General features: G+C 34.5%; 2 protein-coding genes and 1 non-coding gene across 3 annotated transcripts; all 3 read right to left on the bottom strand.

Moving 5' to 3' along the window:
• Positions 1 to 19,945: 19,945 nt before the first annotated feature.
• On the bottom strand, positions 19,946 to 20,025 carry TRNAL-UAG. The gene has a single exon. It is a non-coding gene; the product is annotated as a tRNA-Leu (tRNA).
• Positions 20,026 to 21,062: 1,037 nt separating this feature from the next.
• LOC120176676 (U-box domain-containing protein 14-like) lies at positions 21,063 to 24,474 on the bottom strand. Its single transcript, XM_039183056.1, has 4 exons — positions 23,994 to 24,474; positions 23,051 to 23,167; positions 22,437 to 22,850; positions 21,063 to 22,323 (listed from the first exon to the last, which is right to left on the bottom strand). The coding sequence occupies exons 1-4, from the start codon at positions 24,282 to 24,284 to the stop codon at positions 21,232 to 21,234; spliced, it is 1,914 nt and encodes a 637-aa protein (XP_039038987.1). The 5' UTR covers positions 24,285 to 24,474; the 3' UTR covers positions 21,063 to 21,231.
• A 2,731-nt stretch (positions 24,475 to 27,205) lies between these two features.
• LOC120176458 (ras-related protein RABF1-like) lies at positions 27,206 to 30,923 on the bottom strand. The gene is made up of 8 exons (XM_039182886.1): positions 30,736 to 30,923; positions 30,385 to 30,464; positions 29,833 to 29,916; positions 29,568 to 29,662; positions 29,309 to 29,414; positions 28,705 to 28,794; positions 28,540 to 28,626; positions 27,206 to 27,456 (listed from the first exon to the last, which is right to left on the bottom strand). The coding sequence occupies exons 1-8, from the start codon at positions 30,758 to 30,760 to the stop codon at positions 27,415 to 27,417; spliced, it is 609 nt and encodes a 202-aa protein (XP_039038817.1). The 5' UTR covers positions 30,761 to 30,923; the 3' UTR covers positions 27,206 to 27,414.
• Positions 30,924 to 72,089: the final 41,166 nt, after the last annotated feature.

The following is a 72,089-nucleotide window of genomic DNA, read 5'->3' on the forward strand; positions in this document are numbered from 1 at the left end:
TTGCATTTGTTTCTTAAGAATTTTCTCTAAAAAGATAGTATTCGCGCGAACGTGTCGAAGACACGTATTACTACAACCACGACCACAACCACGAGACGAGACGGACGACGGCGGCGGCGGCGCGCGAGAGTCCCCCTTGTTCTCTATCACTCAACAAGGAAGTGGGAAAGCCAAGCCTTAAATACCATTCCCAATAGTATTTCCAATACTATATGGGATTGAGCATTACCAACACTTGTTTCCAATACAATGTGATTATTCAGGAAACAATTAACAATCATGCACCTTAAAACAACTGAATCAACAACCAATTGCATTAGTATTATACGATTAAATATGTCATAATTAAAAGTCAATCTACAATCAATCGCGATTATTGCAATTTTAAGCAAAATATTCAAAAATAATATCACTATTTAAGGCTCAATCTCACATAGTATTGGGAACAAGTGTTAGTAATGCTCAATCCCACATAGTATTGGAAACACTATTGGGAATGGTATTTAAGGCTTGGCTTTCCCACTTTCTTGTTGAGTGATAGAGAACAAGGGGGACTCTCGCGCTCCGCCGCCGCTGCCGTCCCGTCTCGTGGTCGTGGTCGTGGTAATACGTGTCTTCGACACGTCCGCGCGAATACTATCTTTTTAGAGAAAATTCTTAAGAAACAAATGCAATACCGCCGTTGCGATTTTGGACTATCGCAACGAATTTGGAATAAATCGCAACGCGAACTTGGACTATCGCAACGAATTTGGAATAAATCGCAACGAATTTGGAATAAATCGCAACGCGAACTTTGACTATCGCAACAAACTTGGAATAAATCGCAACGCGAACTTGGACTATCGCAATGCGAATATGTAAATCGCAATGCGATAGTCGAAGTTCGCGTTGCGAATCTGGAAACTGATTTGCGATACCGGAGATCGCGTTGCGAATTATCGATCGCATTGCGATTTAGTTGGTCATTTTGGCAAATCCAAAAAAAGTTGGTTAAAATCGTATATTATAATACATTTTTTGTCACTGATGTTATTTTATCAAAAAATTAACATTCTTAAGTGAATAAAAGATTGATCCCTTTTCTATGAAGTCTCAAATTTTATTTCCAAAAAAAAATGATTCTTTTAAAAGAAGTTGATCTTTTTAGGCAAATTCTTTAAACTATCTTAAAACGAATCAATCATTATACACTAAATAAGTCAGAGGTTTCGAAGAATGGAGAACCCTTGTATGAAGATGAAACAACAATGCTGAATGCTCTCCAAAAATCAAAGCTATCATCTTAAAACAAACAGAAATAAAAGGGTAATACCAATGAAATAACAAACTTTTATGGAAGTTTTGCACTAAAGATACCATTAGATCCCGGAACTTGTATCGGATGATTAACAGGGAAACGAGGCTGTAGAAACGGAATGTGGCTTGGCACCGCCAATGGTTTCTGTCCGCCGGCTATGAAAGGTTGAGGTACACAAAGCTGAAATGCTTGGCCTGCTGCACTTCCTGCACAATCACAAAGGGCTTGAGAACGAATCGGCATTGCACTATACAAGATTTGGGTTATGGTAACGTCTGCGATCTACAAGGATCGTGCTGTTTTATTTTCTATTCAACAAGGGTAATGGGATATTATACTTGCAAATACCTTGTGTTTCGGAAATTGGACATGGTGCGCGGTCAGAGGACGGGCCGGTACTGGAGAGAGAGTTGCCGCACCCAGAACCAAATCCTTCGTATGAAACAAAATGCGATTTAGTAATATGAAGTAATAAACTAATGAAAACAAGGACATATCATTAGTTTACAGGTATCAAACTTACATGAGAAACAGACACGCAAATGAGCTGTCCCAGTCGTCCATACATGACCTAGATAGAGAATGAAAGGCCCGGATGGAGAGAGATTAGTAGGCCTGCAAATGAACTGAACGTTCAGTGAACCGTTCATGAACGGTGCGGCGGGAAGTTCGTTTATTTACGTTTATTTATTAAATGAACGAACATGAACAAGATTTTGTGTTCGTTTAATTAAATGAACGAACATGAATATAGGTCTCGTTCGTTCATTTACGTTCGTGAACGTTCGTTTATGTTCGTTTGATTATGTTCGTTTATGTGCGCTCATTTATGTTTAACCCAATATTCTTAAATCAATTTTGGTAACCAATTTATATGTATATTAAAAATATTAATTAATCTGATATTCTGATGATCAACTCCATAATTAACCCAATTTTACGTCGTTACCCATAAGCAATTAAGCGGTAATACAAAAAAACTCTAAATCTAAAAAGCAATATTTTCTCAACTCTTCTCCAGCTCGTCACTTAGTCGTTCTTGATTCTCCACTCTCCACAATTTTCATTTCTGCAACGATTCGACAGAGCTTCATCTCTTTTCCTTCATCTTGGCATCTTGAACGTGATTTCATATGGTAAATAATTTGAAAAACTTTTCGGTCTGTTAATTTTTGGTGTGAATTTAGGGATTTTTTGTGGGTTTCAACGTTTTTTGACCTGTTAAATCAAGGTTACATCTTTACTTTCTCCCATGCTTGGATTTGTTTTCCTTTCTTTATTTTTAACTATCCTTGTTAGATCAGATGCATTCAATTTCAAAGAGCTTTGTCAATCTTGTTGAGTTCGCTTGAATAGATCGGTTGCTCTATGAATCGCAATTAAGGCAGAATGTAGTTCTTGCTTTAGTTCCATGTTTTTATATCTTTTATATTTGCACTGTACCGGTTTCTGGTTGAGGTTTGTTGTCTCCCTATTCAAAAGGGACTTGCTATTCCTGTTATCTGCTCTACTTCACTACTGAGGTACTTCTAAAAGTAGTGTTAGCTCCTTATTCAGTCGGTTTGGTAAAGGTATTAAAACTGGCACATCTAAAAATGACCAACATATTAGAAGTGTCGATACTTTTACATTTGTCAAGTCAGAATTGGACACTTATTTGGAAGAAGGAATTTTAATTGGTGAGCCTGGTGTATATTTTGATGCCTTGGGATGGTGGAAGGAGAACAATCTTAAATTTAGCATTTTGTCAAAAATGGCTGTTGATATATTGACAATTCCGGTCACTACTGTTGCTTCTGAATCTGCTTTCAGTGTTGGTGGGAGGCTTATTGATCCGCATATATCCTCTTTAGGAACTAAGATGGTAGATATGCTTATTTGTGGAGCTGATTGGTATCGTCAATACTATGGGTTGGAGAAAAATAAAAACAATGTATTTTTATGTTTTAAGTTTTATTGAATTTGGTTTTACAATGACTAATATATTTTTGGTTTTTTGATTTGTTGTAGCAAAACGAATATATCATACATGTTGAGCTTCCTTGAAAATGAGGATGAATGAATTGGTATAACCTCGCTAATTTAGTATATTTTTCATCTTTTGTTATAACTCCTTTAATTTAATATAATTTTATTTGTTTGATTCTGATCAGGATGGATGATGAATTAACGACTGATCATGAATGCAAGTTGAATATGTTACGAATATTATTGAAGTTGTTTGGATTTCAAGAAGATTATTTTGTTGAACAAATTAACTTTAAGACTTTATTATGTTCATATATCTTATTTATGATTTATGTATGTTTTTGCATTGTCGACTATTTTTCATGAAAGAACAATAGTTTGTAGGGTCTCCAACGTTTATGTTCGTGTTCATTTATGTTCTTGTTCGTTTATTTTCGTGTTCATTTATGTTCGTTTATTTATTAAATGAACGAACATGAACAAGTTATATTCCTTAATAAACGAACATGAACAAAAAAAATTTGTTCGTTTATGTTCGTGTTCGTTTATTTATTAAATGAACGAACATGAACATACCTTCGTTCGTGTGCGTTCGGTTCGTTTACAGGCCTAGAGATTAGTAAATCATTATAAACAACTTCACCGGTGACCATTGGAGTAGTTTACCCTAAAATTAATTTGACCAATAAATTAGCTTTTTATTTTTATAATTAATTTTAAATTTTTGATTTCCTTTTTTTAAAGCCGTTAGACTTAAACATTTAATTATTTTGTATAAAAATATATCATTATTTATAAGAATTAAAAATAAAAATATTTTAATTTATTAAAACTATGATCAAATTGAAAGAATATATAAATGAACTATTTGTGTAATTATACAATCCAGGTAAGCCTGTTAACTACTGTTAACAGGCCACGTGTGTTTTCCTTCACGCCCGTTAACGGTGAGTGATCAATTTGTTACAAACGATAACATTAGTGACCGATTTGTGACTTTTGAAACATCAGTGGTGAAAATAAAAATTTACCCAAATATTAGTGACCATTGGAGTAGTTTACCCTTTAAATAAATACTAATTTATTTAAAATAAATAAATAAATAAATAGAAATAAAGTGAGGAATAAGATCGAAATTGGAGGAAAATATTAAGAATTCTATTGAAATTTTTTCAATTAAATACCATATACGTGATTAGATTAGGACTAAAATAAAATTACAAAGAAACTGTAAGTCAAAACCGAAAGAAGAGAAAAGGAAAAAAAAGGACTAAAATGGAATGGTGACAAAATAAGAGAGATTACGGAAGCGATTTACGCCAGGTCACTTTAAGAAAACGCGTGGGCCTTTAACAGGCCACCATAATGACAGTGTAAAACTTAGAGTCTGTTTGTTTGGGAGAAAATCAATAACGGAATTAGTTTTTCCCGAAATCCTGTTGTCAACACACCTTTTTCGTCCTACTAGGATTCAAACTCTCAAAAATAAGATAAAATTCTGCTAGGATTCAACTCTTAAAATAGGATAGAATTTTGCTATGTTTTAAACTCCTAAAGATAGGATCCACAAGCACTATAAATAGCCATTGTAGCTCACTATTGTAACACACGATTTACACACAAAACATAGAGGAAAGCACGAGAAGATACAAAGGCAAAGCTATTGTAAACGATTCGAAAAATAAATAAAAGGTAGTATCTTTTTTACTTTTGATTTGATCTCTTACATTTACGTTTTAATTATTATTATTTATTTATTTAACTTTATTTATAAGCACATTTCCCTTGTTACTCATTTTATTTAATTGTTTTGTTATTTTTTTCCATGTAATATTTTTTTTACATTTTATGTATTTTCTTTTTTACTTTAGTATATATTTTTATTTTTTTAGATTATATATATAAATATATTATTTTTTATTATCAGTTTTATTAATTTATATATATATATATTTACTTTTTTATTTTTTTATTTTATATATATATTTTTACTTTTTATTATTATTTTATTTATTTGTTTTATTTCTATATTTTTTTTCTTCTTTTTCTTCTTTTTCTTTATTTTTTATATTTATTTTACTTACTATTTTATCTTTGTTTTCTTTATCTTATCTTTTATTTAATTTGTTTTCTCTTTATTTTAATTTAATTAATTTATTTATTTCTTACCTTTTTATCTATTACCTTTTTATCTAACATGGTTTTTTGACATTCTTAAGGCCACACCTTTAAAACTATTTAAGGTAAGCAATTGTGATCGTATTTTTACCTTTTAATTTTAAATTACAATTTTCTTAATTTAAGACAACCGGCAAATTACGTAGTACCGAAAGGGCGGTTCAAGGGTGCTAATCCTTCCTTGACCGTAATCGACTCCCGAATTCGACATATCTTTGGTAAGACGCAGATCAGGTAAGATATAAGGTATCCGATTAACCTATTTATTTTTTAAATAAATAATCGGTGGCGACTCCAATCACATTTTTCAAGTCGAAGCCCAATTCTGGGGCCCAACCGAAAGACGGTTACGACAGCTTGGCGACTCCGCTGGGGACACAGGTAAGTGAGTCAGGCTAAGGTAATTTCCAGTTGTCTTTTTAATGAAAAGGGTAAGTTTAAATTTTAAGGTAACATTTCGATCCTTATTACTTACTTTTGATTATATTTTCGAGTAATTAGTTGTACTAACCGTTTTCTCAATGATTTCAGCTCTTAAAGTCTTTTTTCATCTAAGGCTCTAAACCTGAGCTCCGAACCCGTTTTAAGTGGGGGTGAAAGCGACGCATTTGTGTGAATTTATTCACCGCATATGCCTAGCAAGTAGCCTTCGGGATTCATATACCTTATGTCTTCGTGTGAATTTATTCTCCGCATAGACATAAGGGAATGTGTCCTCTCGAGTTTAACTTAGTCCACACAAACCTGTGATGGGTTTAGGACTAAGGGTCTGGCAAGCCCAAAGGGGCACCAGCAAGGAGAACTCGGGTACCGTTTTTTAGAACCTAAATCGGGAGACTATGGAGAATTAGAGCCCACCCAAAACCTCACCTCAAACCTAGGCTGTTTATTTCATGCTTTACTTTCTGTTCAAAGCATGCGAACTAGACAAATATGCGGTTAGGATTTGTTTGAAATTAGCATGCGGGATAGAGATCATGTCCGGGTAGGAATAATAAGCATGTGGGGTAGATATCATGTGGGGTAGGACTTTCATTTTTATGATCGTTTTTGATTATTTTTCACCTCACTAACTCTTTTCATCTTTATTTTATTTTATTTTCATCACTTGCATCATTAAAAAGAGGTTATTGATCCACTAAAACATGTTTGTTAAAACTCGAATAATCTGAATCCATGGACAAAGGTGTTGTAATACAAGAGATGAAAATACAGAGGATAGTCTACCAGGCGACTATGTGTCACATTCAATCCAGAAGACGTGGTGCCCACAATTGAAGAGTATATCACTCTGCTGCATTATAAAAGACCCAAAATGAACCGGGTCTACATCAAGCACAATGAAAGCTTATCTTTGAAGAACTGACTGGCAGAGGTTGCAGGGGCAAGATGAAGGTTATGTATCTCGGAAGTCCCTTTGAACACAACAATGGTAAAATGATAGCTGAAATTGGAGACCATTGCCGGCGAATTCAAGAAACAGATTAATGAACTTCACATAGTTCCTATCAATTAAGGGCTCCAATGACGAATTCGTTGGGAACAGGCTCAACAAAAGTAAATGCTCGAGATGCGATCATTCGAGACTTCTTGGACCAGTACAAAAAACAACTCAACATTTTCACGGTTCATCCAGAGAGGCCGGAGTGGTTCTACAGGTTATTCAACCGGTGAAAGACGAAAGCAGAAGACTAGTCAACATGTCAGAAGCTGTCAGGATATTTTTTTCTCTTAAAAGATAAAACATTTTTGTCTCCAATAAGGATTATTCATAATAACAGTCACATTCTTGGATCAATGCCTCGAACATTTCATGCATTCTTGCATTTTTGCATCTTCATCTACATTTTTAAGCATTTTCATAAACATGAAATTAAATCACGGAGGATTCGATGAAGTGGTCTTAACCACATTACACCACATGGAAGCCAGATTTTAACAATTAAAGAAAAACTGAAATCAGTACAGGGGGAGCTGGATCAGCTGATTGTAGGACTAAGCCTGCCAGGATGATCTGAGAAAAGAGTACCCATCTCCTAAGGGCTACGATGTTGAAGTTGTTGCCACATAAGGATTCCCAAACATTCTTCTGAAAACTGTAAGGCGCTTGCCGAAGAAGGGGGCATGGCATATACCATTTGCACTTAGAGGATTATTTTGTTTGAACACATCTTTTAAACGATTGAATTCATGTTACTTTCTAAGGTGGAGCAATTGAACAAATTTTAATCTTTAGTTCTTTGAATATTAAATGAATTGAGGATTCTTTTAATTCTTCAAGAATTATAGATTTTTGACATATGACAAGATTAGACCTTTCTTACCCTGTCTCAAACCCTAGAATAAAACACCTTGATTCTTTACCCAAAATAACTCATTGTCATTATCAAAAAACCAAATTTTGACATTACCTCAATTTGAAATTCTTGAACATTACCTTTATCTTTTTGATACACCCACACCTTTCTTTGAGTCAATAAGATCACACAACTGTCTTTTTAGACTCAAAATTAACCTTTTTTACCATTAAAACCCAAGGCATTGAGTTGTTCATTTGAACATGAGCATTCTTCCAAGATACAATTTGGGGCATCTCGCCGGGAGCCTGAACTTTGAGACATGATGGGAGCAAGGAGCAGAAAAAACAATTCATTTGAAATAATTCTATCATGCATTAATTGCACTGTTTTCATGTGAATAGAATTAATCCTGAAAATCTATCCCCCTGGGGATACCTCTTCTGTGAAGACTTACATGTATGAAATGATGAACGGCTTTCTTTCTTTATCCCTTCACAACAGGAGAAAATATATATCCCTTGCGTCCCTTTTTGAGCCTATAGTATTTTTTTCTTCTGATTCAACCCTAACCAATGATCACCCTCCACACTGGGGGGCAAGGTGGAGAAAATCTGCTCACATGAGTGAAGACATTGATTCAGATGAGATACCGAAAGGTGAACCAAATGCCAAGTGCGATGATTCAATCAGAACAAAAAAGGGCAAAAAGAAAAAAGAAAAGAAGCAAAAAAGGAAAAAACAAGAACAAAAAAGAAAGAACAAAAATAAAAAAGGGAACAAAAAGTACATGCAAAAATTCCCTAAAGACAAATGGTGCATCAAGCTTCAATGAGATTGATCAAGCACAATCATTCCCGAATCACTGAATCCCTTCACTCAAAGATCATAGAGCATCAAGAGAAAGAGACATTTTGAGCAAGACAAGATTGATGGCATCAGAATGAATTGATCCTTGGTTCAATACCCTGAAACACTTGTTTGGGCCTATTTATCCTTTTCTTTCATAACCACGAACCCTGGCCTACATTACGTGCCTTAAAAGTCCCTTCTAATCATACATGGAATTCTAAACAGAAGAGACTATCTTCAGATTTCATCCCGCCCATCAGGATTAATCTTTGTTTGTAAAAAAACAATGTAATTAATGTATGGTAGAGAAAAATAAAAAAAGGGGGTTCAAGACGTAAATCCTGAATAACGTCTTGAAACCAAAGGAGGATTCGAGTTGAAAACCTGAAAAGGCGGCTCGAATATAAAAATTGTGAAACTGAGGTGATCACACAAATTCCTTGATAAGGCATCGCACAATCTGAGTGTGACAACGAAGGTTGGGAGTCAGAAAACACTTCCAGTAGAGAAGCATGCAAGCTACCCCATCAATCCTTTGAGCATCAAATACCAAACCTTTGAGCATCAAATGCCAAACCTTTGACCAAACACAATGACTTGAGACTTTTTATCCTTTCCTTACTTGACCATCTCTGAAAGATAGCTTTGATCTTGACACTTGTCAAATAGCTATAATTTATTGAAGGATTAACATTGTAATTAATTCTTTGATATCCAATGAACTCTAGTTTTATGATTTGTCTCAATTGTAAAACCGTGAAAGGGGCAATATTTTTAAAACTTGGGATTAAACATTTTTTGAAACTCTTTTAATTGATATTAAAAGAGAAAGAAAAACATTTTTTTCAAACAAGACAGTCTCTCTAGAGTGGATCTTGGTAAATGACATGTGACTCTTAGACACAAAACTCATGCTCAAAATCAATGCTGAAGCAAGAAATGAGGAATATTTGGGGCATCTTTGGAGATTCAACATCAAATATTGGGGCATTTTTGGATATTGGGGCATCTTTGGGGATTCAACATCCTAATGCAAATTATCAGACCTTTTTTAGGAGATAAAACATAACCAATTCATGTTACATGCATCTTATGCATACTTTTTAGAACATCATATTTGTCATTTTTTCCCACATACACAATTTTTGCAGCTTTTAGAGTCAAGTTTCGACTTCAAGACGAAGTATACTCGATTCAAAAGCACCTTTACAAATTGATGTCGGTTGCTTAGCTCAGCAGCAATAAGCTACACTTCAACCAACTCGACAGATAGAAAGATCGACATTCATTTTCAGATTCGACATTTCCAATATAAATTCTGTCTCGCTTGAGACAGTCTCATTTAATACAGATGATTATCTCACTTGAGATTGCTTTTTTAAAACAGACTTTGTCTCACTTGGGACTGTTTTACTCGAAAGAAGATTTATTTCACTCATGATTGTTTTTCTTAAAACAAGATTTGTCTCGCTTGAGACTATTTTCACTAGAAGAGTTTTGTCTTTCTTGAGACAGTTTCCCTTGAAACAAATTGTCTCCCTTGAGACAGTTTCTCTTGAAACATAAACATTGAAAACATTTCCCTTGAAATAAATTTTCGTCTCTCTTGAGATATTTTCCCTTGAAACAAAATTTTGTCTCTCTTGAGACAGTTTCCCTTGAAATAAATTTTGTCTCTCTTGAGACAGTTTCCCTTGAAATAAATTTTGTCTCTCTTGAGACAGTTTCCCTTGAAACAAAATATTTGAATATGTTTTCCCTTGAAACAAAATTCCGTCTCCATTGAGACAGTTTCTCTTGAAACATAAACATTGAAAACATTTCCCTTGAAATGAATTTTGTCTCTCTTGAGATATTTTCCCTTGAAACAAAATTTTGTCTCCCTTGAGACAGTTTCTCTTGAAACATAAACATTGAAAACATTTCCCTTGAAATGAATTTCGTCTCTCTTGAGATAGTTTCTCTTGAAACATAAACATTGAAAACATTTCCCTTGAAATGAATTTCGTCTCTCTTGAGACAGTTTCTCTTGAAACAAAATGTTGTCTCCCTTGAGACAGTTTTCTCTTGAAGCATCATCTTTGAATATGTTTTCCTTGGAACTAATTTCATCTCCCCGTGAGATAATTTCTTTTGGAACTAAGTTTTGTCTCTCTTGAGACAGTTTTTCTTAAAACAAAATTTTGTCTCCCTTAAGACCGTTTCCCTTGAAACAACAAATATCTTTGAGATCGTTTCCCTTGAAACAAGTTCTGTCTCTTTTGAGACAATTTCTCTTGAAGCATCATCTGAACCGTTACACTCAGCTCAGGCACATACTTGGGATAGCATTTCTTAAATCAAAAAATAGAATGTGCACATCAGATTTGAACATTTGAAGAATTTGAGTCCATGGATCAGAACTTGAAGATTCCAGAACCAAGATTCCAGAAAAACAACCAGAGATTGAGATTTCTCTCCTGAGCCCCAAAATAACGTTTTATCTAGAGTCAATTTCGACTTCACAGCGAAGGATATTGGACTCGAGACAACACAAGTTCAACTTCACAACGAAGGGACGGCTGGTTGTCAACAATAATTTCCCAGTTTCAGGGCCAATTTTAACTTCACAGTGAAGGATATTGGACCCAAGACAGCACAAGCTCAACTTCACAGCGAAGGGGCGGTTGACTGTTGACAAACAATTTCGGAGCCAATCTCAACTTCACAGCGAAGGATATTGAACTCGAGACAACACAAGTTCAACTTCACAACGAAGGGACGGCTGGTTGTCAACAATAATTTCCTAGTTTCAGGGCCAATTTCAACTTCACAGCGAAGGATATTGGACCCAAGACAGCACAAGCTCAACTTCACAGCGAAGGGGCGGCTGACTGTCGACAAGCAATTTCGGAGCCAATCTCAACTTCACAGCGAAGGATATTGGACTCGAGACAACACAAGTTCAACTTCACAGCGAAGGGACGGCTGGTTATCAACAAACAATTTCCCAATTCCAGAGCCGATTTCAACTCCACGACAGAGGATATCGTGCTACCCGAGACAACACAAGTTCAACTTCACAACGAAAGGACGGCTGGTTGTCAACGAACAACTTTTCAGTTTCATCCGCGATTTTAACTCCACGACGGAGGATATCGTGCCACTCGAGACAACACAAGTTCAACTTCACAACGAAGGGACGGCTGGTTGTCAACAAACATTTTTCAAATTTCAGAGCCAATTTCAACTTCGCAGCGAAGGATATTGGACTTGAGACAACACAAGTTCAACTTCACAACGAAGGGACGGTTGATTGTCAACAAGATTTCGTTCAGAGTCAATTTCATCTTCACAGCGAAGGATATTAGACTCGAGACAGCACAAGCTCAACTTCACAGCGAAGGGGCGGCTGACTGTCAACAAACAATTTCCCAGTTCCAGAACCAATTTCAACTTCACAGCGGAGGATATTGGACTCGGAACAATATTTGGATTTCAACTTCATGGCGAAGGATATCCAATTCTCAGGCTCAACTTCACGACGAAGGGGCCCTGTACGATTCCAATTTCACAAACAGATTGACCCAACTTCACGACGAATGAGTCATCTGTAACGCATCAACACCGAAGTCTTCAGGTCAAGTTTCACCTTCACGACGAAGTATCTTGATCCAGAAGATGATTCAAAGGCCACTCGCCAAAAGCTTTGAGTTCGATTCCAACTTCACGACGAAGGATATAGTGCTCAGAAGCTTCCAGATGAACTCGACTTCACGACGGAGAAGTCATCCGTAACTCAATTCGACAGGGAGTTATTGAAACATCATAGTCAATTTTCAACTCCACCGAACGAAAAGTGTGTCTTTCAATCTTTGCCCTATCCCCGTTACACGACTATGGGCAAAGAGGGGCAGCTGTCAACACACCTTTTTCGTCCTACTAGGATTCAAACTCTCAAAATAAGATAGAATTCTGCTAGGATTCAACTCTTAAAATAGGATAGAATTTTGCTATGTTTTAAACTCCTAAAGATAGGATCCACAAGCACTATAAATAGCCATTGTAGCTCACTATTGTAACACACGATTTACACACAAAACATAGAGGAAAGCACGAGAAGATACAAAGGCAAAGCTATTGTAAACGATTCGAAAAATAAATAAAAGGTAGTATCTTTTTTACTTTTGATTTGGTCTCTTACATTTACGTTTTAATTATTATTATTTATTTATTTAACTTTATTTATAAGCACATTTCCCTTGTTACTCATTTTATTTAATTGTTTTGTTATTTTTCTTTTCTTTTTTTCATGTAATATTTTTTTTACATTTATGTATTTTCTTTTTTACTTTAGTATATATTTTATTTTTTAGATTATATATAAATATATATTTTTTATTATCATTTTATTAATTTTTATATATATATATTTACTTTTTTATTTTTTTATTTTATATATATTATTTTACTTTTTATTATTATTTTATTTATTTGTTTTATTTCTATATTTTTTTCTTCTTTTCTTTATTTTTTATATTATTTTACTTACTATTTTATCTTTGTTTTATTTATCTTATCTTTTATTTAATTTGTTTTCTCTTTATTTTAATTTAATTAATTAATTTATTTCTTACCTTTTTATCTATTACCTTTTTTTCTAACATGGTTTTTTGACCTTCTTAAGGCCACACCTTTAAAACTATCTAAGGTAAGTAATTGTGATCGTATTTTTACCTTTTAATTTTAAATTACAATTTTCTTAATTTAAGACAACCGGCAAATTACGTAGTACCGAAAGGGCGGTTCAAGGGTGCTAATCCTTCCTTGACCGTAATCGACTCCCGAATCCGACATATCTTTGGTAAGACGCAGATCAGGTAAGATATAAGGTATCCGATTAACCTATTTATTTTTTAAATAAATAATCGGTGGCGACTCCAATCACATTTTTCAAGTCGAAGCCCAATTCCGGGGCCCAACCGAAAGACGGTTACGACACCTGTGCTTGTTTCACGTAATTCATTTTTCGAAAAATGTTTTCCTGTGTTTATTTCACGTAATTCATTTTTCGAAAAATATTTTCCAGTGTTTGGTTGGAGGAAAACTAGTTGGTCAATGTAAAACATTTTCCTGGTCAACAGAATTTCCTTTGTGTTTTCTAGAAAATGACTTACAGTCTGATTTTCTGTAAGTCATTTTCCGAACTTTTCACTTCAAAGAATAAATACTCAAAATAATTTTATTTTATGAATTTAATATTAATAAAATATTTTAATATCATTTCAATCAAAATAATAATTATTAAGATATTTAAAATATATTTATTAATATTTCTAATAATATAATATTATATTTTTAATATTACAATAAAATATCAATTATATTATAATAATATAAGATATTATATTTTTATTTTAATAATATATAATAAATTATTAATAGAATTTATATTATTTATTAATTTCATAAAAATAATATTATTAAATTATTAATAATGAATAATATTATTTATATATTTAATATTAATATAATATTCTAATAATATTTTAATAAAAATATTTAAAATATACAAATTAATATTTTTAAAATATAATATAACACTATTACTTTAATAAATAATTAAAATAATTTATAGTATTTTTATTTCAATAAAAATATATCAATATTAATATTTTTATTAATAAAATTATAAAAATAATATTTATTAATAAATAAATTATTTTACTATTTTAAAAGAATAATATTAAGTTTTACGATAAATAATATTATTTATTGTATTAAATATATGTAATAAATAATTTTTAAAAAACTCATCAACTAGTGTAAAAAAGGTTTAAACAATATTTTTCAAACTTCGTAAAACGTTTTTAAGATATTTTAAAAAAAATATAATTCATTTTACGAAAAACATTTTTCGAAAAATATTTTCCAGAATTATAATTTATTTTTCAGAATTCAAATTCCAGTAATTCATTTTCTAAAATTTAATTTACAAAAAATCAATTACAGCCAAACAAACATACCAGAAATAAACACCACCCATTTCCATCATTTATTCAAAAAAAATCAAACAACCCTTTTAAAATTCTTTGAAATTTTCTTTTAAGCATTCTTGATATGCTCGTCTTCTTCTGTTGGCCGCCATGGAAACGACACCGGCCACCGGTATTGGCCACGGAAAATGAAGAAAGCTATCACTGTTTGATTCATTTGAACACCCAAACATAAATCAAAGGTCAGTTTCATCTAAAATCCTCGAGAATGGAGTAGATCTAAAAAAAATTATTCGGAATACCCATTCTCCGATCATTGGATCTTTCCATCGATTTACCCCCTTTTTTTAAAAAAAAAGAAAATCTTCTTTTTGGTTTTCGGTTTGCATGTCAGAGGAAGGGAAAAAAGTTGCATTTTTGGGATATTGTGGCAATCAAGAACCTCTGCTCCTTGTCACTGTCAAGGCAGAGGGAGCAGCAGTGGTGGCAGTATGGGCGCGCGAATCCAGCCAGCCGGCTGCCTCGGGATGAAGATGGGCCGTTGGATCGTTGACTGGATCCAACTATTGTTAGGGGTGTTCAAAATTCAGTTTTAACCGAATTAACCGATCAAACTGAATTAATTCTGTTAATTCGATCGGCTACCGAATTAATTCGGTCGAAAAACGGTTAAGGATTTTTTTTTGAAATTCGGTTAACGGTTAATTCGGTTCAAAATCGATTAATTAACCGAATTAACCTTTAAATATAATTATATTAAGAGACCTAATCTATTTAAAATCCAAATCAATATTAATTAATTAAAATAATATCAAAACTAAATGCAAAATGTTTGAATCAAATTAATTAGATATTATTTAAATTAATTGCAAATTGTTTTTTTTAATTAAAAAAATTTTAAATTCTAAAATTCTAAAAAATTTCGGTTAATTCGAAAATTAACCGAATTAACTGAAATTTATTCGGTTCGGTTAATATTTTCGAAAAAAAGTTTGGTTCGGTTAATGGTTAAAGAAAAAAAAGTTCGGTTAATTTGAAAATGACTGTTCGATCGGTTCGGCCACCGAATTAACCGAATAAACACCCCTAACGACTGTCGACGACAGCAACAGCTGGTGAAACCCTAAAATCCTAAACAATGGGCTGTCTACATTTTCGGGCCTCCATTTGATGGGCCATAAACTGTTTGGGTCGTAATATGTAGTTACCTTTGGGCCTGTTAACAACATTGAATAAAATTAGTGCATTAATACATACATATATATATATATATATATATATATATATATATATATATATATATATATGTTTTGTGTTTTTTAAATACATATCTAAATAAATTTAATTTAATTTACACCGATACCTTAATATTATATATGCGTACCATATAAATATATAAAAGTAATAATAATGTAAGAATACGCATTACTAACCACCAATTAAACTATATATAACTAATGATATAACAGACGAAAATTACTAATAATAATATACACGATTGACTTCTAATATGTATAACTACAAAAAATAACATAATAATAATAATATATTCAATTAGAGCTAATAGTGATAGCAACCGATGATTAATTCATATATATATATAAACACATGCATACACATAACTAATAATACTATATTCCATGCACGTACTATATATACGATTAACCTAACAACCCCCTTTTTTTCTCCTTTTTTATTATTTTATTTATTTACTTATTTGAACTTAATACCAATACATATACATATAACACAAATGAAACTTGGATGAAGCCCCACACAAAATGAGCATCTTGCTCGTTGTTGTGTAACGAAAATAGAGCAGAGACTCCAAAGATGCTCATATTTATCCGGCTATGAAGAACTTGAAAGGTTATTCCGTTCCACTGCAACTTCAGGGTAGGTCCGATTTGATCTGTTCCGTTGTTTTATTGGGTAATCAGATTTGAAAATTTTGATTCACTTCGCTGCTCTTCAGGGAAGATTGAACCGTAGTTGACTTGTTTCACTGGTCTTTAGGAAGATCAAATATGGGAAAATGGGCATCTGCTCTGCTATTCATTAAGGGGGATCCGACTCAGAAATTTTGATTCAATCCATCATTCTTTGGAAAGAGCTTAACTAGGGTCGATTTGTTTCTTTTGTCTTCAAGAAGATCGAATATGAAAATTAAACATTACCGCTTGTTTGTACACCTTCGGGAGTTTGAAAACATCATACCCATAAGTCTAGAATTCAAGAGAACCTTTGAAAATCAATCTCTTGCGGAAACTCGTCTTATAGTCAACAAATATGGAAATATGTATTGACTCTGGTGTCATTTGAACCCCTCCCTTGATCCGAGGCTTTGAACTAGTTACTTTTACCTTGAGGTTTAAACATCTTTGATTTTCAACTTTCTTTTGGAAGACCTGTAAGTATGCAATAGCATTTATTATAATGCATTTTATGAATGTTATGATCCTATTTATGTTTAACATGTATGCAGTGATGTAACTTTTGATTATTTTCAACTTCTAGGGAGAACCCTTTCTCCTTGGTCGCTCTATGACTCGGTCCAATCTTGGGCACAAAAATCACCTATAGGTTCCCTCCAACTGTCTGTCTTGATCAAATACATATTGGTTGGACATAATTTTCATTTTTTCTTCTTAAAATCAGACACCATTCATGATCGCTTGCTTGATCAGTGACAAACTTCTTGGATTATCCCCAACTTGTTGAAACTTTCTATGTACTCCAAGGTTTCAGTTTCCTGAAGGCAATTATCATGAAAGTCTCATGCTAAAACCGTCTCGGATTATCCCTCTTCTAAACTCCTAAAAAATTTATTTTTCTCTCAAAAAATAATCTTTCTTTTAAAAAGTTCTTACACCACTCATGTGAATATATATATATATATATATAGCTTATTTTAAATTGATGATTACATTTTAATATTTTAAATTTTTAATCTTAAGTAAATTCATCTTATATATATATTTTTTAAAATTTTAAGTTAAATTATATTTAAATTATTAATTAATTAGTACATATAAATAAATTCAACTTTAAATATAAATAAATTCAACTTATAAATATTTAAATTAATTTTATATAATCTAATAAAATCATGTTCAATAAATAATTTATTTAATGAAATTAATTTAATTATTATAATTAAGATCTATAATATAATAATTATAATTAATATAGAAAATAAATTTATTAATTTAATTATCATAACTAACAATTTGTTTTAACTTTTAAAGAGTAATCATAATAACTATCATAATTTATTTAATTGTTAAAAAATTATCTTAATTAACAATTTGTTTTAACTTTTAAAAAGTAATCATATTAATTATCATAGTTTATTATAATTTCAAAATCTCACAACTTCATCAATTGTAACTTATAAGGTAGGTAAATATCAGTTCAATTTAATAACAGGTTGGATCATTTACAGGTTGAGTCAATCACATATCAGGTTTATAATAGGTCAGGTTGGTAACAGGTCGAGTAATATCAGTTATTTACCGGGTTAATCTCGGGTTCAGGTTCATATCAGGTCAGATGCAGGTTGGGTTCGGTTATCACATTATCAGGTTCAATTCGAGTTCAGGTCGTTCTCATGTTGGGTGCAGGTCGGGTACATGTCGTAAATTTTCAAGTCCAACTCTTGGGTTCAGGTCAACACCAGTTCGGACTCGAATATGTTTCAGATCACCACCACCTCGGGTCATAAACAATTTTAACTCAAGTCGGTTTTAGTCAGTTTTACTAACATGTCCCTTTTTCAAATGGACGCTAAATTTGCTTGCATTTAGAATGAATGTTGTTCAACACTTCACAAACACATAGCTTCATTCCATAAGTTTTGCTTTGCCATTAGCCGAATTTAAATTTGCTTCACCTTTCTATAATTGTCACATTGAACATTTGAATATCTAATTAGCAGAGATTGAAAAGCAAGAATTACAACGTCCACGAAAAGTAATTTGTGGCTGCTGGATTCGAGCCCAGGTCTCTACGGCCACAACGTAGAATTCTCATGCACAAGTTGGTACTTTTAACTTTTATTTTATTACATATACTCTTCACTTATGCAGAATGACTGGTATAGTTATACGTTCAATATATTTATGAAGCCTCATCTTTTTGAACACATCGTTTCATTCCAGCTGCCGAAGATAATAGGAACACAAAGGCTAACGCCCACAGTGGGCTCGAACCCACGACCACAAGGTTAAGACCCTTGCATAGATACACTTTTAAATGTTTATATATAGTCTAGTCTTTACAACCACAGTGTCTAAAATATTTGTTTACACAGCTATGAGATGGAAAACAATGGAGTTTTTTTTTTTGCTCCATTTAGTACTCATCTTTATCGATGTTTTGCTTGTTCCATGAACACAACCCTAGAGAGTAGCAAGAATCTGTTCACATTGTTATTGGAGGTTGGCTGCTTGGTTTCAACAGATTTATGATTCGAGTGTTTGCTTCTTGATCACAGAGAATCCAAAGAACAAGGTTGACGTATTGGCTTGAATCTCAAGGACAAGCTCTCATCAAGAAGCTCTTATTTGCATGATTTACTGCTTTTTTTAAGGGTTTTCAGCTTTCTTAAAAAAATGACTTAATTTCTTTGATAATTATATTTCAAAAAATGTGCAATGCCTTGATCAATTAGTTTCATTATTAGATATGGACTCATATTCTAATTAACAATTAGTTGAATTCTTATAAATTTCTATCAGTTGAATATTACTAGAAATTTATAGTTGAGGAGCATGCGATTCAAATTTTGTCAAAAATAAACTTAAAACGATCGAGAAATTGCTGCAAAGCCGAAAGGCCAGATTTCAAAAAGAGAGAATTGTTTTTGAAACGAGGAATTGAAGCTACATAAGTATTCTATAGTGGTTTAAGACGAGGTTCAAATTTGATCGCTTAAAATGATGGTGGAATTAGAGAAATGAGAAAATCAATCGCTGATTATGACGTTAATTTTAAAATCTATAGTCTCGAGTGATGCAGAATGAAGCCTCGAAATTGCAGTCTTTTTTAACACATCATTTCATTCCAGCAGCCGATTTGAATAACAGAAAAAGGTGGGGTGTTGAAGATGACCATAGCTTTTCCCATCCGAACAAGGAAGAAGGTGGTGGTGGTTAACATAGAACTGAGACCAGGGAATTCCTGTTGCAAGAGGGAAAAAAACGGAAAAAGAATAAAACACCCACCGTTGAGCTCCCAACCACGACCACAAGGTTAAGAAGAGTCTTACGTTCTTCCGACTGAGTTAGACATCGGATATCATATCATATGCTTACAGAATTATTAATTCATAAAATGTATAAATCTAGACTACATTGACTATTTATTAAAATACTTGACAGCTGTGGGATTTGAACCCACGCCCTCTCGGACCAGAGCCTAAATCTGGCGCCTTAGACCACTCGGCCAAACTGTCATCAGATGGCAAGAAAGATTAAACAATTATATATATATATATAAATTAGACACGAGTAAGGGAGATCATTCAGTTGATTCGGGTTAATTCAAAACGATTCGAGTTTATGAGTCTTATTCTATGATTCAAACTTTATTTTATTTTCTCCCGTTTGAGTCAAGTTGTTTGAGTTTCTCTTCTAATTTAATTGTAATTATTTATAATATCATGTTCTAAATCGATTATAGTTTAAGCGACATTCTATAATCATATATGATATATATGTGTTACTAAGATTTACAATGTTATTTATCAATTATCAACTAAAATTATAAAATATATTTATAATGTTATTTATTTTTTAAAAAAGAAATGATTTTGATAACAAAGTATTGATGGAAGCATAAAGGAGTTATGTAGCTTATCGAAAGAAAAAAAAAATACTGTCCAAAAATCAAGTCGAATAAAATGCAAAGTTAAGTGGTTATATTGAAAAAAAAAAGTAAATTTGTTGTTAAAAATAGGAATTGGAGTGACATAGGTGTTCTATAGTAGTAGAGGAGTATATAGTTCAAATTTAGTAAAAAAATAATCTTAAAAAAATAAATAACCGAAGAAATGAGGAAACCACGTAAAGTTGAGAGACTAAATTAAAAAGAAGAGGAGAAAACTCATTTTCAAAAGGAGAAATTGAAGAAATAAGAAATCATGCAAAGTCGAGAGACTAAATTATAAAAAGAGAAAAATTATTTTCGAAAAAGAAGACCTGAACTTACATAGGTATTTTATAATGATTTAATAACATATAAACTACGGGAATCGTCCCCTTTGTTTTCAGTCTCATCGGCTTTAATCATCAATTTAAAAATTAATGATAAATGATCTCTAATGTTATCGATTTAATATATAATGGTCCTTCAGACGTTAAGATCCGTTAACCCGTCCACGGATTAAGATAGGACAACCACGTCGGTTAGCCAGCTGTAACATACGTGGTATAGGTATAGCTTGAATTTTGAACATCATTAACCTTTCTATTATTCACTTAATCTGCCAGATTAAGAGATTCCAAGTAAAATAACTGCTGCTCTTACGGTAAGTCGTCATATTACACAACAAACATGACAGTAACTGACCTTCATGCTAATGGAAGTTTACATACACCACAAACTCTAAACTTCTATCAAACTCCATAATTATATAATTAACAGACTTATAGCATGGATGTCACAAAGAACTCAAAGAAACTGGGTCTTCCTGATCTTCGAGTCGTTGGAGGAGTTCCAAGATACTTCCGGCTTTTCTCTTCGCTCTGTCGGTGCCGCTTTCGGACAGGCCCTTTAGTGCCTCCTCTGCACCGAATTCCTTGGCTATTTTTAATTGCTCTAAATTACCGGTGCAGAGTGACCACAGTATGGCGGCAGCATTCTCCCGGTTACGTGGAGAACCAATCCGTATGACTTCCAATAAAACAGGAATCGAGTCAGCCTGACCAATGGCAACCTTCCCTTCTTGATGGCTTGCAAGGATGGCAAGAATCGCCAATGCTTCGTCCACCATCCCACCCCCAGCGTCCTTCAGTAGAGTCATCAATGGCGGCACAATACCAGCCCGAACAGCCCTGGCCTTGTTTCCTTGATAGATCGAAAGGTTGAAAATGGCAGTCGCAGCATCTTTCTTTCCTCTCGGAGATCCTTCACAAAGAAGCTTTATAAGGGCGGGAATAGCACCGGCGGCACCGATAGCTACCTTGTTCTCATCTATAACAGATAAACTGAAAAGGGTAGCCGCAGCATTTTCTCTAGCCTCCATGCCACCATTTTTCAACACATCGACTATATCAGGTATAGCTCCTGCATTAACGATAGTTCCCTTGTTGCTTTCATTAATGGAAAGGTTGAGGAGAGCTGTCACAGCATGTTCCTGGGTACGAGGATCCGTGGAGGACAATAACTCGACAAGAAGTGGTATGGCTCCTGCCTGAGCAAGACACACCCTATTATCCGCATTTCTTTTTGCTAATAACCGGAGTTCGCCAGCAGCTGCTCTTTGCTGTTCTGAATTTCCATTTGCCAGTTTTTCCAATAAAGCGATGATGGCAGTACGATCGCAGTCTGAGGCACTGCTTCCCAGTTTTCTGCTTCCACAAGCACCTTGGTTTTTGGGAAGCTCGACGCCATTGCTCTCGCACCACAAAGCTATAAGACTTTTTAAAACGTAGTTTGGCGTAAGGGCAGTGTGCAATAGTGTCTGCTGTGTTTTCGGACATGTCTTGTGCCCGGCATCCAACCATTTCTGGATACAAGATCTTTCATATGTCTGCAAAAGAAAGCAAAATAATTCAGAATATTGGAACCAACCAAAAAGATTAGAATATCCGAGTTTTATTGCTTAATAATAATAAAAGTTAGGGATGCATTTTGCCGATTAACCTGTCCGGTGGATACAATTACAGGGTCTTTCATCAATTCAAGAGATATCGGGCACCGGAAATCATCTGGGATAACAGGTGACCTGTGTTTCATCAAGCCTTTCTCACCCTCAGAGGTGTCAGCTTCAGGGTTTTCGGTCAGAACATAATCGTTAAGCTTCTTGAGCAGTGATGCCATCTCCTCAAAGCGCTCCCCCGGATCTCCACCACTTGCAATAACCAGTTCGTGGAAAGCAACAGACTCTCTCGTTAGATCATTGATTGTCCTCAGCTGCAACTTTTCTGAAAGTCTTTTGAGAATTGCAGAGTCGGGATCTTTCTCTTTCTGTGCTACCGCTAAATCACGTTCCAGTTGCAAATCAGGTGAGTCCAGTCTTCCTTTTGCTCGTCTGAATTGTGCATGAACAAGTTCAATCTGATACGAAAGAGAAATAATAAGAACAGGTCATAGAAGTTGCAAGCACTTGGGAATTTATTTATCTGTCACTCGATTCTAGCGGTTTGTTTTTGTCGAACTATAGTTTCAATTGTCCTAAATGTGCATGGAACAATTCAAACAAAAGAAAGACTCAAAGGAATAGTTCTATTTTCGAAAAAAATTTCACAGAAAAGTACCTGTTCCTGGACTTCCTCTGATATATCAAGCTCATCATACGGAATCTCATTCAAAGCAGCTTCAATGGCTTCCGTCATTTGCTGGAACTTATACGCTATCTGGTCCTTTTGCATGGCCTGCAGAAAGTAATGCAGACTCATCTCAATGAATAATTACTACATGAATATAAAGGAATTTGTGAAAGATGACAAGGTTAATTAGTAGAAAAAATAGATCGTTTAAAAGCACAAAAAGATCAAGCTTGTTTCTACGAATATGGCACTTCCATTGACGACCTCGAAAGCAAATTCCCGAGATCGATAGTCAATTAAAAACTATAACTCCCTAAACACTTGAGGCAAAAACTCATGGAAAAATCAACCAGCTATTCAATGTCTCATGGAAAAGATATAAACCACACCCCAGGACCAGATTCATCAATAGAACCTAGACAATGCATCAATGCCAATAACACACAATTTGAAAGAATATATATATATATATATAGTCAGGTGTGATTACAAAGTAGCTGCTCAAACTCGGGTGTTCAAAGGAAAACAACATTCACTCTACCACTTAGGTCACTCAAGGGAACTCAACATAAATATATGAAGATAGAACTATAATTTAATTGGATGATCGAAGGAAATCATTTTAACTTAGATAGTTCCTAGAAAAAATTGTGGAAAGATTTAATGTTCCATTAGAGATGATAAATCATAACCTATAAAACTAAGTTAATAAGAATTTTGATTCAGAAAACCAGCTATTTTCTCTTTTCAATTTGCTTTTCCACCTAACACAAAATTTTCTAAGCAAACAAACAGAAAGTTCTGACTTTTTTCCCTGTTCAACCAACATCACATGGCTCCAAAAACAGACCCAAAATTTTCCCTTCTCTTTCCTATCACTTTCTCAACAACCAAATAGGGCATCAACAACGAAAAAGGAAAAATAAGTTACCTGGTACAATTTGCTTCCTTCGTTAATCGATTGAAGAAGCTCTTTAGTAGAATCCAAAGCAACTTTAAGTAGCTCAAACCCTTTAATCTCTTCAATTTTCATCACCGACTCCTCATTACCGTCTCTTAATTCTTCAAACAAAGGGCTCAACAACTTAATTCTACGAACCAAATTCCCATGCATTTTCTTACACGAATTTCTACACTCCGGTAAACCGGATATATCCTTCACTGACTCAGCTATTTGACTCAGCAATTGCCCCTTGGAATCACCTGTGAGTCCCATGATCATTCAAACACAGAAAAAAGAAACAATCTTGTTTCGAAAAATCCCAAAATTTAAGGGAAAATTTTGGTCTTTGGAGGAAAATAAAAAACACCAAGATGAGGGAATTCAGTTAAAAGAAATGGGTAATTTTGGAAAGGGAAGCCATGGAAGCTGGGAAATTTAAGCTTGTTGCTCTTGTTTAGAACAATGGGAAATTTTGGTTTCGAGGGAGGTTTAATAATGATGGCGAAATTAAAGAATGTTCTTTAAAAATATATTAGGGTAAAGTACACAAATGATGTACCAATTATAGGGAATTATTTTATTAAGATTCTAGACTATTAAAAGTTATAAAATGATCCCATGATTATAGTGAGTTGTTTTTAAAATACTTATACTTTTAAAAGTTATAGTCATTCGACTCTTCATATATTTTAAACTCAATTTTTTGTTAAAATTTAATGATCATATAAATTGAACATTGACTTATTGACTGGTAAAATCAATATGTAGTCAATCAATTATTTTTGTGGTTATGTTTTGGCCACTCAGCTTTTTTTTTCAAAATTATACCCAATGTTACATTTTGGTCACCCGTCGTTAAAAAATTAACAGATATGCTTATATGATAATTTTTTTTATTTTTCAGTGATATTGCGATATCACCTTATGATGACATGTCAATATCACAGTTAATTTCTTAACAATAGATGACCAAAACAAAACCAAAACATAGCGTTAGATATGATTTTGAAAAAATAAATAAATTTATTGACTAAAACGGAACCACAAAAATAATTGAGTGAATACGTAAGTAGTTTTCCCTACATTAATTGATAAAGAGAATAATTAAACGTAGATTACTTGGTCTAACCATTTATATTTGACCGGTTATATTTGGGGTAAAATATATAAGAAGTCGTTAATTATGTTTAAATGATTATTTTTTTATATTAAACTTTTAGAAGTTGTAAAATTAATTTTTTTATTAATCCGAGTAAGTACAAAATAATATCTGTTTATAGATAATTTTTCATTGTTTAACATTGAACGCTCACACTTTGACATTCCTCGTACTCAAACCCTAGACTTCAAGGAATAATTCATTTACCGTCGATGTCGCTTGGTTCGTGCTTTTATTATATATATATATATATATATATATATAAATCATTTTTATTAAAAATATAGTGTGCTTTCATGTTGTTTTGTTTTATTTGTTAAAAAATGAAATAAAACAAAATAATTGAGTGGAGTTGGTCAACAAAAGACAAATAGAAAACAAATTATCAAAACTTTAAAAAATAGAGACAATGTCACTATCAGGTTTCAATTCCAACCTTAGAAATATTCGTTATATCACAATCATGGAATATATATATATATATATATATATATATATATATATATATATATATATATATATATATATATATATATTGCGTAATACATAAATTGTATATATTTATTTTTTTATATTATATTTTAATAAATTGATTTTTATTTTTTAGTTAAGTTATTTTAATAACTTTAAATTATTTATTGAGTTGGTATGTAAAATTAGTATCATGTTATTATGAAATATTTATAGATTATCATGTGATCATTAAAAAATTAATAATCTAAATAATATTTTTATAATAAATATGTTCCATCTTTTCTTTTAAAAATTGAAGGTCAAATTAAATTAAAAATTCTAATAATTAATTCGACAAATGTAAATAACCACATATTGATAGTCAAATTTCACTATATATTTTTAATTAGAATTTAAGAAATTCAATCCAAATTATTTTTTTGCTTATTTGCCCTATTCAAATGATTCTTCTGAATTGAATTTTATTATTAATTATTACTGAAAATTAAAGATAATTCCTAGTATGTGTTGTTTTATTGGATATGTCAAGATCCTAATAAATTCACTTAATACCCAACACCAATAAACTTGGCATAATGTGAAAAAATTAATATTCAATGTCTACCAAAATAATCATTTGAGTTTTATTTTTTTATAAATATTTATCCATAAAATTTTATTTTAGGAAAAAAATCCCTAATATTTGATAAAATAGTCACTTGAATCCTTATTCTTTTTTTAGAACGTTTTGATCTTCAACGTTTCGTTTTAAGATAAAAAGATGACTATTTTAGATTGTTAATTGTGTATTAACAAACGATTTTCATCTATAAATGAGACTTTCTACCCCCAAAAATAAAACGCTAAGAGCTAAAGTGCTAAAAAAAATAAGAGTCAAAATGATAATTTTGATAAATGTTGGGTACAATTTTGGCATCATGCCAATAAACTTATCACAAACAAATTAATTTTTTTAATAGTCTGAACTGATCATAAGATGTAATCTATTCATAATATTTCTTAATCATTGACAATACACACCCTACGAATATAGCTGACCAAACCTAGAATCACCGGAAAAAAAACACTTCCTTTAACCATTAATTTCATTGTTACACATGCTTTTAGTGACAGAGAATTAGTCTACGGAACAAACCCATTAGTTTATGTATATTGACTTGTCCTATAAATAAAATTTTATCCTTTAAAGAATTTTGAATTATTTTTTTATAATAAATTTATTAGTATAAAATACATTTTATTATTCATGAATTGTCAACTAGGGTTTGATGGATTCTAAATAGTTTCCTCTTCTACGCATACTACAACTTTTTAAAAAAAGTCCGAGATAAAATCTGTTCAGAACTTTCTTAACTTGTTAACAACGCATCTACACCCTACAAATACAACTGCTTGAACTCAGAACCAGGAGATAATAACATTCCCATTGACCACTAAAATCACTTTGATAGTAGTTGCTTAAAAGCAAAATCATAATTTGTTCAAAAAAAATTTTGGAAGAGCAGAAAAGAAAACTACATGAAGACATGACACAACTTGAATAAGCATACATAAATTGTCAAATCTGGTGAAACATGTCATAATTGTCAAATATAATGATATTTCATAGTTGCAACCAATCTTTTAAAGGGATGATAATGGCAACTCACAACTGAATGTGTTCTTAAATCAGCTTCAGTGTTGCATCACAGACTAAGAAAACGTAGAACATATTCACAATCTTGTTCCAGAACATTAAAAATACCTGGTAGTTGATTCGGTATCACCGTCCCCCGATCACGACGACGACGATGGCCATGGCAGTCTCTTAGCGATTTCCTGTCATGTAGATAAAAACCTTCAACCTAGATTCATAGATAAACCTTGACAATCTCAATCTATTTCACTTGGACTTAGGCGTCTAACACGGGTGTTTCATGAGAAAAAATGAAGATTTAGAGAGCAACATAGGTGAAAATAACTCAGTAGGGTTGACAATGCATTTAGATGACAACAAACTTGGTGCATTGATGGCTAAATTAACCCATTGACATGAATAGAGGTAATCGATAACAAGAAACCAATTCGTAAGATGGACAAGTACCGGTAAGTGCACATAAAAGAACACCGATTTTAGAGGCATCGACGACTACTACTCAAAATTGAATAGTAATTACTTGCTAGTAGTAGCAAATCTACATTAGAATGCTCTTGGCAAGTTTGAGCAAATAACATTTTGATACCGTCAACATTAACTCTAGTGCTACATTTGGTTGGAGTGTTGATCTTTTCCTCATGTTTTCGTACCAGTTAGAAATAAACTACCTTCACAAGGTAACTTTTAGTCGCTCACTTGGCTTAATTTGAACAAAGATAAGGAATGTTGTAAAGAAAATGTTGTTCTCACTAAAGGAACCAGATTCGAACAGCTGCGTTTGCAGGGTGTGTGTTATTAATTTGTTAAGAAAATTTTGAACAGATACTACCTCATATTCAACCTCAGAGTATTAAAAAATTTTGAACAAAGATAAGGAATATATATTGCTTATTTGACTATGTACTATTTCTTACTTGAGTTTTTACTCATCTCACTTCAAGTTTAGATTTATGCCAAATTCTTCTTTATTTTACACTAACTATTTTAAAACTAATGTAAAAGTAAGAACAATGATGCTTAATAACTATTGAAATTCGAAACAACTAGCATCGAATATAGACTGAAACCTAACTATGAGACTGCTTATGTGATCAAATTTAAGTTTCTATCTTTAGTAACTTGTATAAAATCTTGACCTAGTCAGTTGTCACGGAATGCAAAAATAACCATTCTATGCAACGTCCATAACAATAAACGTGCTCACTCAGTATTAATAATTATTTATGAACTATTTAATTGCACTTTGGGACATATCGAAGAAATACCTCAAACAACTGATTTATATTGTCTGCAGTCTTGGCAGATGTCTCGATAAAGAACATTCCGTTCTTCTCCGCATAGTCAATGCCATCCTTCAAGAATTAAACAGCACACATTAGAAGATAGTTCAACATGCATAAAGGTATCTTGTTCATAATATTGGCACTAACTTGGACTTGGACTTCACGTTTCTCTTGAAGATCGGCTTTATTACCAACCAAAGCCATCAAGATACCTGGGCTCCCATGCTTTTGTAGCTCCTGACAGATTATAAAATACATTAATTTTAGCATTTTCAGTAATATTCTTTATAAAAGAAAAATCAGTCTATATAAAAGACGATACTTCATGGAGAAAACCAAAAGACATTTTGAAAATTCATTAATCAAAAAGACTTGAGTTCTTTTCGGCATAAAAGACGGCAAAATCGCACTTGAACTGCAAGACAATCTTCCTGAGAGAACTAGTTTATGCTTTTGCAAAGAAATATGAGGGAAAAATTGATATTTCGGAAAATGAGAAACATTAAAATGACGATGACAGAAGCACCAAAACAGAATTATTTGCAATTTGCAGTTTTGCACTATTAAAGACGACAGATACAGTAGGTAACTTAGATCTTCCATGAAATACGTTGTCATACCAAGAATACTCCTCCAAAACCATGAAAACTGTCGTTTGAAATTTTATCACAGCCAAAATTTTTCACATTCTAAAATGAAGAAAGCAATAAAAATCCTAGAAAAAAAACACTATTGCAATCTCAGAAACTACCTTAACCCAATATTGTGCTTTGGCAAAAGACTCAGGACTAGTTATATCATACACAATAACTGCAACTCCCGCTCCTCTGTAGTACAGAGGTGCCAGTGCAGCATACCTGAGGAAGACAAATTAAACAATTAGCTCTTTCCTTCCAAAGGAGTGATCATAGCAAAGTAAAATGCATAATGTAAACTAAATTGTAATATCAGTTGCAGTGAAAACCATGCAGTGATGATCACAATATCGACATGGTATTCAAGAATCATACCTCTCTTGTCCAGCCGTATCCCATATTTCAAACTTAACAGTGGTTGACTCTTGCAAAGCTATTGTCTGTGACAAGAATGAAGCTCCTACGGTTACCTGAAATGATTAAGGCCTGACAAGTCAGAAAAATTTCATCGGAGCAGAACTTTTTCGCCCTCATAAGATGCTTACACCAATCAGCTTGAATATGGTTGGACAAAACGAAGCTCAAAAAGAAAGCCAGATGGCAATATTATAAGTTGATGGCTTAAGGGAAAACTCCTAACCTTGGATGTAGGATCAAACTGGCCCCGGACAAAGCGCAGAACAATACAACTTTTTCCAACTCCAGAATCACCTAACAAGACCAGCTGGGTGCAGCAAAATGATATCGAAAGTTCAGTTGCATCATGAGGACGCAATTAAAGGAGATCATGCAGAAAATTGCACAATTGTTAAAATTCAGTTTTGAGCATCCAAAACCAGGTAATATAGTCAATCTTTTAAATAATAATTTCAAGATTAATGATAATACGAGCCACCAAACATGCTAAGAAAATCACCACCATCGTTAAAGGCGCTGTGCCTTAGCACCAGATGAAACAAATTCATTGAACCCTTTCAACCGAGGTGCATTTTTCATTATCGGTAGGATTAGTAATGAGAAGGTGGATAATATCAAACACTTTATAGCTCAATATTCAAATATTCAACAACATTTATAGCTCAATGTTCGAATATTCAACAACATTTATAACTCAATATTCGAATATCCGACAACACTTACAGCTCAATCTTCGAATATTCAACGACATACATGGACCTGAAAGAACATTTACCTTTACACGCAGATTTTTAGCATCAGGACCTTCAGAGTTCTCTCCGTTGTTAACTCCAGTCGACCTCCCGGAACTCCGATCTACAACCAATAAAAAAACGACCCCAAAACAAAAGAATCAATAGCTTTAACAAAATCCATTACAACCCAAAGCTAAGTACAGAATCCCCAATTAAATCACCAGCTACCAAACCCCACAATCCAGGAATCAAATTAGAACAACTTCTCTACTCAAAACCCAAAGAAATCGACCAAATTAAAGAGAGAAAAAACCCTTTGCAGACGAATAAGAAAAAACCTATAAAAATACCCAATAAAAAAGGAAATCAAAGTATCTGGGTAAGGATTTTACCTGGGACAGACGAAGAGCAACCCATGAAGAACCAAAAAAAATAAATAAAGTTCTACGTAATAGTACAAATTAGAGGTTCAAAGCAGTAGAATGAAGTTTAAGATTTTGAATTTTTTGTGGGATTTGATTTCTAATGCATAAACTGTAATCGGAAATTCCGAATTGCAAAAGGTGTTAATGCAGTTGGTGGGAAGCTTCCACCGGGTCGTCATCTATTTAGGCCGAGCCCAAATATTAATTTATCCTTTAGGATAAACTACGCATTTAATACCTAAACTTTTAACTTTTTTAAAGTTTTAACGTAACTTTTTTAAAGTTTTAACATTAAATTTTGAACAGATACTAAAATGAAACAAAATCAAAGTTTTTAACGGTGAGATACTAAAATAAAATAAAAACTAAACTTTCAGTATGATCTTAAAAAAACTGAAAGTTTAAGTACTAAAACTGATAGTTTTTAACATTAAATTTTTTCAAAACTTAACGTTAAATTTTGAACATGATACTAAAATAAAATAAATTTTTTTTAATGGTGGAGTATTAAAATAAAAAAACTAAACTTTATGTATGATTTTGAAAAAAATTAAAAATTAAAATACTAAAATAGATCAAGACTAATAGTTTATGTACTAAATATGTAATTTACCCAAAAAAAATAACATGTTTTTACTTTCTTTTAATAATGATTTATCCTATAATTTATAGTATATGCATCCCTGGTGTCAATTTGTTACCTAATCAAATACTAATAAAACTAAAAAAAAATACATTTTTAAAAATTTTGAATCAAAAAATCATATCAATTGAAATATTTTAACAAAAAAATGGCTATTTATGTTTAAAAAAATTATTTCATATTATCTGTATTATCATAAAAGTAATATAATTTATAATGATTTCTTTTTTTTTGAATTAATCATTGGCATCCGATTTATTGACCGACTAATCCACTTCGGGTACTATAGAGGCAAAGGCAGCCCTCCCAACCTAGTTTGCTCTATTCACAAACTCCAGGATTCGAACTCTTGACATTGCTTAAAGGACCTAGTGTCTCATCCCACTAGACTAACTGGTTGTTGGTTATAATGACCTTCTTTAACTACTCTAACAATTTATTATCTATTAAAATTTAAAATTTTATTGATCAAATTTTAATTTAATTTTTAAAATTAATATTAAGGATTCAAATCCTAACATCGTAAGTAGAATAAACTTGCTTGGGAAAGTCATTTTTATAGCGAACTTCTGTAATACTCAATTTGAATTAATCGATTAAAATATCGAATACTAATGAATGAACTAAAAAAATCAAAACCATTTTATTGTCATTAAACTAAAAATCCATTAGTAAAAAAAAAACATTCTAAATCAAGCTTTACATACTAAAGTTGCCCAAACTTCACCTCTTGAGGGCCCAAATCCAACAAAGGAATTGTGGGTTTTGATTAATCATCAAACATTTTCCAAAGTGTCATACAGCAAGAGTTGATGAATCCTTAAATATATTTAGAATTATCTTTTTAGGGATAGATGGTAATTAGGATAGTAAACGAGTTGAGTCGAATTTGAGTATTGTAGAGTTCGATTTTATTCAAAAAAAAATTAAATATGAACCTTAAGCACATGAAAACCTTATATTGTATTTAAAAAACAAATATAACAAAATATAATGTTAATATTTTTAATAATTTCATTAAAAAATAAAAATTTAATGTACTATTTTTGTCGAGTTGCTTGCGAGTTTATCGAATCAGGTATTAAGTATCTTGTTTTGGCTCGTTAAGAACTTGATTCGATTTGATTCAAGTATTGGCTAAACTTTGACCAAATCGAATTTAAATAACTCGCGATTTGTCTTATCTTATTTACACCCATGTAAGAACAACTCACTCACTTTAGAATTTGTGTTCCATGAAATTTGAATTCATGTTCAATAGCATTGGTAGACCATAAGAAGGGCCAGGACTCCAAAAATTTGAGAAATTTGTTTGAAGTTTTTAAAATTTTCAAAAATTTTATTTAAATTTTCTAATTTTTTATGATTTCTTATTAAGTTTTATAAGTTTTGAAAATTCTCATTAAGTCTCTCAATTATTGAAAATTTTAATTAGGCCCTTAATAGGATTTCTTAAACTCTTGCCTTTTATGTTTCTTTTCAACTTGTATTATTATTTTATAAGGGTAAATTACACAATTCCTCACTGAACTTTACTCTTTCTCCTGTTTTTCTCACCGTACTTTCAATTTTTCTATTTTACTCACTGAACTTTACAGATTGAATCATTTTTGCTCACTCTACCATTAACTCTCTAACGGTGTGATGATGTGTTATTTTTTATTATTATTTAATATAAAATAATGAAAAATATTAAGGGTAAATTACACCGTTCCTCTCTGAACTTTACTGTCTCTCCTATTTTGCTCACCCAACTATAAAACAAAAAGAGAAGGTGGTTGGATACCACCACCAGCCACCGTCGACGACTACCAAAGATGATGATCGTTCAATCTCAAATTTCATAGGTCGCTTCGCCTCGACACCTTGAGTTCGAATCCAACCTCGATTTTGTCAGAACTTTCTTTGAAGTCCACGAATTGGAGATTAAAAGTGAGAAAACCGAAACATTTCAATATAGATTCACGAATTTTGGGACATTTTTCCAGTGAAACAACCACCAGATTCGGATTCAGGGGGTCAAGACGGATCAACCCATGAATTATGGGACCGAACGACCATCGTTAACGACGACACGATGGTCGGAATGAAAAATGACATGGTGGTGGTCGACGGTGACAATAGGGGGAAATAAGAAGATTCAAAACGATGTCATTTTGATGCTTGTGTCATGCCATCACACCATTAAAGAGTTAACGACAAAGTGAGCAAAATGATTCAATATGTAAAGTTCAGTGAACAAAATAGAAAAATTGAAAGGACAACGAGTAAAATAGGAGAGAGAGTAAAGTACAGTGAGGAACGACTTATCAATGAATATCAATGCGTTTTTTGTGATGCATCATTGGAAACAAGGGATCACTTGTTCCTTAAGTGTCCTATGGCAAATTACTTATGGAATGCAGTTTTCTCCCTTACTGGTTTGCAGTATAAAGTTTTATCATGGGAAGCTCTTTTTGCTTGGGCTTGTTCTACTTGGAAAGGTAAATCCTTGCTCACTACAATTATGAAGATTGCTTCGAATGCACTTATCTACATTCTATGGGAAGAAAGAAACAAAAGGTTGTTCCAAGGTCGATCCAGAAATGTTGAAGAAATGTTCTATGCCATTAAGGATATTGTTGGTTTACAATTAAGGGGTAGGAATATAAATAGAATTGATAGTGTTAATATTACTCTCTGTAGTCACTGGGGTATAGCTTGATCGTTGATTATTTTTGTAAGTAGGATGATCTAATGTAATCTGAGCTCTGATTGTTTTTGTAGCAGTTTCTGCTCTTTGGGTAATAAAATTGAATTATCCAAAAAAACTAAATTTAAAATCTAGTTAAAAATGACATTTAACTCATCCTAACAACACATTAATAGAATGAACAAAATAGAATGGCATTGATAGTTTGATGACTGATATAGAATATTTTAATGTTTCAAATCAATTCAGAATGATGATCATAGTTTAAAGACCGATATAGATTGTTTTAAAGTTTAAGGACTTATTTAGAATATGAATTATGATTTGGGGACTTCTTCTTCCAACTTTTAACATAGCTAGAGTTAAATCAATTTGGTCATGATGGTGTTGTTGTTTTGCATGTTCAATCAAAGGAAAAAGATGGGGTTGGTTCATGAACCATACATGGATGCTTCATGCTAGCCAGTTGTGGCACTTGGATTTGATGATGACAAAGAAATTAAATATGGTTAAACTGTTGACAAAGAAACCTAGGAATTCTTGAAGGAACTACTACATGCTAGCTATAGAGATGGCGACCAAAGTTCCATCAATGCAACAATACCAATGAAACAATGCAAGAATTTGACGTGTTTGGTCATATTTTGAGCTCTTGAATGGACAAACCAACTTACAAGGAGACATGAACACCTGAAGTTTTAAGGTAATTGGGTCCCATTCTTTGGCAATTTAGGCTCATTGTTTTAATGTTTTTCAACGTTTCCTTCCGATAATACCCCAATCAATCATATCAAAACCCAATCTCTAAGCTGTAGTTGGAAAGAACCCTAGAAAAATAATGGACTTAATAGTTCAATGTGGCATTTGATTTTGACTAAGACCAATTCATTTCCCACAATTAATGGAATAGATATCTATACAGGGACGGATTTATAAAATTTTAGGAGGAAAAAATAATTTTTTAATATAAAATATATAAAAAAATTTAAAATATATAGTAATTTTAAAGTTTTAGAGCATAGCTACCTCCATCCGCCTTCCCCCTCCATCATCCCAATATCTATATATGAATTACATTGACTCATAAGATTTTAGCATATGAATTTAGCCAACCCCTTGTTGGGTATAAATAGAACAATGGGAGTAAGATAGTTGTAAATATGTAATTAGAGGATACACTTAATTTATGTAAGGGATGAATTAATAAAATTTTAGAAGTGACGAACTTATAATATTTTATGAAAGACAAAAATAAATTATCAATAGAAAATAAAAAAAATCTAAAATATATGATAATTTAAAATTTTTAAGGGAGATAATATTTCAATTCTTAAGATTATTAAATATGTAAATTTAACTCATTAAAAAGTAAATAAAAATTTAATTGAATAAAGTGGATAATGATACTCAAATTCAATTCGAATCCATTATCCATAATAGTATAATGGACTCGGCTAAATTATTGGATATCTTTTATATGCATACATATTTTCGGCATATCATTGTAAATTAAATAAATTTATTTAATTTTATTATTTAAAAAGTATAATTATATGAGTAACTCAAATTCTCTATTTGAATGTAGTACAATTTATCTTACTACAACATCTAACATTTATTATATACTCTTCAAAAAAAATTATTATATATAATTAAATTTATTATCTAATTTGATTCGATTTTATACATTAAGTGATGGGCAGAAGATGGAGCGGGGTGATTTTTTGGCCGCACCGGCTCTATCCGATCTCGATCCATCCCGATGAATTGAGCTTTTCCCCCACCCCAAAGCTGCCGATTCTTTGATTAAAATCTGACTTGATCTGATTAGATCTGAATATATTAATATTTTAAAATAATATATTTATAATAATTATTATATTTTAAACTATCAAAATTATATATTTTTGATAACTTTTACATTTTCAATGACTTAAAAACATATTTTAATAATATAAAAAATAAAAAATTTTAAAATCTTAAATATATACTATATAAGGTAAACTATATGAGTGATTACCTAAATATTGTCCCTTTTCATTTTGACTATTGTTTTTGAAATTTTGTCAATCATATCATCCAACAATTTAAATGCATTCAATCAAGTCACTTGACATAACATTTAATGAAAGTGCTGACGTGATAGTTAATAAAATCAGTCTAATTACACATTTAGTTCTTATTGCTTACATATTCTTTCAATTGGTCATAATTTTAAATTAATTCAATATATTTAATCCTTCAATCATGTACAACACGTTTCAAAGGTTATATATGTCATGACATGTGTCACGATATGATTGGATTTTAAAAAAATATTTTTAATATTTTAATTGAATAATTTTTCCACCAATCTGATGGTGACACGTTTCATCACCTATTTAAAAGGAAAATGAAACAAAGTGAAAATAAGTATTGGAAAGAATTGAACCAAATACCATTGCAATTCAAGCAGTGTCTTAACCACCAAAGGAAACCTCGTATTTGTTATCTAATTTCAAAATGTTTTATATATTATATTTTAGATTATGACAGAAAAAATGAAAATAAAAAGCTATTGATAAGATTTGAACATGAAATTTTAACTTGGAGTGGATGCACCTTAATTACCAAGGTAAATCAAATATTTAAAAAAACACTTACACTATTTTATACATCGTTAATATTTATTAAAAATACAAGTTTTAAACTTTTATTTTTAAATTAAATTATTTTCCTTTATTTTTAATATTTTTTTATTATTATATATGAACTATATTTAAAAAATGTATAAAAATTTTATTTAACAAATCTAAAGTTACGAACACAACTTAAATCATAAGATAAATTTATAATTAAAGTCTTAAATTTATGTCTTCAAAAGAATTTTAAAAATTATTTATTATTTTATTTAAATATATAATCATTTAAAAATAATTATGAAAATATAAAAAATAATTTATATATTTAAGTTGTGTTTGTAACTTTAGATTTGTTAAATAAAATTAATAAAATTTTATTTTTAAAATATAATTTATATATAACAATTAAAAATTAATTATGAAAAAAATAAAAGGAACAAAGCTAATTTAGAAAATAAAAATTTAAGCTTGTAATTTAATATATATATATATATTAATGATATATAAATAATAGTGTAAGTGTTTTTCAAATGTTTGATTTACTTTGGCAGGTAATGTGCTCTTACTCAAGTTAAAATTTCATGTTCAAATCTAATTAGTAGTTTTTTTTTTTTCATTTTTTTGTTATAATATTGAACATAATATATAAAACATATTGAAATAAGGTAACAAATATGGGATTTGCTCTAGTGGTTGAGGTGTTGCTAAAAATGCACTTGGTCTTTGGTTTAATTCTATTTGGTGCCCAATTTCACATTAAGGAAAATTTTCCCTTTAAATAGGTGGTGACACCACCACCGATTGATGGAAATATTTTTCTGTAATGCCATAAATTTTGGGTTAGTAGTTCGGGTGTCTAGTCCGCTAAGTTTGGATGTCTTAGTCGACAAGATCCTTCATCCTTATCCTATTGAAATCTGTAGTAAATTTTTTCCCGTCGTTCTGATGGAGCTACCATTCAGAGAGTTTGATATGATTTTAGGCATGGATTGACTTTCTAAGCACGATGCTAGTTTAATGTATAAGGACAGACGACTCAAGCTTAGAAAGAACAATGGGCTAAGGTTGTGGTGGTTAGTGAAAAGCATGGGTGTTCAAGATTGGTTTCGACAATTAAGGCCTATTTAATGATCAAGAAGGGTTGCGAAGCTTTCTTGGCTCATGTAGTTGACACTTCGGTTGTAAGTCCATCGTTTGGGGATATCAAAATTATTAGAGATTTTTTGGATGTGTTGCTTGAGAAATTGTCAGGGTTACCTTGGATCGAAAATTAGAATTCAGTATTGAGGTATTGTCGGGTTTCGCTCCGGTGTCCATTGCACCTTATCGCATGGAATCGATCGAGCTTAAAGATTTAAAGGTTCAACTTCAAGAGCTTTTAGAAAAGGGTTTCATTTAACCAAGTACCTCTCTGTGTGGAGCACTAATCTTTTTCGTAAAGAAGAAAGATGGGACAATGAGATTGTGTATCGATTACTGTTAGTTAAATAAGTTAGTCATTAAGAATCGATACACTCTCTTTAGAATAGATGACCTTTTTAATCAACTTAAGGGGGCTTGTGTTTTCTTAAAGATATATTTGAGATATGGGTATCACTAATTGAAGGTTAAGGATGCCGATATAGCCAAGATAGCTTTTTAGGACAATGTACAATCATTATGAGTTCCTTATTATGCCGTTTGGACTTACCAACGCACCGACGATATTCATGGACTTGATGAACTGAGTCTTCCACCCGTATCTATACTAGTTCATGGTGGTTTCTATAGATGATATTATGGTGTACTCGCGATCAGAGGATGATCACGACCGACACTTTTTCATAGTTTTACAAACGTTGCGAGATCGTCAATTGTTTGCTAAATCTAGGATGTGTGAATTTGGGCTATCTGAAGTATCCTTATTAGGCCATGTAGTATCGGCTGAAGGCATCCGATTTAACCCTTAGAAAATTCAAGCAGTTTTGGAATGAGAACCGCCAAGGAATGCGACGAAAGTGTGTAGTTTCTTAGGTCTTACAGGATATTATTGTCGATTCGTGAAATCGTTTTGAGCAATTAAAGTCTTTTCTAACCCCAAGCACCAGTTTTAACCCAACCATAGTCCAATAAAAAGTTCACCGTGTATAGTGACACTTCCTTAAATGGTATTGGGTGTATGCAAGAGGGAAATGTGGTAGCTTAAACATCCCGTCAACTCAAGTCGTATGAGCTTAATTATTCTACCCATAACTTAAAACTAGCAGATGTAGTTTTTGTGCTTAAGTTTTAGAGACATTATCTATTTGGAGAGAAGTGTCATATTTTTATGGATCACAAAAGTATTAAGTACTTGCTTACCCGGAAAGAATTGAACTTAAGGCAACGTAGGTGGGTAGATTTGTTAAAGGATTATGTTTGTGTGATTGACTATCACATGGGGAAGGCAAATGTAGTGGTATATGCGTTGAGCAGGAAGTCGATGACAGACTTAAGGGCTTTGTTAGCATGGTTGAGTTTGTCTGAGCATGGATGATTATTAGCAGAACTTCGAGTAGAGCCCGAGCTAGTGGGTGAAATCAAGAGGTTGCAAGGTTCATATTATCGCTTGAGGGCTCACGTGGAACAAGTTCGTCGAACAAAGGCCCCATATTTTAAGCTGAGAGATGGAGATGTATTATTCTTTAGAGGTCTATTATGTGTTCCTGCAATCGAATAATTGCGTAGAAAGATTCTTCATGAAGCACATTGCAGTCCGCTCTCAGTTCACCGAGGGAGTTTATAGCGAAATGCTTAGTATGTCAGCAAGTTAAGGCAAAATACTAGGTTCCTTCAGGGTTGCTTCAACCGATTCAGATTCCTCAATGGAAGTGAGAGAGTGTGATTATGGATTTTGTAACCAGACTACCTATGATAAGACAAATGCATGATGCAATATGAGTTATCGTGGATAGGATAATAAAGTTGACTCATTTTCTCCTAGTACGAATAAATTTCACGTTAGAGAGGTTAGCACAATTGTACATCCGTGAAATAGTGAGATTATATGGGGTTCCAACTTTGATCATATCTGATAGGGATCCTCATTTCACTTTTCAATTCTGAAAGGCTCTTCACCAATCCCTAGGCACCAAACTAAATTTTAGCACCGTTTTCCACCCTCAAACAGACGATCAATCAGAATATGTTATTTAGATTCTTAAGTATATGCTTAGGTGATTGATTATGGACCTTAAAGGCAGTTGGGAGGACCACCTGCCACTAGTGGAGTTCGTGTACAATAACAGTTACCAGTTAAGTATGCAAATGGCTCCGTATGAGGCTTTGTATAGATGCAAGTGTATGACTCCCTATGTTAGATTGAGATTAGTAAGGGGAAGTTAGTAGGTATTACTTGATTAGAGAAACCTAGGAGAATATTCGATTGATTCAAAATCGGCTAAAAGAAACTTCCGACAGGCAGATGTCATTGTGGACTTAAAGCATAAGGACATCGAGTTTGCAGTGGGTGACAATGCGTTCCTTAAAGTATCTCTATGGAAGAAGGTGCTTCATTTTAGGCATAAAGAAAAACTAACCTTGCGCTTCATAGGGTTGTACAAGATTCTTGAGAGGATTAGACCCGTAGCGTATCGATTAGACCTGCCTCCGGAGTTTGAACATATCCACAACGTATTCCACGTGTCTATTGTCCGCTGTTTGTGAGTACTAAAATATGATACAGATATGTGTGCAAGTATACACAATCAAACAAGTAATAAAGTGATAAGTAGAGTATCGTCTCCACAGGGAATTGGGGAAATCAAATAGGTTTGTCAAGGCACTTTACTTTGTCACCTAAGTAAAGTTAGTTATGGTATATACAGATGAGAATGCAGTGGCAAAATGGAATGGACGTAGTGGAAATGGAGTGGTGATAGTGTGGTAGCAGATGGATATGTCGTGGCAAATTAAATTGTGATACGTGAAAACAAATGGAAATGTCAAGGCAAAATAAAAATACAAATACTAGATTTAATATATGTAGGACTTTAGCTTTCTCACAAGACAAGCAGCACTGGAAATGAGTGATGGGAGACACAAGGAAAACTTAAGTTTATTTCTCTGAATGGTGCTTCTTCTATGTTTACCCTGCCCGACAGAGTTTACTGATGTGCCCTATGCTATCTCTAGTAAGGAACTCGACAGACTAAAGATGCCCTGGCAAAACCGATTGGCGTAAGCCCAAGCAGTGATCCTATTGACTCAGCTAATAGAATATGTCTCAGCAATACCTTTTTGCGGCAGCATTAACATCTAACCTATCGTTATACACAACTCCTTTAGTCGAATGAAATCCTATTCTTATCTCTAAGGTGGATTAGGCCTAGTTACTATCTAGAACCCGTTGTTTATGTAGTTCCTCCCTAGCTTCTCTCGAAGACTAAAGATAAATTGCCAAGGCATTCTCTCGAACCTCATGAACCCTCCTAAGGAAAGGCTACTCTCGTAGCTCCTACAACCTTAAGACTTTAAGCATCATAAACAAAACAGAATAGAGCATGAAACAAAAACCATTCATTAAAATAACAACTTAAATAACCATGCGAACTCCCACCAAATAGGATTAGTTCATGGTGGGGCTCGAAATCAACAAGCACAAAGCAAGATTCATTCGTTCCTTACAACCCAACAACAAAATATAAAAGCAAGGACTAAGGGGATAAGAGAAAGCCTTCGACGTGCACTGCCAAATGCCTTCCTCGGCCACCAAGGACTGCTCTCAGCGGACTAGCTCCTCTCGGATGCTCAGAACGCCACTCCCTTCTGCTAGTCAAGGAGAAATGCCACGGCAAGTGGGATTGACGGAGAAATATGAGACTTTCTCTCTCTAACTTTTTAAGATCAAATGTGGCTGGAACTAAAGTTTTCTTCCATATGGCTTCCTCCTCTATTTATAGGGGAAAATAAATCCTAAGGTTTGCTGTTAACTATCTTAGGAAACCCCAAAACCATGGTTGAGTTGCTTGGGAGTCGAGCAGACTAGGCAATGATACAGCCTAAGTAGCTGGCTAGTGACCGGCATAATCCCGCTACAGGCGCCCTAGGACCGACAGGATCTGCAGGGTCAGACTAGGCAACGTCATCAACAGAACCGGCGGTTGAAGCGCCAAACTGTCGCGGTGGGTATCTCGGGCAGAGCACGCGTAAAATCCGGGATAGCTGGCTAAAGAAATATCTTCTTTCTCCTTGTGTGCTTTCGAAATGCCAGTCAAACTTAGCATTTGTATTTAGCTCAGCAATATCATTATGCCACGGCATTTTAAATCCTCTTTTCCTTGCTTTCAACACCTGCACATCATCAGACAAGTACATTTCCCATAAAGTAGCACCGCTGTAAAAATAAAATGCCATGACAAACTGAAATCCACCACATGCAACTAAATGCATCTATATGATTCTAAATGGTCTTTTAGACATTCAATAACTTAAGTAAAAAGGTACAAAAATATGACCTTTTACGGAGTTATCACACCCCCAAACTTAAACTATTGCTTGTCCTCAAGCAATGGATAGTATTAAGCAAAACAAGAATACCATGGCAAGTTCAGAAGCATAATAGTTATATGGGATAAAATTTCAGCCCTCAGCTCATATGGCCTTAACATGCTAGACTAATTTGAGAAATCAAGTACCGTCCCTTAGGGCAAGATTCTTTATATGGGTGTGTGCGTGTTTGTATCCAGTCCATGCTTAACAAACCTAAAAATTTTCTACTCAAGCTTTCTCAATTTACCATGACATTTTAAAATTGCTACTCCCCTTTTTTTTCTTTGATTACTTCTGCTACGAGGAGAGTCAGCCCATCACTCTACCATCCTACACTCTAGATGAAAAGGAGCATACTTTTCACCCCCGAGCTAGTCAGGTAGAGTCATCCTGTGACTACTTTCATTCACTCATATGCCAAGACATAGCGGAGTGTTCCTCTACAGATATGCCAAGGCATTTATTTATAACTTCTATTTCTTCTTCTTCTTCTTTTTATGTGGGGTTTTCATCATTAACAGTTTTATGCCACGACAATTTAAGAATTCTCTTATAAAAAAATTCTAAGTTTCTCAAGCATGGAAAACATACACTCGTGTTCAAAGGTTTTAAAGAAGCAAGTCCTAGAGTTGTTTCTATCATCCTCAACCAGTCATGTACATTCTATCCTAGCCATCAAAAATTCTTCATCATCGGGCATCCTCAATTAATTCCAGAAAACTAATTCTATATTTACTAATGTCATGACATATTCATTTTACTAATACTATCATACAATGATGCGAGAACCCTATTTCCCCCAAACTTGAGAGAAGCATTGTCCCCAATGCTTACTAAATCTAAGAAAAATGAAAACTACATGCAATGAATACAATGCAATGCAAGGTACTTTGGCTTCATGGTGGTGGTACAGCAGTCGCACGGCGAGTGCGCTTGTGGAGCTTAGCGGGGCTGGAATGCTCGGAGTCAGAAGCTGGTGCAGCTGGAGGAGTGCTAGGGCCTTCTTGAACAGTTGGGAGCGGGGGCTCCTGATGTTGAGATGCCTTTCGTAGGCGACGTCCTACGTAAAGGAGCTTGCCGTGGCATCTCCGATTATGACTCCTCGACTGACTCAGTAGGTTGTGATACTTCGGGGTTGACTGCTTCCATCGGTACAACAGGTGGTGGCATTGCTAGATGTTCTTCAGCGAACGGTTCAACAAATGGGGCAGGCTCCGGGAAATTAGCAAGTTGGAGGTTGTCTTCTCTGTCTACATCAGGCGAAACTACGTGGAGCGGATCAGGGTCCACTGGCTCCTCTGCTTCAGCTCGCTGGGAACTGTCTTTACTCGATGAATGTTGAACAGCAGCTGGGGCGGGTGGAGGTACTTCTGCAGATGCCTCGGCATCTCTATGCGATGGGACGAGCTCATCAGGAAAAGGGGGAATGGTAAAGTTAGTGTGCGGGAGGAACTCCATCAGTGCACTGGTGAGAAAGGCATCACGTCGTTTGGCATAAGCAAAATAGACCATTAGTTTGTCGGACAGCTGCCCAACATGTTGGTGAGTGCGCTGGACGGCTTGCTCTAGGGCGTTTGAGGATGCCCTGACATATGGTGATGATGCAACGCGAGATGTGGTTGCCTCGTGTTCCTTTCCTTTGGCTTTCTTGTAGCCCAGCAACATAGGTATTTTCGCTTTGTTGAGTCCAACAATGCCCGGCAAAATCTCATCAAACATTTCTTCTCGAACTTTCTTTTTTCGGCATAAAGCAGTGATGAGATTTAGGAATACCAAGGAACTTGCCTGTCGCTTTAGGCATAGATGAGCCTGCTCCATGATAATCTTCCCTATATCGATGGTTCGTCCGGTGATGATAGAGTGCAGCAGAAGCATCCTCTGGCATGATACAGTTGTATTGTGGGAGGTTGGCATAAGCTTGTGCTTCATGAAATGGTTCCACAGTTTGACATGGGGGAGCAGTCGATCCCTATCCACGGTCTTTCGTTTCAATTGCTGACCGTTCCACTGAGTACCGGGAAGATACAAGTCTTCCAGGATGCCTTGGTAAGTTTCATGGTCGGCCTCTTGGGCAAAGCTCGTATGGTGGTCATCAGCCACCTGCAGTTTAAAATAACGGTTAATAGCGGTAGGAGTAAAACGAATAGAAATACCGCGAACCATCACGGCATACAGATTTGGCTCGGTAATGTTAGAATAAAACTCCTTCACTATTATGGCGTTGACAAGGGCAGGATGTTTGGCAAACTTCTGCCACTTATGCTTAGTGACCACGTCCAGCACTTCGCTGCCCAAATCGGTGTTCTCCTCCTCGGAGAAGACAAAGCCCAACTCGAAAAAGACTCGCCGGTTCTTTATGGTTTGATAGCGTTCCTTGGCAGCCTCGTCGACAAAGCGTGGTGGTGAGGGTGGTGGGGCTGGTCGTGAGCGAACCATTATGATAATAAAAGCACACGGTCGAAGCTTGCAGCTATGGTGGTAATGACGGTTTTGTCAAAGTGGTGGGAGAAAAAAATGAAAATAGGTTAAAGTGAAAGTGAAAGTGAAAAATGGAAAGAGAATAAAAATAAAATGAGGAGTTTGAGTGGGTAAAAGTTATATATAGGTGGGGTCAAGGCGGGAAAGAAACAAAAGGGAAGTGAAAAAAAAAATTATCTTCTAAGTTAAAAGTCAAAAGGTAAAAATTTTCCCTCCTTTTTCATTTTCGTTTGCCGCCCAAACTTTGCACAATCATCTTTCATACTCCTCACGTGTTCTGTGCGTGGAAAATTACTGGTCACACGAAAATAAAAATTAATTAATTAAAGATAAATATTAAGATAGAGGCAAAATAATAAAAATTTTATATACAGAAGCAAAATTAAATTGCCACGACATCTTTAAGATGCCGAACCGGTGTCGACGTCATGCAAGAGCAACGCCGACTTGTCACGCGTAGGTGGGATTCCTTGATAAACCTTCAGGCGCTAGCCATTGACTTTAAAGATGGATCCGTCGTCCATGGTCTTACTATCAACAGCGCCATAAGGGTAAACATGACAGACTTCGAATGGTCCCGACCAGCGTGACTTTAATTTTCCTGGGAAGAGTTTGAGCCTAGAATTGAACAATAATACTTTCTGACCCACGTGAAAATGCCGTGGAAAAAGCATTCTTTCGTGCCACTTTTTGGTTTTTTCCTTGTAGATCTTGGCATTTTCATATGCTTGCACTCGAAACTCTTCCATCTCATTTAAATCAAGCAATCGTTTCTCCCCAGCTAGTTGCTCGTCGAAGTTTAGCTTTTTGATTGCCCAGTATGCCTTGTGCTCTAGTTCAACAGGGAGGTGGCCGGCTTTTCCATATACCATCTTAAAGGGCGACATTCCTAAAGGTGTTTTGAATGCTGTCCTATATGCCCATAATGCTTCGTCAAGCTTTGGGGACCAGTCTTTCCTTCGGGGGTTAACCACCTTCTCCAGAATTTGCTTAACTTCTCGATTGGAGATTTCAGCCTGTCCATTCGTCTGCGGATGATATGCCGTGGCAATCTTATGTCGCACTCCATATTTCTGTAATGCCTTGGCAATCAACTTGTTGTCAAAGTGAGTGCCCTCATCGCTGATAATAGCTCTTGGGATTCCAAAACGAGTGAAGATATTCTTATGAAGGAACTTGAGCACAGTCTTTGAGTCATTTCTCGGCGTAGCAATTGCTTCAACCCACTTTGAAACGTAATCCACCGCTAGCAAGATGTATAAATCTCCAAAGGAAGATGGGAATGGTCCCATGAAATCGATGCCCCAAACATCAAAGAGCTCAATCTCCAGAATATTTTGCAGCGACATTTCGTGTCGTCTGGAAATATTTCCAGTACGTTGGCATCTGTCGCACGCCTTGCAAAATGCGTGGGCATCTTTAAATAATGATGGCCAATAAAAGCCTGACTGGAGGACCTTTGCAGCAGTCCTCGACCCTCCAAAATGTCATCCACAAGTTGATGTGTGACAATGGTGTAAGATATCGCTTTGTTCTTCTTCGGGGACACACTGTCGAATCATTTGATTGGCATATTGCTTGAATAAGTACGGCTCGTCCCAAAAGTAGAACTTGGCATCATACAGAAACCTCTTTTTACCCTGGCTGTTGAGTTCATAATGAAAAACACCACTAACAAGAAAATTAACCAGGTCAGCTAACCACGAAATTGCCGTGGCATATAAAATTTTATCGTCAGGGAATTCTTCTTTAATATAAAAAATGTCATGGTATTCTGAAATATTTTCTAGCCTAGATAAGTGGTATGCAACCTGATTTTCAGTACCTTTCCTATCAATTACCTCTAAGTCGAATTCTTGCAGATGTAATATCCACCTGATCAGTCTAGGCTTGGCATCTTTCTTGTTCACTAAATATTTTATAGCTGAATGATCAATGTGAACTATAACCTTGGTGCCTATCAAGTATAGCCTAAATTTGTCAAATGCAAATACCACGGCAAGTAATTCTTTCTCAGTGGTTGTGTAATTTAATTGTGCATCATTTAAGGTACGACTAGCATAATATATGACATGAAAGATTTTACCTTTACGCTGCCCAAGCACAGCTCCCACGGCAAAATCACTTGCATCACACATTAGTTCGAATGGGGTCGTCCAATCTGGGGGAACTACAATTGGCGCAGAGATAAGTTTCTGCTTCAGTTCTTTGAATGCGCCATGGCATTTCTGATCGAACACAAAGGGTTGGTTCTGTTGCAGCAAAGTACACAGGGGCTTGGATAGTGTGGAGAAATCCTTGATGAATCGTCGATAAAATCCAGCATGTCCAAGGAAACTCCGAATGCCCTTAACAAAATTTGGTGGGAGTAGCTTCTCGATTACCTCGATCTTGGCCTTATCTACTTTAATGCCCCTTGCAGAAATTTTATGGCCCAAAACAATGCCTTCAATCACCATGAAGTGGCATTTTTCCCAGTTCAGCACGAGATCAGCCTCTTCACATCGCTTCAATACCTTTGCCAAGTTACCGAGGCATTGTTGAAAGTTGTCTCCGGAAACAGAAAAATCGTCCATAAAAATTTCCAAAAAATCCTCCACCATGTCAGAAAAGATGGCTTGCATGCAACGCTAAAAAGTTGCCGGGGCATTACAGAGTCCAAAAGGCATTCTTCGAAAAGCGTATGTGCCATACGGGCACGTGAATGTCGTCTTCTCTTGGTCCTCTGGTGTTATGGCAATATGATTATACCCTGAGTAACCATCCAAGAAACAATAGTATGCCTTGCCCGCAAGTCGATCCAGCATTTGATCGATGAATGGCAAAGGAAAATGATCCTTCTTGGTGGCCTTGTTAAGCTTACGGTAGTCCATGCAGATTCGCCACCCGGTGATCGTGCGAGTAGGTATCAACTCGTTGTCTTCACTCGTCACCACGGTCATGCCTCCCTTCTTTGGCACGCATTGAATGGGATTTACCCACGAACTATCCGAAATAGGGTATATTACTCCAGCGTCAAGCCATTTGAGAATCTCTTTCATCACAACTTGTTTCATGATTGGGTTTAATCTTTGTTGTGGCTCTATGGACTTGACGTGGCATTCTTCCAGCAAAATTTTGTGTATGCATATTGTTGGACTTATTCCCTTAAGATCTACCATCGTCCACCCTAACGCTTTCTTATGTTGTGACAAAACACTTAGCAAACTAGATTCTTGGTTAGGAGTAAGGGCAGAGGAAATAATCACAGGCAAAGTGTCATTACTACCCAGATAAGCATATTTAAGATGTTGTGGCAAATTTTTAAGTTCAAGGGTAGGTGCATGCTGTAATGAAGGCTTAGGAGGAACAAACTCTTCGAATTTCAAAGGTTCAAAGTGCGTACCTGGGCTAGCTTTAAGGAAGCTAGCCTGTTGTTCCTCAGATGAAAAGTCATTCGGCTCTTCAAGGAGCCTCTCATCAATATCTAGCTGAATGAAATTGTCGTGGCAAAATTGATCTGCTTCTTTTGTAATTTCCGTGTCTACCTCAAAAATGCTCTGACATTCTTCATAATCATCCACGTGTTTGAGAGATCGAAAAACATTAACAGTGATCTGTTGATCGGCCACTCGCATGGTTAGCTCGCCCTTCTCGCAATCGATGAGAATACGACCGGTGGCTAGGAAGGGTCTCCCCAATATAATGGGCACTGTGGCATCGACCTCACAGTCCAGAATCAGAAAATCGACAGGGAAAACGAACTTGTTAACCCTCACGATGACATCTTCAATTCGCCCTTCTGGATGCACATGTGAACGATCGGCAAGTTGGAAGATGACCGAAGTAGGTCTCGCATTTCCTATCCCCAATTTTACGAAAATCGACTTAGGCATCAAGTTTACACTTGAGCCAAGGTCACACAGTGCTTTTCCAACAAATTTGTTTCCAATCGAACATGGAATGATAAAGCTGCCCGTATCACGTCTTTTTGGTGGTAGCTTGTTTAAGGAAGAGCAAAATTCTTTTGCCGTGGCAATTGTTTCGTACTGCTCAACCTTTCTCTTCTTGGTGACGATTTCTTTTAAAAATTTAGCATATGTGGGCATTTGTTCCATTGCTTCAAGAAAAGGAACATTGATCTGCAGTTGACACAGAATGTCAACAAATTTTTTAAACTGAATGTCCTCGTTATGTTTCTTCAGTCTTTGCGGAAAAGGAGGTGGGGTATGGCTTCTTGTAATGATGGAGTGCGAACAGAAGTTGCCGTGGCATTTCTATTTGCCCCCTCAGCTTTGTTACTTGATGAACCCTCAGATTTATCTTCTTCCTTTGGTGCTTCCTCCTGCAGTTCTTTATCAGCTTGAGTGGTTGTGGGGGGTGAATCGTCCTTCGGTTTTCCCCCAGACTTATCTTCTATATTAATTTGTGTACCGCTTCAGAGAGTTAGCACATTGCATTGTTCTTTGCTATGAGGTTTGGTGACTTCAGTGTCACTTGGCAAATGTTCGGGTTTACGTTCTTGTAATGCCGCGGCAATCTGACCTACTTGACTCTCTAGTGCCCTTAACGATGAACTATGGCTCTGGAGTAAAGCTCCTTGATTTTTTATAGAGGTCGAGTGGTCTTGCAGCATTGTTTTTGTTGTTGCAATGAATTCTTGCATTGTGGCCTCCAAAGAACTAGTATTTGATTAAGATGGCCCTCCCTTGTTTTGATTATGCCATGGCATATTCGATTGATAGCCCTGGGAATCATTAAAATTCTGCCGACGAGCTGGCTGTTGAGCAGTGTTGTTTCCTTGATTTCCCCAAGAAAAATTTGGATGCTGACGCCATCCAGGATTATAGGTGTTCGAATAGGGGTTGTTATTGCCTCGATTAACATTGCCAACAAAGTTGATGGATTCTTGATTGGTTGGGCAATTACTCTTATTGTGATTGCATTGGCATAATAAACAAACTGAACAGGCTGCCTTCACTTCCCTTACCTCACTTGGCCTTTGTAAATTCTTTAGCATGTTGGTAATGGCAGCAAGTTGGGCTGACACGGCATCATTAGAATCTAGCTCGAGAGCTCCATGTGTCTTACGCCCAAACCCATGCTTAGTTGAGGGAAACTGATAATCATTGGTAGTAATTCTATCCAAGATGTCAAATGCCTCTGCTGGTGATTTATCCAGTAATGTCCCATTTGTCGAGGCATCTAGCATCATCCTCGTGGGTGCGTTCACTCCATTATAGAACATCACTACTTGTGTCCAATCTTGAAAACCATGGTTTGAACACTTGCGAAGCAATGCTTTGTATCTATCCCAGCACTCATGCATAGACTCGTCATCAGCTTGACGGAATGAAGCAATGTCGTTCCTAAGTTGGGTGTTCATGTTCAGAGAATTATACCGCAGCAAAAAATATTTGCACAGATCTGTCCACGACTCCATAGAACCCACTGGAACTCCACTCAACCATGCCCTTGCTCTGTCTCGTAGGGAATATGGGAATAGCTTTAATTTCAGAACATCTTCGTGCACCCCTTGTTGGCGAAAAGAATCGCACACTTCCAAGAAGTTACGAATATCTGCCTGGCATCTTCATTTGGCATGCCCCCAAACTGCCCTATAGAGTTTAACATGTTGAACATGACAGGTTTCAGCTCGAAATGGGCTGCCTGAATATCGGGTGCCACAATTCCAGGGTTGAGATCCTCTAAGATTGGATTTAAATGATCACGAATAGCCCGAGGCCTAGCTGCATTCCCAGCATTTGGATTTGCCTCGGCATGTTGATCACCCTCATGGCCAATGCCCTGATTTTCGAGTTAGTACATATTGACACGTTGTGCTTGTCTTCTTTCTCTAAAGAGCCTTTTAATTTCAGGATCAATAGGCTCCAATGGCTCTTCAGGGTTGCTTCTAGTCATAAACTCGAAAAAATCTGAAAAATTAAAGAAAATATAAAGTAAAGATAACTAAAAGAGAAAAATTTACACAAGTAATATAAAAATGCTATGGCAAATCAATTTAACTTCTAGTTGTAATTCCCCGGTGACGGCGCCAAAAATTTGTCCGCTGTTTGTGAGTACTAAAATATGATGCGGATATGTGTGCAAGTATACACAATCGAACAAGTAATAAAGTGATAAGTAGAGTATCGTCTCCACAGGGAATTGGGGAAATCAAATAGGACTTTAGCTTTCTCACAAGACAAGCAGCACTGGAAATGAGTGATGGGAGACACAAGGAAAACTTAAGTTTATTTCTCTGAATGGTGCTTCTTCTATGCTTACCCTGCCCGACAGAGTCTACTGATGTGCCCTATGCTATCTCTAGTAAGGGAATCGACAGACTAAAGATGGCCTGGAAAAACCGATTGGCGTAAGCCCAAGCAGTGATCCTATTGACTTAGCTAATAGAATATGTCTCGGCAATACCTTTTTGCGGCAACATTAACATCTAACCTATCGTTTATACACAACTCCTTTTAGTCGAATGAAATCCTATTCTTATCTTTAAGGTGGATTAGGCCTAGTTACTATCTAGAACCTCTTGTTTATGTAATTCCTCCCTAGCTTCTCTCGAAGACTAAAGATAAATTGCCAAGGCATTCTCTTGAACCTCATGAACCCTCCTAAGGAAAGGCTACTCTCGTAGCTCCTACAACCTCAAGACTTTAAGCATCATAAACAAAACATAATAGAGCATGAAACAACATCCATTCATTAAAATAACAACTTAAATACCATGCGAACTCGCACCAAATAGGATTAGTTCATGGCGGGGCTCGAAATCAACAAGCACAAAGCAAGATTCATTCGTTTCTTACAACCCAACAACAAAATATAAAAGCAAGGACTAAGGGGATGAGAGAAATCCTTCAACGTGCACTGCCAAATGCCTTCCTCGGCCACCAAGGACTGCTCCCAGCGGACTAGCTCCTCTCGGATGCTTAGAACGCCACTCCCTTCTGCTAGTCAAGGAGAAATACCACGGCAAGTGGGATTGACGGAGAAATATGAGACTTTCTCTCTCTAACTTTTTAAGATCAAATGTGGCTGGAACTAAAGTTTTCTTCCATATGGCTTCCTCCTCTATTTATAGGGGAAAATAAATCCTAAGGTTTGGTGTTAACCATCCTAGGAAACCCCAAAACCATGGTTGAGTTACTTAGAAGTCGAGCAAACTAGGCAATGATGCAGCCTAAGTAGCTGGCTAGTGACCGGCATAATCCCGCTACAGGCGCCCTAGGACTGACAGGATCTGCAGGGTCAGACTAGGCAACGTCATCAACAGAACCGGCGGTTGAAGCGCCAAATTGTCGCGGTGGGTATCTCGGGCAGAGCACGCGTAAAATCTGGGACAGCTGGCTAAAGAAATATCTTCTTTCTCCTTGTGCGCTTTCGAAATGCCAGTTAAACTTGACATTTGTATTTAGCTCAGCAATATCATTATGTCACGGCATTTTAAATCCTCTTTTCCTTGCTTTCAACACCTGCACATCATCAGACAAGTACCTTTCCCATAAAGTAGCACCGCTGTAAAAATAAAATGCCACGGCAAACTGAAATCCACCACATGCAACTAAATGCTTCTAAATGCATCTATATGATTCTAAATGGTCTTTTAGACATTCAATAACTTAAGTAAAAAGCTACAAAAATGTGACCTTTTACGGAGTTATCATCTATGTTAAGGAGATAATGTTCTAAACAGTCTCACAATATATCGTTAGAGAAAAATTGAGGTAAGCCAAAATATGACGTATAAGAAGGAATCAATAAGGATTCTAGCAAAGGATGTAAAAGACCTGTGAAACTAAAAGATCTCTTTTGGAGGAACCATGGTGCCGAAGAAGCCACATGGAAAACCGAGGAAGACATGCAACTTCAGTACCCGCATCTCTTCTATCCAGTAAAAATTATAAGGATGAAATTTCTTATTAGGCAGGGAAAGTTGTAGTGGCCCAAATCATGGGTTAGTAGTTTGGGTCGACCCAAGACCTATCGATAGGGCCCAAAAGACTTATTAGAATAGTTTGGATTTAATTAAGTTAGAAATGGGCTTGGTTTGGCCCAAGTGATAGGTTTTGGGATGAATTTATTTAGAAAAAAAGTAAGGGACCTAAAGTGTAAATTTCCCATTTTTTAAATCTAGAGCTCAATACCCATAATTTTCTATGATATCTATTTTAATCACTCCCCTATTTTCCTCACCAAACACATTTCCTTTTCTTTTCATTCTTCTCTCTTCATCTTCCTCTCCCCAAGTGAAGCAAGATTAAAGCTTTAAGGAATTCAACACTTATTTGGGTCTAGATAAGATAAGAATGTTAATTTTCATTTCAAGAGCTTCAATTTAAGCCCCCTATTCCAAGTTTTAAGCTATGAACCAAAAATGGGTTTGGTGGGGATTTAAGAACCTAGGGGAATCCAACTTGTTTTGGAGGTAAGATGAAAGTGAAGAAGTGTTTTTAGACTCATAAATATCCCGTAAACAAGTTAGTAACACCATTTCTATGTTATGTTAGTGATAGAAGTGGAGAAGGTTCCAAAGCTAAGGGAAAAGAAAAGTTAGCTCTTGGGTGATTGAAACATTTTTCAGCTATCAAGACTTTCAGATAACACTCTTCTAACCTTCATTTATCACTTGTAATCCTTTTTATGGATTGTTGTAGCTTGCATTGGTTTTTGGAGGTTATAAGCATGTCTATGGTAAATCTTAGATCTATGTTTTTATAAGATTTATAATGACTTCTTATGGCTTAAAAAACTCAAATAAGATACTAATAACATTTGAGGACCTCCTTAGGGACTCTAGGATGGTTTAGAAAGGTTTCAGTATGCCCAAACAGGGCATTTTCGAGTGCTAGTATCGAGACTGGAGGAATAATATCAATATTGTTCTTATTCAAGGAACAAATCTACGAAATTTTATGTAGTAGTTTCGATACTCATGCATAGAGCATCAATACTATAGGCTCGATCTCGATACTTGAAAGAGGGGTTTCGAAATTGATTTTCCAGATGCCAATTTTGGTATCGATACTCATGGGAGTATCAATACCAAGGATTGAGTATTGATACTCCCCATAGGGGTATTGATACTACCCCTTCTCTCATAGCTGATTTTAAGTTGTCAGTATCGATACTCAAGAGGAAGTATCAATACTCTTGGGTCACATCGATACGGATGGGTTCAGTATCGATACCAACTCAATTTTCTAAATAAGTAATTATGGAAATTTAGAAACATTGTTGAGGGACCCAAACCATTTTTAAATTCTTCAATAAGACATCAAGTGAAATGACATTAATAATGTGATATTTTACCTAGAAAGCCTATAACTTAGGGTATCATAAGACTTGCTTTGTGTGATGTTTGGGAAACAAGAATGACACCCGACTCACTCTAGAAACAAGGGAACGATCATATGTTAAGTTTGGGCCAACTTTAAGATAGTGCACTAGGCACTTCTTTGCTAACTGGGTGTATATTCCTCAAGGCTCGATGAAGAAAGTTAGTCGGGTGTATAGTTTATGATGTAGAATTTTGGATTCCCACCTTAGGTAGGATAGAGGGGTGCGTGAGCTCCGATATGTAGCCCTTCAATTGTACTTTAATGCCTACCCCTGTATTTATGATTTAGTTAGCATACTCATATGCTAACATTTATGTTATAAGCATGTGAAATAGAGGATGCATATAGTATAGTTTGGTTGTTAGTGTAACACTGAGCTTGTAAGCTCAGCGTTCAGAATTTGTTTCCATAAGTAGGTTAGTAGGAGCTTTGGAGGAGTCATTTCCTAGACCACTTAGCAGCCAACCGTCTGCTTCTGAGTACGTCTCAGACTTTTATTAGTGGGCATGTAATGTATATGAACCTTTATACGTAATGACATATTGTTTATTTTGTAAACTTAAGTTCAAGTCATTTTGGGGCTCCCCATATTTGTAAAACAAGTCTTATATATTCATTTTCTTGTTTATTTCAATATATGGATTTAAGTGAATGAATATGTTGATTTAAGATGTGTCACTACGGGTTACCTGTTGTTAACGGTAAACAAATTAGGTGGTGTGGCAATTAAATATTTTGGTATTTTCATATATTTGGTCCATGTTATTTACACATTTGGCACCACGTGACATCATTTGATTGGATGATTAAATTTTATTTTAATTTAATATGTTTATTTTACACCAATAAGAGGGTGGCACAAAGCAAAGCAAATTGGGGCTAAAAAGATTTAAACCTAGGTGTCTTGGGAAATTAAGCATGTACCCAACCATTAAGTCGACCAATTTTTAGTCTAATATTAATAACATGATGTACATATTTTGTATCTTAATGTATAAATACTAAACTTAAATTCATAATGTTTTATATATATTAATTTAAGAAATATTTTTTTGTATATTAACTGATTAAATATATTTTATTATTAACTTAATTTAAAAATATTTTATTTGTGTTTTAATTTAAAAATAAAAAATTTATTCTTATCTAAACTTTTAAAAAATATATTTATTTTTATTATTATTTTAACTTTTAAAAGTATATATTTCATCTTAATTTACTAAATATATTATATTATTATTTTAAATTATTAAATATGTTTTATTTTTATCTTAACTTCAAAATATTTTAACATAAAATATATATTTTTAAATAAAAATAAAATATTTTTAAATTAATTTAATAATAAAATATATTTAATAAGTTAATATAAAAATATTTTTTAAACTTAATATATATAAAATATTGTGAATTTAAGTTAAATATTTATACACTAAGATTCAAAATATATATATTTTATTATTAAGTGTATAAATACTTGATCTAAAATAGACAAATGTATATATTTTGAATCTTAGTATATAAATATTGTGTTTTCTTTCAATCGGATGGTGACATATGTCACACTTTGCTTGGTAGAAAATAAATGTATTAAATTAAAATAAAATTAGTCCTCCAATTAAACAGTGGCACATGGCACTAATGACACATGACATCATTCGATTGAAGAATTAATTTAATTTTAATTTATTTAAAATAATGACTAAATTGAGTGAATATGTAAATAACAGAGACCAAATGTATGATTATACCAAAATATTTAACTATCATGTCACCGAACATGCAACAGTTAACTTGTGGTGACCACATCTTAATTAAATAAAAACGAAAATTACCATATATTATGTTTTTTTAAAATTAATGAAGAAAAGTGGACAAAGCACAAACACAAAATCAATCATGCAGTTAACTTTAAATGGAATTATATATATAGGGATGAATAGAGGAATTATTGAAAGGTCCTACATATGAAAATTTTAAATTCTTATACAATTTAAATATTTTTTAATTGAATATATAAATTCTACATTGAATATCTAAACTTTTAGCAACATCGTAATTAGTGATCGATCCGAAAATATTTTTAGGGTGAGCATACAAATATTAACACCGCGAATTTTTATGAGGGAAGAGCATAAATAAAATTTCAGGCATAATCACTCAGAAAAATAAATAAATATTAAGAAAAAATTCAGATTCTAGTGTTCACCTTCACGCAAATGTGACTCTGCTACTGCCTACTGATCATAGTATAATTACATTAAAATATAAGTATACCTGGGATAATTACAATAAATTTTTATTTTCTAAATATATTTTGATTGGCATAGTGTAATTATATTATAACTCTTTATGTCATGTTTACTAAAAATTATAATTATATGAGTTTATATTTTAAAATAATTTTAGTTATAAAATATAATTATACTCGTAGTTATATTAATTCTCATCCCTTCATTAATATAATTTTTTGACAATAAATGACAACAAATGCAACTAATTTTATTAAAAGAAAAATATCAAAATTACAACGAAGATTTACAATTATAATTGTAAACTAAACATATAATTATGATGTTTTCTTATAACTATTGACACGATGAAGTAGTCACTTAAGATCGAACAATAGCCATATAATGAAAAAGGTAAAAATTTCATAAAAAAACTCGAACAAATGATATATACAAATATATCTGATTGCATCGAAAAACGAACCACAATAGAGAATTAAACAATTAAAATATTATCGAAAAACGTAAATCAGAACCAAACATCGTTAGAAAACTATCTATTGTTGCAAACCACATATCCAACCAATCCGAATGTTCAGAGTATGGAAGATCAGTATGATAAATAATAAACACAATGTCGATCAATCATAACGACATCAAATCCAATTTTTAGAAGACTCACAAATAAATATCAACAAATAACTAGCATGAAGATAATGTCACCGCCTATCAACTAAAGTTAAAAAGATGAATAAATGAAGAGTGACAAACCCCCACAATTAATGTAATTAAGAGTATAATTAGAGACTCCAACTACTTAAAACCAAACAAAATCCATAAATGAACATAATTATACGGATCCATAATAACTAAATAATTTCACCTAATTTCAACTGTAATGACAATTTAGAGTTTAAATGAAGTGGGCTCCATTACTTGTTTAAATGAACAGACAGTGTGAAAAGGCATTGCACGTGCGGCTGAAAACGATTTAACGGAGCGTCACCGTCACGCCCTTTCTTAATATGTGCAATGCTAAAAATAATTTACTATGTCTTTTTACTTTACTTTCTCAAAATTCAAATATTCTTAATATAAATGGAAATTATGCGTTGAAGTTTTCCAGTTTTGTACGAGAAATGACATGACAAATTTCACCGTACCCGGTTATCCGAACTAATTTACTCGAATCTAGATTTGATATATACTCAAATATGATAACTTAAAATTGATTCAAAATCCGAAATAAACCGAATCGAACAGAAATCGACCAGAATTATAATTTAACCGAAATCAACCCGAACCGAAATGAACACAAACCGAAAGCAACCCAAACTGAAAGTAACCAAACCGAAAGCAATCTGAAACGAAAATTAACCCGAACCGAAATCAATCCAAACAAAAAATAAACCAAATCGAAAGCAACCCAAATTTAATTTACCCATACCCGATCCAAACCAAACTTTGACTCGATTTTAACCCTATAAATGAGTCTAAGTAAACCAATAATTTATTTATTATTATTAGTGTCTATTTTTTAGTAATTAGATAAATAATAGAATGATATACTTTTTATTCTTATTTTATATTATACAATTAGTTCATCACCACATTTAGTAATAGTTTAGTAGATCAATATAATCTTTACTATATTAAAAGACCATCTTTATATCCAATAACTTCTAAATCAATCCTAACATTTATTATGATTTATACAGTTATTTTTATACTTCGAAATATTTCTAACTTGATTTAATTCATTTAAACTAAAACTTTATCTTCGAATTTGGAATGTGACAATATATAGTCACATAAAATTTCTGAATTGTAAGTTATAAAGAGTAGCACCAATGATTAAGACGACAAAGAGCGAAGACGGTTGACCTAAACAGAAACAACCCGAATTAACTCGAAAATCTAAAGGTTGATCTGAACCAAAACCAACCCGAATTGACTCAAAAATCTAAAGCTTGACCCGAACCGAAACCAACCGATCTGATTTTAACTTGATCCGAGAACCAACCGACCCGATTTGACCTGACCCGAACTGAATTTCCATTGACCCAAACGAAACTTGAATCCGGTTTGACCCGAAGCGAACTAAATCCAAACCGAATGCAATCCTAACCCGAAACAACGCGATTCGAAATGACCTGACTCGAACCCGATCCAAATGACTTGATTGCCACCTCTATACAAGAATATTATTTTAAAATTATTATTTAAAATTTGATATCCATCAATTAATATTTAATCGAGTGGTAAAGAATATTTATATAGTCTCCTTTTGTGCAATTCGAATCTTGATATTTACTTAAAAAATGTAATACCTCTCAAATTAATCAAGACATTATTTAATTTATCAATTAAAATATCTACATATTTTTTTGATTTGTTGATTTGGGTTTTTTATAATAGTATAAGTAATTGCAATGCAATATATATTCAGAATTTTCTTAATAAATTGACAATACACATTTTGTAAACGTAATTACTTAAATTTAAAACATCAAGGAAGAACTAAATTCCTTTTATTACCTAGACCACTTAATGGACTCTGATTTGAGTTTTATTTATATAATTCTATACTTATTATATAATAGGGAAAAGTATATAAATGATCCTCCGATTATATGGTGATATTTTGTTGAGTCATTCGACTAATAAAAGTTACAAAATGATCCTTTCATTCTAGAGTGTTCCTTTGTTGAGTCCCTAGACTATTAAAAGTTAAAAATCGTCACCCAATTATTCATATGTTTCAAATTTGTCTGTTTTTGTTAAAAAACTGACAGCAATCTAAGTTGAACGTTAACTTGCTTACTGTGATATGATAAATATGATCCTAGAATCTCAAACGAATATCGTATCACACAATTATCATGTTCAAATGACCGCTAATTTTTTGACGGAAAATGACGAGTTTGGAACATAATGAATAGTTGGTGACTATTTCGTAACTTTCAATAGTCAAGGGGCTCAACAAAGCAAACTCTATATTCGGAGGACCATTTTGTAACTTTTAATATTATAGGGACTTAATAAAGCAATACCCTATTGGCGGGATCATTTGTGTACTTTACCCTATATAATATAACTTATAACTTGAAAAAAAAATTGTGTTATAAATTTTATACATAATCAACCAAAAACCTAGATTTAATAATGTAAAATTACACTTTTAAATATTGGAGTGAGTTTGATGACAAAATGAACTCAACAAATGAAAAAGAAAGGAGCCCTTTGATCCTTTTTTTTTACCTGACATTAATTCTATATAATATATACATATACATATAGATTTGCTTCTAATACGAGTTATATTTCTTCTTCAAGTGTCACCACCTTCATGCCAGCAAACAAGCATGGTGACACACCGCCGGAGAATGTAGAACCTCGCCCTTTGCTCCTTCACCAGCCGGCTGCACCGCCGTCCGAACGCCTTACACCTATCCGCCACATGTCGATAGCAGGAACTTCTCTCACTACTCTCTTCCTTCATGGCACTATGAATATATATTTAATTTAGAGAGAAAAAAGAAATGAAAGGGAGGTTTGATTTCTCTCTCTCTCTTTTTTGCCTTGGTAGTATGATTTGTTTGGTGGAGAAGAAGGAAAGACATTTGGAGGTGGGGGTGATTTATATAATATTGATGATTATGTTTACATAGTTTAATTGGGTATATGAAAAGACTGTAATGCCCTAGGGTGTCTTGATGTTTATTTCAATGTAGTAGGGTAGATGGGTAACCTTCTTTATGGACCAGATGCTCTGTCATCCATTTTAAAACAAAGGGCTTATTTATTAGAGAAAATTGCCTCAGTGACCAAAAAAAAGTTATAATATACGATTTTAACCAACTTTTTTTGGATTTGCCAAAATGACCAACAAAATCGCAACGCGAAATAAAAATCGCAACGCGATCCCCAGAATCGCAAATCAGTTTCCAAAATCGCAACGCGATTCTTGAAAATCGCGATGCGATAGTACAAATTCGCATTGCGATTTTCAATAATCGCAACGCGAATATGAAAATCGCAACGCGAACACATAAATCGCAACGCGTATCCGTAAATCGCAACGTGTATCCGTAAATCGCAACGCGTATGGGTAAATCGCAATGCGTATCCGTATATCGCAACGCGTATCCGTAAATCGCAACGATAATACATAAAATCGCAACGCGTATCCGTAAATCGCAACGTGTATCCGTAAATCGCAACGCGTATCCGTAAATCGCAATGCGTATCCGTAAATCGCAACGCGTATCCGTAAATCGCAACGATAATCCGTAAATCGCAACGCGTATCCGTAAATCGCAACGATAATCCGTAAATCGCAACGAGAATCTGTAAATCGCAACGATAATCCGTAAATCGCAACGAGAATCTGTAAATCACAACACTGAAATTTTGGGTATATAACACTGAAATCATAAACTAAATCCCTAAATCGCAACTCATTCCATCTCCATCTATCACTCTCTCCGGCGACATCCGTTCCTATATCCAACGACATCCTTCCCAATCCGGCAACAGGTTTTAGTTTCGCAGCTCGTCTGTTTAGTAAATTAATTTACAACCATGAAATCATCTGATCATGTTTGGATAGATTTGTGTTTTGGAGGGTCATGGGATAATGTTCATGGTGTTTTACAATATATGCCTTTACCCATGAATCTTCAACTAAAATTGTCTTTACAAAAGTTAACTTATGAAACTCTAATGCTACGTGTTTCAAATAAATTGAATTTAGAGCCCTAAGTGGATTTAGGCTATCTTATCAGAGAAATGGTAAAGTTTATTTGTTAACCGACAATGAAGATGTTGAACGATTCATTGCTTACATTAGTGTTTCACAAGATGATGTTACATTGTATGTTGTTGAACCTAGAAGTAGTATTGTTGGGTCAGTAGCGGGTAGTAATCAACTAAGTTTTTCTCAAAACCCACAACCTTTCTCTAATCCAAATCCCAATCAACTTTCAGCACCAAATTCCGGTTTTCGTATTGACCAGTTAGACGATGATGAGCCAACAGAAAAAATTGTGAGTACTAGTCAGTATTCGAAATTTGGTCTTGGTCAATATCCGGACTTTGATATTGGTCAATACACGGATTTTGATGATGTTTCAGAAGAAGAAACAGACCATGTGTGTAATGATTTTAATATTGGTCAATACCCGAATTTTGATGATGAAACACCCGTTGCCGAGGAAGATGTTGTTGATGATAATGAGGAGGAAGTTACGACTGTGAATGAACATGTTGAACATCCATTCTGTAATTCATATAATCCTGAAGAAGAAAAAGAAGAAGAAAAAGTCCCCGAAGAAAAGAAAATGCCACGGGAGTATAACTGGAATATGCCAGAATTACTTCAGTTACCGGAAGAAGAGTTGGCAAAGAAAGCAGTTGATTGTTACACAAAGTTATTCGTGTCAAGAAAGATGATTGTTTTGATACAAAGGAAGACTTGAAGATAGCTTTGTATACAAATGTGTGGAAGATGGCTATCAACTAAAAGTTAACAAATCAAGCAAAGATCGTTTCGAAACAAGGTGTATGATTGACAAAAACTGTACGTGGCGTATGATTGCAAAGAGAATAAAAGATTGCAAAATGTTTCAAGTTAGGACTTTTATTGATAAACATACATGTTCAAGAACCCTCGTTTTTCCTCACCATAGACAGGCAAACAAAAAGGTGTTGGGTGGTTTTCTGGCTGAGTTAATGTTTTGAATGGCAGGGTATATCGGGGACATGAAATTATGACTGACATGAATGCTCGGTTCAAGATTAGTATATCATATTCTCAAGCTTGGAGAGCCAATGTTATGCCTTGGAATTGTTGAGGGGGTCGCCAGAAGCATCGTTTGCCCAACTGCCGGCTTATTGTCACAATTTAAAGCTGAAAAATCCTGGGTCGGTAACTCATATCAAACAGATAGAGATGGACGCTTGAGTTGCTGTTTATCGCCATTGGTGCTACGGTTAGTAAATCAATATAATTTTGTTGACTCATTTTTGTTAGTTACATGCATTTCACATTTAAATGATTATATTTCTTGTGTATATTATTTTGTAGATTCGTTCGTTTATTACTTGCATGCGCCCAGTTATTATAGTTGACGGAGCACATTTGAAAGGTCGATACCTTGGAGTAAACTTATTAGCAGTAGCCATGGATGCTAACAATGGGATATTGCCAATAGCTTACGGGGTTGGCAAATCTGAAACCTCTGATTCATGGACATGGTTTATGGGGCATCTTAGGGATTGCATAGGTCCTATTAGCAATCTGACAATCATATCCGATAGGGCAAACTCAATTGACAACGCTGTTAGAAGGTGTTTCCCAGATGCTTTCATGGACTTTGTGGTGTTCATTTGTATAGAAATCTAAAATCAAGGTCTGCTGGTATAAAAAGCACAAATGGACATACTGGAAGGCTGTAAAAGCTTATCGGGAAGTGGATTTCAATAAGCATATAAATTGTTTAAGACGTGTTTTGCCTCAGTGTGCTCAAACACTAGAAGATGTCGGGTTTGAAAGATGGTCAAGAGTACATCAACTTGGAGCAAGATATGGTTTCATGACGTCTAATAGTGCAGAATCAATCAACGCTCTAAGTCGTCATTCCCGGAAATTACCCATTACTATGTTAATGGAGTTTTTTCGAGCCTCTATTCAACAGTGGTACTACAAGAAAGAAACCATGCAGGTATTATTTCTTTGAATTCGTAACTTATCATATATATTTTACTAAGTATTGTTTATTTAAATTTACAGGAACATTGGAACATCGTGTTACACCATGGACTGAAAAAAGATAACGAAACGTGTTGTGAAGTCAACGTCATGGAGAGTTGAACCATGTTCAAACACTTTGTTTCAAGTACTGGATAATAACTTAAATGGGCTAGTCGATCTAAATGCAAAGACGTGTAGTTGTATGAAATGGCAAACATCTGGTTATCCGTGTGGCCATGTTATAAAAGTTGCTCTTCATTTAAACCAAGATGATTCAAGCGCATACGCTATGGATTGCTACACTACAGAAGTTTATCGACAGACTTATGCCGAGATTGTCTACCCTATTCCACATCCTTCTGAGTGGGACATACCAGATGACTTACAAACAGTTTTGCCACCAGCCATGGACAGAAGGCTACCTGGCCGACCAAAAAGTCACGATCGTATACCGTCTAAGGGTGAAGAGAAGAAGAGATCGACATGTAGTCGGTGCAAGGAAAGTGGTCATACAAGGTTGACATGTGGATCACCAGTGCCATCAAAATCATCTTTTCCTCTACCAAATATGGATCCTCATCAAAATCCAAAGCTCATATGGTGTCAAGCAAAAGGCAATCATCTTTAAAATCCCAATCACGATTGGCTTCACCTTTTGAGACTGTTAACTTAGGTGATTTTTAAATGCAAACGTTGTATTATGTGGATTTTATGTGTGAACTTTTAACATTTTCAGTTGAATTAATGACTCAGGCCAACCATTTTGACTTAACCAACTCTTGTTATTCAGTTGTTATCACTATTAGGCATGCATTTGACTATCGCAACACGGAAAATACAATCGCAACGCGAAATGAAAATCCCAACATGAAATCGCAATGCGGAAATGAAAATCGCAACGAGAGAATCGCAATGCGAAATGAAAATCGCAATGCGAAATGAAAATCGCAACGAGAGAATCGCAATGCGAAATGAAAATCGCAATGCGAAATGAAAATCGCAATGCGAAATGGAAATCGCAATGCGAAATGAAAATCGCAATGCGAAATGAAAATCGCAACGAAAGAATCGCAATGCGAAATGAAAATCGCAATGCGAAATGAAAATCGCAACGAGATAATCGCAATGCGAAATTATAAACGCATTGCGATTTTCATTTCCGCATTGCGATTTTCATTTCGCATTGCGATTCTCTCGTTGCGATTTTCATTTCGCATTGCGATAGTCATTTTTGCCTTCAACATAATGCAGATTGAAATCAACAAAATCAACCATTACATTTCAATCAATTAAACAAGCACAAATAAGAATTATGTTCGCATCAATTACACAAATCAACTTTTACAAATCATCTTTTACAAATCAATTAAACAATCAAAAATAAGCAATAATTCTTATTTCCGATCATCTACTATTGAATCAAGTTTACAAATCAATTAAACAATCAAAAAACAATCAATTAAACTATTGAATCAACTTTTGCAGCTCGACATCATTTTCACGCAGTTCACTTCTGAGATTAACCTGCAGAAACCAAACATTTGTTCAGACAACACTTTCTACAAATTATTGAATTCTAGTTACTTAACCAAACATTTTCAAACCAAAAGTATATAAACTTACCAATTGTTTATGGACATTTTTATAACGCGGATGCAGGTAGGCAGCGTCTCGTATATATCGATTTAGCCATAATGCCGAAACCACAAGCCTACTGCAGCTTTATCTCTATCGGTGGGAGGTAGATACTTGATGCTTCCCGTCGTCAAACGCTCCAACGCCAAGCATACGAGAGGACCACAATCTCCTCTGGCTCCGCTCGTTTGTTGTGGCGCGGTCTCGTCTCTAATAACTGTAATATTGAGCTTCTTTGGCTTCTTGTTTCCAGAACGAGTCCAATAATTGATCGCATCCAAGAATTTAGCCAAATGAGAGCTCCATCCCTTAATAACATCTCTTAAATCAGCCAATGATATGTAATTATCATGCTGTCATACACTATTGTCTTAAGGGATGGGAGCTGAAGCTCGACGAGAATCCAATGTTTACGTTCCAAAACAGGGATAAACACCTGCAATCATAAGTAATAATTCATTCATTTGCGCACTTATTTCATAAAACCTTTAAACTCAATCTAAAATAAATACTAACCTTATCGACCTCCCACCATGCAGGATAAAGTTTAGCTTGTCCATTGCCCAAATCAAATGATTCATCTCGTGCATTCTTCAAGTGAACGGCGTGAAAAGACGTCGGCATTATTGTATATCGTATATTTTTATTTTTCTTAAGTTTTCTTATTATTAGAAGACGTGTCACCCACGCATCGATATGCTGTTTTACAAAAAAAGACATATATTAGTGACTTACATAAATTTAAAAAAAAAATAATCAATTGAAATATAAGAAAAATATAAGACTTACCCCCCATCGAAATAGCCATTGTCTTCGACCCCTAATAATACGCCCCACCAAGGCCGTTCAAGCAACAAAAAGATATCATCGGTGAGCTTGCATATGTCAGTGAAACACCCCTTGCTCCGCTCATGTAGATAAAAATCAACTGCGGTCTTAGCCCAAAGGGTGTTATCCAAAATTGTGTCCGGTAGTTGTTCCCTCTCCTCTTCAGATACCGGTATGGTACTGGCCGGTAACTCATACGAGAGCCAACTTGAATCCATCATGTCCGGCACGACAGAGGGTTCTCAAGAAGCCTACATATGACGCCATGTGAATCGGGCTCTTGAATGGTGGGAGGGACCTCTTCAATGATGACAGTGGCCTCTTGAACGGTGGGAGGGGACTCTCGAGGAATGATATGGGGGGCCTCTTCAACGATAGGAGTGGACTCTTGAGGGATGACAGGCGAGTCGGGCTTCTTCTTGCGGTGTCTTCGCACTATTGGGGTGTACGGAGACTTAATAGCACGTGCACGCTGTCTGATGCGTGAACTCCGTCGTGCAAGCATAACCGACGTAAAGCATCCACTCTATCGGGCCGCTAAATAATTAAATACAAAATCAGTAAATAAACAGACATGATATTTAAACAGTGAAAACAAAGACAAATATGTTTCAAACTTGCATTGTATTCACCCAAGTCATTATTCTATCATAGTTCACAAAATGCATCAGATAACAAAGAAAAATATGTTTCAAAACTAATACCCTGAAGTTAGTATTTGTTTTGTCTATTGGTTGAAGTAAATTATCCATTCAAGTTTCAATTTGCAGAAGAAGAAATAGTTTACTTTCGCAACACGAAACTTAAAATCGCAACGCGAAACCAAAATCGCAACGCGAAATGAAAATCGCAACGACAGAATCGCAATGCGAAATGAAAATCGCAACGAAAGAATCGCAACGCGAAATGAAAATCGCAATGCGATTTTGGTTTCGCGTTGCGATCTGTCGTTGCGATTTTGGTTTCGCGTTGCGATTCTGTCGTTGCGATTTTCATTTCGCGTTGCGATTTGGTTTCGCGTTGCGATTTTAAGTTTCGTGTTGCGAAAGTAAACTATTTCTTCTTCTGCAAATTGAAACTTGAATGGATAAATTTACTTTCAACCAAAAGACAAAACAAAGACAAATACTATTTCACAGTGTTAAAGAATACACAGTTTAGCAGAATTGGCAGCAACCGAACAAATTTACTTTCAACCAAAAGACAAAACAAAGACAAATATATTTCACAGTGTTAAAGAATACACAGTTTAGCAGAATTGGCAGCAACCGAACAAATTTACTTTCAACCAAAAGACAAAACAAAGACAAATATTTCACAGTGTTAAAGAATACACAGTTTAGCAGAATGGCAGCAACCGAACAAATTTACTTTCAACCAAAAGACAAAACAAAGACAAATACTATTTCACAGTGTAAAGAATACACAGTTTAGCAGAATTGGCAGCAACCGAATAAATTTACTAAGCAATCTAAGTGAAATGGCTAATCTAAGTGAAATTACGAGTAAATTTATCATTAAGTTAAATATGGAAAATCTTAAACTTACCTCGTTGCGTAGAGTATGAACCTCATTCTGCAACGATACTATCATCTCACGTAGAGCGGCAACCTCACCACGTAAAGTTGACACCTCCACACGCCATGCACCATCGTTATCGCGTAGAGTACCGATCTCTCACGCAAGGCATTGACCTCATCACGTAACTCCCTTGACTCATCCCGTTGAGGTGGAGGTGGAGAACAGGGAGATAGGAGTCGTGGCATCTTTGCCGGTCGCCTATCATGAGGTGATGGTGGAGAAGAGGCTCGATGATGTGACGGGATAGGTGATGGCTCTCGTTCTAGAGGTGTATAGTCGTCACGATCGGGTGATGGCTCTAGGTGAGGTGATGGCTCTCGAATTGGAGGAAGTGGATGCTGCTCATCATCCGTGCCATCAAAAAAACTCTGACTAGCTTGCCACCAATCAGTGGCAAGCTCTTCCTCCGTGGGTGACAGTCTTTGTAATGGAATGTTGGCCTCCTAAAATATAAAAACTCAAACAAAGTTAAACGTCTACTATTAATAACTTGTTTATATTATATGAAAGTATTTGTGTTAACTTACATTATTTATTGTGGCATATGGTATTAAGTCTTCCCAATCCAACAGAGTTTTCCTCTTCCAGGAAATAGCCCTGGGAATATCATTTGACGTTTTTATTGCATATGTACGCATGCTGGGGAAAGCCTCGAATATCCAAATCTACAAACAATATAATAACAAAATTAGTAATTGTTAAATAATTAATTATAATTTTAGAAACATTATATAGAAATTCTTACCTTAAAGGCCCAAACAAAGCCTGACAAAGTGTATTTGGACCCATCGCCCGCAAACTTTTGCGGTCATCAAAGGCAGACGACAACTTAGTCCAGGTAGCTTTCCATATATACGAACCCCACGGAAACAGATTCCATGCATTCAGGTCCTCTACCAATATTATTAGCTCCCGATGAATAGGTTGTCTGGCCTCTCTGCCTAAAAAGCCGGCATACACAAGTAGTAGAAGGCATACTCGGACAACATCGACGTCTTCCATCCGAGTGAAACCAGCTTTCTTATTAAATAATTTCTTCAGGTCGTCGACATGTAGGTTCGGCTTCTCCATTGACTCATCCGGAAAAACCCGGGATAACCATGATGGGCGGGCGATATGACGAGTGTACCGGCCTACATCATCGTGTCCGAATCGTAGACCAGTGATTAAGCAGAACTCCTTCCGCCCAAAGCAAGTATACGCTGGTGGAAAATGAAACCATATCTCTTCCTCACCACGTTGTATACTGTCGGGTAGATTTGATGTCATGGTCTGAAGCCACAAATGGGTCAAATTAGCATCTCCACCCGGATGCTGTACTCTCAGCCATGGCCCGAAGCAGGTTTCCTCAAACAATTGTCTTTGAGCAGGTGAAAGCTTCTTTGCAATTGTAGTGGCCAGGCTGACTTTATTTCTCAAGGTCAATTGAGCCGAAAAAAATTTCTACAAAAACAATAAACATACCAAGTTAGATATACCAAAAACTACACTGTGAAGATATACCAAAAACAATAAACATAAAAAGTAGTAGTTTATTCTTGAAACTAAATTTGCAACACTGTTTTGTCTTTTGGTTGAAATGAAAATCGCAACGAGAGAATCGCAACGCGAGATGACAATCGCAACGAGAGAATCGCAACGCGAAATGAAAATCGCAACGAGAGAATCGCAACGCGAAATGAAAATCGCAATGCGATTTTGGTTTCGCGTTGCGATTCTCTCGTTGCGATTTTCATTTCGCGTTGCGATTCTCTCGTTGCGACAGTCATTCTCTCGTTGCGATTTTCATTTATCTCGTTGCGACTCTTCTGCAAATGAAACTTGAATGGATTGCATTACTTCAACCAAAAGACAGAACAAAGACAAAGACAAATACTACTTGAAAATCGCAACGAGAGAATAGCAACGCGAAATGAAAATCGCAACGACAGAATCGTAACGCGAAATGAAATCTAAGTGAAATGGTTAATCTATTATTGAAATGACCAGTAAACTTATCATCAGTTCAATATGAAAAACCTACAAAAATGCAAACATTTCAAAATAAAAATAATTAAAAAAAACTAACCCTCGGAGGTTGATTTTCCATTTCTGAATATTGTGAGGGATTTCTGACCGTGAATGGTTGTGAGGGATTTCGCCGGAGATGGGGACGGAAATCTTCGGAGATGGGGACGGATTTCTTCGCCGTAGAGAGTGAGAGATGGAGATGGGACTGAGTTGTGATTTTAGGTTTTAGGTTATGAGTTGCGATTACGGGATTTTGTCTTAATATTCTTTTTGTAATTTGAAAATAAAATACGCGTAGCGATTATAATGGCGCTTTAAATATCGCGTTGCGATTTACGGATACGCGTTGCGATTTTATGTATTATCGTTGCGATTTACGGATACGCGTTGCGATATACGGATACGCATTGCGATTTACCCATACGCGTTGCGATTTACGGATACACGTTGCGATTTACGGATACGCGTTGCGATTTATGTGTTCGCGTTGCGATTTTCATATTCGCGTTGCGATTATTGAAAATCGCAATGCGAATTTGTACTATCGCATCGCGATTTTCAAGAATCGCGTTGCGATTTTGGAAACTGATTTGCGATTCTGGGGATCGCGTTGCGATTTTTATTTCGCGTTGCGATTTTGTTGGTCATTTTGGCAAATCCAAAAAAAGTTGGTTAAAATCGTATATTATAACTTTTTTTGGTCACTGAGGCGATTTTCTCTATTTATTATCTTTTTAGTGGAAAAAAGTGTAGTTAATATATATTAAAATAATGTCTGCAAGCTAAATTTGATGCAGTATAAAACATAAGATACGGCTGTTCATTTATGAAAATAGAGCATATTTTATTTAATCATTTTATTTATTCGGAAAGCACATATAAGAAAGGTATTATTTCTATTAAAAAAAAGAAAGGAACTACCCTATGGGATTGGTTCAGGTGGTAAGTAGTTTGATATCATTTAAATAAAGTTTTGAGTTCCGAGTTCAGGTGTGTATGAGGGGATTAACTTATAAAATTTTAGGGATGAAAACATATTATCAATAGAAAATATAAAAAAATAATATAAAATATATGATAATTTAAAATTTGTAGGAGGGCTATTGTCCCATTCGTTCTCTCGATCCATCCCTGGTTCCTAAAATAAATATCTACACTATCTAATTTAAATTAATCGATCAATAAATCAGATCTTACTTTTCGGGATACCCCAGTTTGACTGTTGACTGGATTTGGTTCAAAGGCAAAGCATGCAAGCGTGTACACTTGGGCATTCATGTGCCTTGACGTTTTAAGTAATTATCAATTAAAAATATTTTATATTATTAATAGACCTCTATAATCAATAGATTTACAACTCCTGATTAAACCCAAAAAGTATTTTGTACTTGTTTTATTATAATTAATGATTCAAATAATATTTATTTAAAAAGCACTCAGTCATTTGATTATAAACGTTTAACACCTTTATGAATATTATATTTGAATTTAAGACTTTTAAAGGTAACAACTGTCCATTTAACCATTGATACGATTAATTCGTGTTTATGTATAAGTAAAAACTTATGTATGAATTCGAGAAAGTTGCTTGGGAATCCATTTGAGTGTGAAAATGTTAACGGCGGTTTAGTTTGTATAATTGTATTATTATTATTTATATTAAATTAATGTGATTATAAAATAATATCTACTCTAAATACTATTAATCATCTTATAATGAACACTCATTCCCTTTATTATAGTCATTGGTGCTCGGAACTTATAGTTTCTAAGAATAATTATTATTTCTTTAATTATTAAAGTAATTTATTTCGTGTTATATAAGTGTAGTATTATTCTTTCAAGGTTGAACTAGGTGATACATTTTTTTTTTTTTGATAGAAAAAAGTTTAGGTCAGGGGTGGCTCCCCCAGTCCAGGGTCAGGGCATACCTAAGACCCAATTTAGTATTTACATATGACTTTACAGATTACCCACCAAGAATGACGGTGGTAAGATTCGAGGAGATACATTTTTTTTTAATTTTTATGATTTAAGATAACCTATGTCGGTCCATTATTTATTTATTGTCACCTGTCCTGACAAATTACTCTTCTTCCAAAGCCATTTATTCTCCTGTTATGCTTGCAGTCCTTGACGTCTATTTATTGAAGTTTAGTTCTATTCAAAACTTATGACTTGAATTGAAAAAAAGTTATATGATTTGAGTTTGAATGTTGGAGTCTACTTTTTAGAGGATTTATATTTTTATCTAAATTATTTTGAGATTAATATTGTTGTAGTTAAGGACGAGAAAAAGTTTTTGTATGTTTTTTAAAAAAAATTAATTGATCCTCTGAATTTTTATATTCTTGATTAAGTTATTAAACCTACAAAATTAATCAACTTGTCTTTTTGATCAACAAAAATCGTTATTAACTAGTGTTAATATGGTAGTACACGATGTGAGTTAGTCCGCACATGAATGATTTCATATCATATCACTATTTTCGTTGAATCAACAGTTAAACCTAACAACAAATGATCAAAACATGAACAAAACATAACGTTAGTTACGAGTTTCGTTCACCATTTTTTAGGGTTAACTACACGGATGATCGCTTATGTCTCTGTTTTGTCAACTTTTGGTCATTGATTTTAAAATACACAAGATATGACCACATTTGTTTTTCTTTAATTAAGATATGATCACTTTTGTTTTTATTTATTTAAGATGTGGTCACCACGGGTTAACTGTCGTTAACAGTTAACATATTAAGTGATGTAAAATTTTGGTATAATCACACATTTGGTTTCTATTATTTACATATTCTCTCAATTTAGTCATACTTTTAATAAATTAAAATAAATTTAATCCTCCAATTAAATGATATCACGTGTCACTGGTGCCATGGGAGTCGTGCCACGTGTCATCATTTTGATTAGATGACTAACTTTATTTTAATTTATTTAAATTTAATACATTTATTTTCCACCAATTTGCTTTGATTTGTTAAATTAAAATA

The sequence above is a fragment of the Hibiscus syriacus genome, unplaced genomic scaffold (assembly GCF_006381635.1).
Source record: "Hibiscus syriacus cultivar Baekdansim isolate YM2019G1 unplaced genomic scaffold, ASM638163v2 tig00112249_pilon, whole genome shotgun sequence".
In the NCBI taxonomy this organism is placed as follows: Eukaryota; Viridiplantae; Streptophyta; class Magnoliopsida; order Malvales; family Malvaceae; genus Hibiscus; species Hibiscus syriacus.

Coding starts and splice junctions, on each gene's coding strand:
- LOC120176458 (XM_039182886.1), bottom strand. CDS start 30,760: ATGGGTTGCTCTTCGTCTGTCCCAG. Junction 29,917..30,384: donor CTAAAAATCTGCGTGTAAAG/GTAAATGTTCTT, acceptor TGCTGCACCCAG/CTGGTCTTGTTAGGTGATTC. Junction 28,627..28,704: donor AACGTGAAGTCCAAGTCCAA/GTTAGTGCCAAT, acceptor TAATTCTTGAAG/GATGGCATTGACTATGCGGA.
- LOC120176676 (XM_039183056.1), bottom strand. CDS start 24,284: ATGATCATGGGACTCACAGGTGATTCCAAGGGGCAATTGCTGAGTCAA. Junction 23,168..23,993: donor AAGGAAGCAAATTGTACCAG/GTAACTTATTTT, acceptor TACTTTCTGCAG/GCCATGCAAAAGGACCAGAT. Junction 22,851..23,050: donor CAGAGGAAGTCCAGGAACAG/GTACTTTTCTGT, acceptor CTTTCGTATCAG/ATTGAACTTGTTCATGCACA.